A 72,089-nucleotide genomic window follows, 5' to 3' on the forward strand; every position below is an offset into this window, starting at 1 on the left:
TTGTAATTTTTTCATATATTTCCGCATTTATAATATAACTTATAAGCTCATTATGGTTTCGTCGGATTTTTCGCTTTAGGAATATATTTCCGAGTGGTAAATATCATTTTTACAATTTCCGAACTCAAAAATTAATTATTCTTCCCATTTTTATTGCGAAATTACTTTTTGAAGCTTCAATACTCATTTCATAAAGGTTTTAATAAACTCTATCGCTTCCGACGATGTAGTTGGGCAAAAACTTGGATAAAACATGATTTTATCCTGATGATCCACCTCAATAGGTAATATTCTATTCTCCCTTCAGGTTATATTTGAGTGGATATGAAACTCTCGCCAGAATTCGAACCCAGACCTTTTTCATTCTAACATGTGCGTTACGGTAGCCAAGTGTACATTGTAAACCAAATGTTGGCTTAAAATAACGCATAGAGTAGAATATCTCAATCAATTGATCAAAAATTATGTTCAGATAGAGGAAATGATTTCCGGAATTGTATGAATGTAATGATCTGGTGTAAAAATTTACTATCGGGCATTTTATTTAACGGTGTTTTCCGTCAGGATGCGTGATAATGGTTCGTCGGCTGGCTTAGCTGTATTGTTCATAAAAACTATGAGCATTATGGGTAACATGCCAATACATTCATATGTATGTATGTACTTAAATTAAGGAAGGAAATGTAAATGTCTCAATTTGCATTAATCTCTTAACAACTCTTACGATAATAAATATAAAAAATGAATGTTTCGTAGGGACTTGATTATGTAATTATTTCTTAAGTATACTTGCATTTTACGTTTCTATTAATTATTATTTAAATACATGTTCAAAAGACATAATTAAAGCTTCGTCAATTCTTATTTTAATAATAGAAATTAAACCAACAATTAAGACTACCTAACAATATGTCACCGTCGTTAATCTGTATAACTATATATGCTTGTTTTTTGGTGGTGTGTAAGTAATTGTTTTTTATTTTCTTTCTATATCAATTAATCACTAAATTAAGCAAAAAATAACAACTATTTTTCATTTGGATTTCTTTTCTTTATTATATTAATATATACTTGGAATATTGCAAAAAATCTGCCTAATAACCTATGTAAAACTTTTATTTTTTCTCATTTAATGTATATATGTATGTTGTGATTTTGTTTTAAATATCACTATAGTATGTATGAATGTGTATGTAATTTACTTTTCAAAATTTGTTCAGCAAACATTTGTTTGTATTAAAATTATACATAAACACGAATGGGAATTGGATGTGTCTGTCTGTCTGTGGCACTGAAATCGAGTGGATCTAGCCAACTAACTGTTCAGGACCCAGTTTAAGGCACGGTCATTTAAATAGAGGATTGTGCATTTCGTTTAGTTTTGAATATTTGAAAAAGAATCTCAATTAGGATTACGGGTGCCGTCGCTTAAAGTGTAGATAGACACTGTGTGCATGAATGGGTGCGCATGTTTATATATAATTTCAATTGATTATATTATTTACAATTCTTTCGGCTTTGTTGGAATGCTTCAATGCGCTGCATACGATGTACTAAATCGTACTAAATTTTAGGCAAACATGGACAATCGTGACAAGTCGTATGACATGCATTTGTCATATGCGCTGTCACTTTTTTTATTCATGAAATTTTACTTTAACTTTTAAAACGCATTAAAAAAATGGTGACGAAGAAAATTCGAAAACATTCCGTGGAAATGGTACTGAGTTCTATAACTAAAATAGTCGCGACTTGTCCCTGCGTCATTATAAACGTTGCTCACGAAGTGGGCACCAATCAACTCTGCTGCAATTCAATGCTGCAATGCCAATACTTAGTTTGTATGGAGAAAAATGGCGTCATCATTGAATCGGAATGACAAACTAAAAGAGGAAGAACACAACATATTTGAAGAATTCACACAACGAGCATCTTAAGCGAAAGTTGACTTTGGTGTGGTCTTCAATAAAAATGTATCGTTGTGCCAGTCATACGAAACTCGGACTTCATTAAAAGTAAAACTAATAATGGATAAAACTGTAAGCCAAATATGTTCAAAGGAATAATTCTGTAAATGGTCGAAAAGTTCGTTCGTAAAACAAGAGGACAGGAATTCACCACATTTTATCTACACCTCCATAATTTACCGACATAAGCCTGATTGGACAAGCAAGTAGAAGCCCGCCATATCGCATGGCAAATGGGTTCCAAAAAATGAGATTGGATGAAAGAGTAGAATCCCTCCATAATGGTAGTTAGAAATCGCAGGGTAAATCAGTTCCAAAAAATTAGATATCTAGGAGGTACCAGAATGTGTCGTATACCTATTTACGGCCTTATCTGAGTCACATTTGGCGAGGTGTTGGATGATATAAATCAGTGGTGCACAAAATTAAAAATTCCTTTACGCTAGCGTTGATGCTAAGTTCATATGTAATCTTATTCTCTTGGGTTCAGTCGTTGTTGACTCAACAATGTTGAGATATCAACAAATGAACATGTGCATTTGTGTACGCATCTTATTTTTTGTGTTTTCGTTTAAAAAAACAGTTTTTTGATTAACCGATAGATAAGAAAGGAAAGGTTTATAATTTTGTTTAAGATTATGTTTTCTTTTTAAAATCATCAATCTTTTTGTCAAACAAAAGAACATTCATTCAAAAAAAAAAATAAGAAATATAAAAAATTACGGAGAGTAATTCACGCATATAGTCTTATTTTCATTTTGTGCACCACTGACAAATGCATTCACGTACGATTTTCATCCATATGTATATTTCTTTCGGACTATAATTAATTATGGAACTATATGGACAGTATTTGGTTTTGGGGATTTAAGAACATATGCACACTTTTCATATCAGCTTTCGCTCAATCTGTTTAAAAATTAAAAAGGATATATAATCGCCTTTTTTGCAAAAAATTGAAGAAAAGGCGAAATTGGAGTCAAATTGTCGACTTTTTGTGTAAGAGCAGTATGCGCCTCTGGCAAAATTTTCGTTACCATAAGAAATGCATTGACATGTCCTAAACGAACATTTGTTACCGGTTCGATACGCACCTCAAATTAAATTTTCTTTACGTAACAGGACGACATAATAGGCATTGGTGAATTTTTTCTTGAAACTACGAATGAAAATGTAAGTTTTAATAGTTCCATGCAACATGAAATAAAGTTATTTGCAAATAACATCGATTAATTACAGCACATATGTACTTTATTAACCAAAAATTATTAAAATTCGTCTAAAGTTATAAATCGATGTTTGCGCCACCTTGTATTCTACACAGTGGCAACATACATATATGTCTTGGATTCAACCGAAATTTCGCTAGAGGTGCATACCCAGCTTGAAATTGTCTTGCAATGGTTACAAAGTCAAATAATTGATTATTCGAAAGTCGACTTTTATTTTGTTGTACATTGTTTGTACGAAGGTCAAAAATGTAACCAAAAAGAGTGTTGTCGGGAAAATCAAACGTTGAACTTGCAGACCAAATACCTAAAATTCCAAAATGGCTCAAAATTTTCCCGATTATTATTAAATTTGGGACAGTGATTTGCGTAAGAACCCTTGAAATCTTTGCAAAGATGGTGTAGATCAGAATATTATTCGATTTTATTGCTTCCATAGTCGAAAATTCTCAAAAAGTCGATTTTTCCATATCTGAAAAATCTACTTTTGTTTAATTGAAAAAAGTCGAAAGATAAAATTTTCTGCAATCGAAAAAAGTAAAAAAAAAATCCACTCTTGACTTTAGATCCTTAATATGGCCCACTTGCAATCCTAACTCATTTGAACTATATGGCGGCTCCGACAGGCGGCCGGAGGGACATGTCTAGATCAACTTAAAATGTCAAAACTACCAACAATGAATTTGCCTTATAGGGTCGGATATCAATACTGCATGTGAAGGTGTTGCAAATGGTGGTAGGTATAAAAGACCTTTTACATTCCCCCTTATTTTTATACAAATATAAAAGTAATTCATTTAATAGTTATGTCTGAAAATAAAATCCTTCACCGGGTGAATATTTTAATATGGTACTGAATATACACTTGGACAACAAATTGTACAATAATTTAAAATTAATTTTATCATATTTCTGATGATGAATGTTCGTGTTAACAATGTACTTGACATTTAGAAAATTAACAAATTGTAATTTAGCTGACCTTTTTAAAAAGCATTGGCACTTAAAATTTAAGCTTTCGCAATCTCTTAGCGGAATAAAGACTAAAACAGTTATATATGTACCTACATAGTATACAGTCGTTTTCCACATGTTGCTGTTGTATATGTGGCCGATTTCTTCAAAGATGTTTCCATATTAAAGTTTTACACGATGAACCAAAAAAAGTAAAATATTTTAAACATATTTGACTCCTATTCATGCTAAAGTACGCTTAAAGCTAAGACACAATTCAAATAGCTTACAGTACTATTTGGTCAAAAACTTTCTTGCCTAAAAAGGGGAAAGTGTTCTAGTTGTACACATTCGACCATTTTTAATCCTACATCCGACGTTTGTGTTCTAATGCATGTCTCGTAAATTGTCCATTTTCTTTTGTCATAGATGTACCTCTTCAACCTTATTGAACCATAAACCTTACATTTGCGTTCTAGCCTGCCACGTAGATCGTCCATTATCATATTCTGTATTGAATGAAAACTTATGTAATTCTCTCATTTTCATAAATACAACTTGGTTGTAGTTTGGGAAATACTTTTCGAAATGTATAACATGAATGAGTATAGTTTTGGAAGTATTTGAATTAAGTCACTCTGTTCTTTATATTACCCAAAAGCACTTTTGACCCGACCGATTGTTGGTGTGTAAATACGTTCAAAAGCCTCCAGAGTACTGTCATCTGTGGTCCTCCAACGTGAAAGTTGATCTGATTCTTACATAAGATGGCATTTTTCTTTGCCGCCACTTGTACTGCCGGCACCTTCTCCCTCACCGTTTTCTGCAATGGCTCCATTTGTTTCCTTGTTCTTCTTCTCTTTCTTTTGTTTTTTCTTGGTCTTCGTATCTAATTGTAATGACACTTGTCGAGTCTTCTCCAAGTTCAATAGTTCCTGCAATAATTCAAAAACAATGTATCAGGTAAGATTTTTTTGTTGCAAAATGCATGATTATGCCCAATGTTCACAATGAATTTTTTATTATTGGTTATATTTTTTTGTAATATATTTAAAATACCCCAATTGTCAAGAAAGGTCTTCAGAAATATAGAGAACTAGTTGACCCGGGCCCGCTCCGCTGCGCCTTATTGTACTTTATATGGAACAAAAGTTTCCTTGCAATATTTATTTTCGACAATTAAAGATCTTTTAGTGAAATACCATGCTAACTTGACTAACAGTTCAACAATATAAGTGCCTTTATCTGAATCCTACATGATCTTTATTGGTCTTCGAATTTAAGTTTGGATATAAGGTGTACTTAATTTTTAAAATACTTCATTTCAGCCCGATATTCTCATGATGTCTGATTTAGGGGTGTTTTCCGGGGAGAGGTGGTCCCCCAGATACTTGGCCCTGAAAAAATATCAGCATCGTGCTCTCGCTCAAATACCATTTATTTCAACCCCATATTGCCATTGGCTTAAGAGGAGTTTACAGGATGAAGCGTCCCCCAAACACATGGCCCCAAAATAGGTTATCAAATTCGTTTTCTAATCTCAAATACCTTTCATTTGGCCACACATTGTCAAAAATTTTTTCCCTTTGTGGTGTGCTTTTGGGAAGGGGTGATGCCCCAAATACATGGTCTTACATTTGGATATCAAATTCGTATTCTACTCCAAAATACCTTAATTTAAACCCCATATTGCGATGGTCAGTAAAAAATTGCTGTTTGTGGGGTATTTGGGGAAAGGGGTAGACCCCCAGAAAATTGGTCCCGAAAATGGGTATCAATTGTTGCTCTACCCCCAAAACCTTTCATTTAAGCTCCACATTGACATGGTCGGTAAATATGCCCGATTTAGGGGTGTTTTGGGGAATGGGGCGGTCCTCTAAACACTAAGCCCGGAAAATATATCAGCAACGTGCTCTATTCTCATATATCATTTATTTGAACCCCATATTGCCATTGACCTCAAAATTGGATATCAAATTCGTTTTCTCCTCATTGCAAAAGTCAGCAAATATGTCCGGTTTGGAGTATTGGCCCTAAAAACTATGAATATTTAGTTCCCCTCTCTACGTCCTATTTGGGGGTTGTTATGGTGGTGGGACGTCCGCTAGATAGTTGGCCCCTAATGTTGATATCAGATACGTGGTCTACTCCCACACACCTTTAATTTGAGCCCCATATTTCCATAGTCGGCAAACATGACCGGCTTGGGGGATGTTTTGGAAGATGGGCGGCCATTCATGGGGGATGTTTTTGATGAGAGGCGGCCCCCCAAACACTTGGTTCCATATTTGGATATCAGATTCTTATTCTACACTAAAATACCTTTTATTTAAGCCCCATATTGCCATGGTCAGTAAATTAGTCCTGTTTGGGGGGTGTTTTGGGGAAGGGGTGGACCCCCAGAAACGTGGTCTCACATTTGGATATCAGATTCGTATTCTACTCGCAAATACCTTTCGTTTGAGTCCCACATTGCCACGGTCGGTAAATATGTCCGATTTAGGGGTGTTTTAGGGTGGTCCCCAAGCACTTGGTCCGAAAATTGGATATCAGATACGTTTTCTTATCGTAAATACCTTTCATTTGAGTCCCATATTGTCGTGATTAGGGGCAGCCCCCCTAGGTACCCCATTCGAAATTTGGATACCAAATTTTTATTTTTAGGGAACTATATGAGAGCACACAAATCGCACTTCCCATCTCCGAGATCTGGCGTTTCTGAAAATTAGGGTAAGGGGGAGTGTCCGCCCCCACTTCAGATATCAAAAAATGTAGTACCCTATTTTCACCACGGGGTCATTATGCACCTTCTGTGAATATTTCAGGAAAATCGGTTCAGCCGTTTCTGAGTCTATAAGGAACACACAAACATACAAACAACATACAAACAAACACAAATTGATTTTTATATATAAGATTTCAAATAAGCATTATGTATGTTTTGCACCCACAGAATTTTCTTTAGTAGAAACAAGTGTTTGCTGTAACAACTAAAAATCTATTAAAAACGGCAAACAGTAACTTTTTTCTTAAAAAATTAATATTTTCTGCTTTAAAAAATTTGTGTTCAAAAAAAGCAAATACTTCAATTGTAGTTTAAAAGTTTTAAAATTGGATACGATTTTTCTCAAAAGTTAAAAACATTTGATTTAATACCAGCAGACTCTGGGTATGCACACGTCATAAAAGTCCAAAAGAAGTTTACTTGCAGAAATTTTCGTTTATATACATATACTTACTTGAAATAGCTCTGTGACATTGTGGTTTGTTTTTGCTGATGTTTCCATAAATGATATATTCCAAGCCGTAGCTTGGGCTTTCCCTTCTGCCTCCGAAACATTTCGTAGCTCCGAGCTTTCGTCACACTTATTACCTACTAACATTACGGGAATATTTACAATGTCCTGGCCCTAGAAAAAGTGAATTGAAATTCATATGTATGATGTGGGAAGAAGGTATCAATGACGTCTTTACCTTGAGTTCCTTAATAAGATTCCATATCGGCCGCAATTCCTCTAAGCTTTGTTTGGAACACACCGAATAAACCAATATGAAGGCGTGTCCTTTCGTTATAGATAGCCGTTGCATTGCTGGAAACTGATGTGAGCCAGTTGTATCGGTGATTTGCAAGGTGCAAATAGTTTTATTACAGCTGATTACCTTTAAATGGAAAAAGCACAAAAGTTTGTGAGTTCAATATCGGGAGGGCATTTTTTTATTGCCCTCTCCTTAAGGGAGCTTGGGTCTTGTTTCAAGCGCTGCTACGGTTCAAATTCCTAACAACGCTATAAATTATGATGTTTAAGACAACACTTTAGCCTTTATATAAAATGATTTTTTACTTAGTTAATAAAAAAAAGACTACCAAATTAAGTCCTGCTCAAACGCAATAAATTTGGCTTGCTATTTTTCAAATCCAGCGCAAATATTAACGATTAAAAGAAATTCCATGCTAGCGGGGAGAATAAACTGAAATAATTAAAATTGTATTATTTCAAATTCCAAAGCATGCAGTCTAAATTCTATAAAACCACCAAGGTCAACTATATAAAGATTATATTAAGAGCCGATATCTTGAGAAAACGAATTCGATAATGAAATCGTGGCCAAGGAAAATGAAAAAATGCAACAAAACAGATGCCTCTGACACCTTATTTAACCATTTAATGGAGGTCCAAACTTGTGTATGAAATGGAAGCAACAATTTGCTATCTCTTAAATTGGTGTTACATACCATTGGAATGTGCGCGTTTCGTCAATTCGTGCTTGTCAATAAGTTCAAATACTAAATATTAGTATCGTGTAATGTCCGGTACTATGTTCGTTTTTCGCCGTCAAAACCCCATTTGCTCTTGACTAATTTTTGTGAAAAACTACGAAATACAATGATAAAATCACAAGTTTATTAAATTTGTACCATAAGTAATGAGGTGATGTCCTGCTGAATGAAATCATCAAGTTGTTCTGCTTTAAAATATATTATCTAAAAAGTAATCGAGGAAAATTATATCGTGAAAAGCGAATACAGTACCAGCCTTAAGTTACAATAGAAAATTTCGCACGAATCTGAAGTATTTGCATGCGTTGACTGCGCTGAATAATCACTCAAAAAGTGCCTCCAAATAACTTACATCTTAACAAAATTGGACATAAATAGCGCCAACTTTTTTAAATGAACGCTGAATTTTAGTATGCTTTTTTCACAAGATTATAAGAAAAAGGAAATATCCTTTGTTACCATTTTCTTAAATAAATGACTAATTATTCCCTTAATATTTTACAAGCACATAAGTTTAACTATAATCAAATATTGGGTTGCCCAAAAAGTAATTGTCGGTAATTTAGTAGTAATATAGTCGGCGTTGATAAATTTTTTCAACGGCTTGAGACTCTGTACAGCCATCAAGGAGAAGCGACCAGAATTGGTCAATCGTAAAGTGTCATATTCCACCAGGACAACGCTAGACCGCACACATCTTTGGTCACTCGCCAAAAACTGAATGAGCTTGGCTGGGAACTTTTGATGCATCCACCACATAGCCCTGACCTTGCACCATCAGACAACCATTTATTTCGATCTTTGCAGAACTCCTTAAATGGTAAAAATTTCGGCAATGATGAGGCTGTAAAATCGCACTTGGTGCAGTTTTTGGCAGATAAAGGCCAGAAGTTCTATGAGCGTGGAATACTTAATTTGCCAGGAAGGTGGCAAAAGGTTATCGAACAAAATGGCAATTATATATTTGATTAAAGTTCATTCTAAGTTTTATTTAAAATGCATTTACTTTCTTTTAAAAAATCCTCAATTACTTTTTAGGCAACCCAATACATCCTAAAAGTAATAAGTTTGTCCTTCAATACGTAAATTGCTCCCAGCTTAGAAGCAATGTTTGAAAAAGTACATATACTTTCGCTTACATTACAGAGTAAATTAAATTACTTATCCCATACTTACGTAGAAGCTATTACATCCTTAAAAAGCTGTAGTTTAAATAAGTGATTTGCTTTAATATGAATTTTGCTTAACAAAACATCAACTTTTAGCATTAACCCTTTGAGGACGAAGGGACTGAAAATTTTTGATTAATTGCATATGTTATTCTTACTTAAATTAAGTAAAGTGTCGGCATAATGAAAAAATGTTGCTACTTCTATGAGACATATGTAACCCGTTCCCTTATTGGGTTTCTATTGATTAAATGCACTTGTTCAAAAATACAAAATGGGACATATATGTCCCATTTGTCCTTAAAGAGTTCATTTATAATTTGCAGTCAAACTCGATGTTATAATTTGATTGCTCGTATTTATATATAAACTATATAAAACCTGGATAATTTTTAATTATTAACTAATGTATTTACTATCTATATGCTTTTGAATCGATTTTCTCAAAATTTAAGCCAATTTAGGTACGTATTTGTTGTTTTTTGTTTTGACACTTGGAATATCTGAAATAGAAAAACATAAAATAATTTAACTATTAAAATAAATTCGATGTTACCTTGGGGCAGAGGTTAGCATGTCCGTCTATGACACTGACCAAAATTCCAGCGGGTGGAATTTTGCCACTAATAGGCAGCATTTGTGAGGTATTCAGCCATGTTCAACTTTTCTATTAACTGGTGTCGCTCTGGAACACGCCATTTGGACTCGGAAATAAAAAGGAGGTCATTGATCTTAAATTTGAACTGGACAGCTCTCATTGAAACTTACCTAGAAAATCGTTTCTGTCATTCGTTGCTATTCGTTTTATTCAATAAACCAAATAACACTTTGATCCCTAAAACAAAGTTGAATGTTTTTCCATTACAGATGCTATGAAAAATAGATAAAAACTCCAGGGAGTAAATTCCTTGAGAAACCATAATGTTTTTGAAACCCTAAATCTTAGCTGCGAGCTACCGTTCACAGGTTGCGGATAGTGGAATGCACCATACAGAGTAGCTGCAACGGCAGTCGCGGACAATCAGCGGTATCGAACGAAGAGTGTCAGTGAGAGGTTGGGCGGCCCCGGCTCTTGCACAAGTACTGAGTGCCTATGATGCTCGATATGACTCGCGAGTTATTGGCGCCTTTAAATAACCAAGCTGATATTTTTATGCGTAAGCTGGTAAAATAATAAATTTGTGAAAACATTTTAATTTGGGGTTGCTTTCATTCGACTGACAACAAAAACAGCTGATTTCTTTATGTTTTTGCCAGAAGGAATAGAGCACGCTCTATCGAAAAGAATTACATGTGCAATTTTGAAAAGTGATTTTCATACGTTAGTTTCATTTGTTCACACGACATGAACAACTCCACATGTGCTAAATTTGACATGTCATAAGACACCTACGTAAGAAAACGTCTTATGGGCATATACACATTTTAAGGGACATAACATAGAAAAATCTGCATTAATAAACGAAATGAAATGTTTTGTCCAATTTAAGGAAATTTGTTACTACACAAACGATAACCTTTATTTTAGTATAAAAAATTGTTTTGCAGTCAATGGAACCTAAGGTATATTTTATTAAACTCATTATTCAGAAAATTGCGATTAAATTAATGCTGATTACATCCTCAAACATAAATGTCATGAATAACTATTGTCAAAATTTATTTTTTCATGCCTTGAAAAATGTTGGTTATTTCATAATTTTTTTTGTTTGGAAAGATTAGATTTTTATTTGTTGACATTACTCGGAGCTGTGTTTGTTAAGATAGGTTTTTTTTTGAGCTCACATGCCTTGAATGGCTCCTTTTTAAAAGAAATTTGTACCTTCAATTAAAAAATTTACTGAAATCGGACTTATAAAGGAATTTGTATTATTGATTAACAATTTTGCAATTTGGATTTATGATCAGCACAAAAATCTAATTAAAGCGGTTATTAACTCAACAAACCATTCATTTGAAATTAACCGCTTCTTAAATAACGTTTTTACTGTTTTTATAAAAATAAATATGTAATTGATATTTCTTAAATTAACAAAAAACTTTTTATTTCGTTGGATTAAGTTGCGTATAAAACATGAAAGATATTGCTACAAAATATTCATATTTTTTCCTAATAGTTCCAGTTAATTTCGCTCCTCAAAGAAAAATATCGAAAAATCGCAATTGGACGAAAGTGCAGGATGCTGGAAGGAATGGAACTGACATCCCAAGCACTTCTACGGAAGCTGGAAAGGGAATGAGATATCCCGAAGAGCATTACACTGCAAAAATGCTGAAGAAGAAAAAGAGCTCCCCGCTTTCAAGTATCCTGGGGAAAACCAAGCCAGACCTCCCGCAATGGAGACTCCACACCGTCTCCTGCGGAGGGATACAAAGTCGGAACAGCAACGCGCATGGCCCCTGAGTCTTCATGGAGGACTGTGACATCCAAAAGGAAGACACAGCCATCACGGAAGGGGAAGGTGTTAAGGAGCCGCCCTCTTACGCCAGAGTGGCAAGGAAGCACAACAGAGATGAGCTGATTTATGCAGTCATCAATATCGGCAGTGCATCCGATCGGATTCCACAAGATCATCCGATAGGATTCTAGAGAAAGAAGACATCCACCAGGGAGAAAGAAAGACATCCACCAGCTCACAAAGGCGACGGTCTTCATCAGCGGATGAGGTAGTAAATTTGCACCGGAACGCATGTTGGTATGCTTGGCAAGCAAAACCAAGGTTTGGCAGCAGAGAAATGGGAGATCTTCCACAGGGAGGAGAAGGAGGAATGAACTCTCCTTGTAGTTGGCATTGATCAAGTCTTCGTGATAAATTTGGCTTAGACTAAAGGCATGGCGACTAGGATAGACAAAAATCCTCTCATTGAGACATCAGGCCGCGCAGTGGCAGTTGACTCATAACCGCCCAACAAACAGGGGGCTGACGACGACACAATTACCATCTCTTTTAATATTGGGAAGACAAGGATAAGCAAATATCCTAATGCTAAAACAACAGGAAGTGCAGGGGTAAGAGATCCAAAACAGCCACCACCACCTACTCCCATGAAGCCCATTTACTTAATATTTGGAAGACTACGATAGACAAAGATCATCAGGCAGTACAGGGACGGGAAACTCAATACAGCCTTACGAACAGGGATCCTACGATGGAACATTTCGTATTCCAGACAAATAAACTTTTACCTAAAAAAATAAACAACAACAGCAACAACACACTTTTTGCTGACTTTTTAAATGTTTTTTGCTATACTATTCTTCGAATAGAAAGCATTAAACAATGGTCTAAAGCCGGACAATATCCTGCAATAGAATCTCAATAAGATTTTAAGATAAAAAAGCGCAAACAGACCAACGAAAGCCACGTCGCATGTTGTGTGGGTCACTGCCTATACACAAAAACAGCACTGGCAGAACCGTTGGGCGATCGCCGTGTGGAGAACAAAAGAGTTTTGCAAAAGATGTATGTGTTTGTTGCTATTAGCATCGTTGGATAAGTCAGATTTGCATAAGGGAAGTAATATTTGATTTGTTTTCTAGTGGACTTATGAAACAAGTCGACTTAAAGAGCCCTGTTCAAATTCAAATGTGTGCTTTACAACTCACTCTAGTTGGAATGGTTGAAAAGCACCTTGATCCATTTGACATCTCCTTCTGATGATTTTTTTTGGTTGAAAATGAAATCGCGATAAAGGAAACCAGTCAAATGCTTCTAGCAACAACAACTTTTTGCTGACTTTTTAAATGTTTTTTTTTCTATACTATTCTTCGAATAGAAAGCATTAAACAATGGTCTAAAGCCGGACAATACCCTGCAATGGAATCTCAACAATATTTTAAGATAAAAAAAGGGCAAACAGGCAGACCAAACGAAAGGCAACGGCGCATGTTATGCAGGTCACTGCCTATACACAAAAACAGCTCTGGCAGAATCAACCGTTGCATTGGATGATCATTTACTGGCCGGGAATCGGCTAGATCGGTCAATGCCTTTCATCTTTACCACACCTTAATGTGCTGCATTTAATTCCTTTATTATATTGGTCCGCAATTCCGGAAGGATCACTATGCGGTATTCAAACATTATGCATTCAGATGATCCATTCGATAGTCTATTTCCGGTGACTCATAACCAGCCTTTGCAAGACAACGAACACCAGGTATCTGGTTGAACTGACAGATAACGATATTATCGAAATTGTCCTAGTCGTTAACTGTGTCTTGAGCACCATCTGTCGCATCCCTGAGCCGCATTCTCTATATCTTTGCCGATTCCCGGCCAGTAAATTAAATATTCCACGTCAAAATTAAAATTGGAAGGAATATCGGCATAATTTGACATCCTTTAAATACATAATAAGGCAACGACTTACTAGGTTGAAGAATTAGCATCAACGGCTTGTGATCTGTAATTAAGATCCAATGGCGTGGATATAAGTACTTGAGGAACTTCTGAACGGCCCACACTATCGCCACGGCCTCCTTATCAATATGTGGATACCGCTGTTCCGTCGTGTTCATAGTACGGCTTGCGTAGGCAATCGGCCATTCCTGTCCATTAGGTAAACGATGGGACAATACCTCACCTAGCGCCGTACTGCTAACGTCCGTTGCAAGAAGGTTGGGCCGGGTCATATGTGATTAACTCTTAAGACGATATAAAATTGTCCTTAATCCTGGCGTAGGCCATATCTGCTTCTTTATTCCATTAAAAACCCCTTACTTAGAACATCACGAAGGGTTCTCTCAAGTGTAGATAGATTTGGAATAAAATTGGAGTAATACGACGTCTTTCCTACGAACAATTAAAGCTCCTGTGTTGTCTTGTTTTTGCCGCATATTCTATTGCTTCAATATGTTTATTAGATTTATTAATCCCTCTGGCACCAATTTCATGACTCAAAAACTCCATGTAGGATGCAATAAATACGATCTTTTCCTTATTTAATTTAAATTCACATTTCCCCAACTTATCCAAGTCAATGTCAAGAACTTAAAACAGCTCCTCTGCATCCTTGGCAAAGGATGTCGTCGAAAAAATTTTGAATATTAGAATACCAATGATTGACGTTGTCCAGATGAACCTTCACTGAAGCGAGACAGTTACACCCACTCCGATGGAGAACATCAGCAATGGAAAGGGGCAATGACGACCCGGAACACAGTTTCTTGACTGAACCATATCTACTACCAATTATTCTATGCAAACACTGATTCTCGGCCGAGGACCTGCACGGGGTACTAATAGGGTGCGATGGGAACTCTCACCACATTTCATGGGGTAGTACCAACACTAATAAGCGGGGCCAAGTCCTGGCAGAATTCTTGAATACTAACGACATATTAACACTTAATATTGGCAATACCGCTATCTTTGTTAATAGGATTAGGGAGGAGGTTTTCGATGAGGTTCAGGATTGGAAGGTGTCCATGGAATACCATTTCTCTGACCATCGCTACATTAGATTAAGAAAAGCATGGCCAGCGCCGAATACGATAAGCTTCCGCAATAATTCGGAAGACTACTCAGAATTGGACAAGATAATTTAGATTGTCCAAGTAATCCTGTTGACATTTTCGTCAATGTCTTCTATAGACGATGACGAAAATGTCAACAGGATTACGACGAACAGGACGTAGCGTTAATGACGCCGCCAAAATGAAAAAAAGGTTCTCTCAAAAACCCATGACCAAACTGAAATTTTATTAGACGACATGGGATATGACGGGACTCACGGAGACGCCGGAATCTTGGAATAATGACGTTGATCGACGGCTTGTCATTACAGGATTTATGGTGAAGGAATCCTTGGGGAGCTTCAAACCATTCAAGTCACCCGGACCTAATGGAATATTTCCGGTGTTACTACAGAAAGAGGCAGACTATCAGATGCCCCATCTGGCCAACATTTTTACAGCGTGCCTGGGACTTGCATATACATACTCCGAAAGCGCGGCAGAAGTGAAGTGTGGTATTTATAGCCCAGCCCGGCAAGTCATGTTAGCGACGTGCATGAATTAGAAAAAACCCTTCGATGCCAAAATGAACACAATGACGGTTTGCATTGATATCGAGGGGCTGACATAAATATAAGGGAGAAGTGGCACAAGGTACGCCAGAAGGGGGCATTTTTTTTGCCATTCCTATTGGTAACTACCATAAATGATTGCAGATAGCACACGACTGGGCTAGACCTAGGGGATTAATGTTAACCCAGAGAAGACTGAAATCTGCCTGTTCACCCACCACGCTTCGCACCGTGATTGCCACGCATTCCGGGCAATCACGGAATGCGTGAGGTGGTGTGGTGTTAACGCGAGGAAGTCGAGAATGAACATCTGGACGGACAGTAAACAGACCATAAGGCAATAACAACCAGGACGATAAGATCACGAACAGTCTTGAAATGTAAGAAAAAGATAAACGCTTTCTCTGAGGATCGCACGATTCGCGTCATTTGGATGCCGTGCCATAACGGAGTAACTGGGAATGAGAAAACAATAAAAGGCAGAGAACTGCCATCTGTAAACTTGGTTAACCCAAAGGCTTTCGGGTCGACGCAGTCCGAGTTAAGGTCGTGGTGTCTATAGTGGCATGGGGCGAATTAATATCAGGCACCATATTTTCAACCTAACGGAACCTAATGGATCCAGGCTTAAAAAAAAAAGAAAAATTATCGATTCTGTTTTGATCCTCTCTTCTTTGTCGTCGACACCGTCTGTAAAGAGTGTTATAAACAATAAAATTTAAATACATACATATTTAAAATGAATAGTAATAAATACCAATCTTGGCGTTTTGCCACATATGTTATCTTCCATCCTCAGCGTCCAAGTCAGTATAATTTATATATGGACAACAAAATATTAAAATAAGATAATACTTATTATATGTATTTATAAATACCACGTTTACACTCTAAAATGTCCTCCAATTTGTTGCGTTGGGCATTTTTCCATTCTATTTGTTCATATACGGCATTTTTCTGTATTACACTATTTCAGCGCAAAGTTTTTCAAAATAAATTTGTTTAACTTATTATAAGAAAAAAAAAAAAATAAAAAATCCCTACAAAAAAGTCCGCTTGATATCTGCAATTTTTACCGAGACTTGCTTTGTATTTTGCAATATACAATTGTAGTTCGATTTTTATTTATCATTTGGATTCGTGATAAAATTTACAACGACTTCGGCGCAAAAATTGACCACATCTGATTATTCAATTAAAAGTTATACAGTTTAGAATGTGAAAAATGTGTCTTTTTTGGATTTTTTTTTTGTCAAAAAAAGTATTTTCAATTAATAGTCTTTATTGAAAAAACTAGCTCAAATAATTCAATTTATTCTGTTTTTGCGAAAAGGATGCGTTTTAAGTTAAAGATACGTCAACTTATATTTCAAAATTGGCAATTTTTTATTAAAAAGTTGGAAAACCCCTCGAGTTCTCAAATTCCAAAGCCCAGATCACCCCATTTGGGCTTATGTTTTGTTATTCCATATGTCTATGTTTTTTGCACCTAACATTAATAGCTGTAGCCTCCACTGCAAATTTACTAAAAAACACCGTTTTTTTAGCTTATTATACAGTAAAGAGGACTTTGTGTTGACTATATTAGGATGTTTGTGGAGTACAATATCGGTATTTTTTTTATAAAAAAACTGAACAACTCCCTCGCACCCAGAAAAATTACATCAATTACTAAACTATAACTATGACTATGAAAAACAGCTTGAGACTGGGGTGGGGTTAGTTATTTTCATTAAACGATTTTTTTGACATAAACGAGAACTTTACTAAACATGGGTAAAATCGTGGCATCGTTAGTGATACCTTTCTGAAATTAATTACTGAACGAACTAACTAAAACGTTGTAAGTTATTGTGTCTAAAAATAGAATATGCCAAATGAAAACAAAAAAGCGTGAACATATTGATGAAAAAGAGTTAAAAAATGTTTTGCTTTTGTGATGTTAGCAAAGGGGAAGGAATATAGTGTCAAATTCAAACAGCAGTGATGTGGATGAATACGTAGAGCGTCTGTTTTGTAAACAGAAGGTCCTTGGTTCAACTCTCAACTGCGGCAAAAGGTAAGGTTTTATTTAATTTATAATTGTATTGTTTCATATCGATAATCGATAATCATGAGAAGCTAAGTGTTTTTATTGAGCTCCGTGAAAAATTAATTAAATATTAAAATAAAGTAGTGTATCGTAGTCCGATCTACGAAATTTTTGCGCTGCTGTCATCTGCCTAATAAGCTAATTGCATTTCGTACTTGGATACCACATTTTTTTCGTGGTTTTTTGTTCCCGTCGCTCTGCGTTCTTGTTGTTGTTGCTGTGTGTTGCCTAGTTTTCCCGGCATTTCATTTGATTTGTTTTGCCATTGTTCGCCTTTGAATCATGGTTCCTGCACCTGTTAAACATGCTATTCCTAAAAGCTGGAAGTGTCCTGTTTGTGGTAAAATCATCACTCGTGGTGTTTACAGTATTGGGTGTTCTGGCTGCCCCAATTATTTCCACACTAAGTGCGTCAATATTTCTAGTAATGAAATAAAAACCAACAAGTCGTTGCAGTTCACCTGTAAGAAGTGCATTGGTGATAAAGTCAATTCTGCGCGTTCCAGTTGTGTTGCTAACTCCACCGTTTTGAGGGGTGCATTACCCAATAGCAGTCAATTTGCTAAAGATAGTGCCGGTGATGCGCGTTCCAGTGGTGTCGGTAATTCCAGCGTTTTGGGGACAACATCATTCAATAGCAGTCAATCTAATTCTGTTGACGCCGTGCATTCTCAGAGTGGTACGGTTGGTCTCCTTACTGGTTTGCAGAGTATACGTGTTGACCCATCTGAGCAAGCAGCAGACGATCGTCTTAGTTGTATTCGTGGGCTTTTTGATGACTTTTTTGAGTCCATGAAACAAAAATTTGATGAGCAGATGCAGACATGTTTGCAGGATTTTCAAACAATGGTGGATGGTGTTGTTGCTTTCTTTCGAAGTGAGTTTATTGCTTCAATTCAGAAAGTCAAATCGGATGTTCTTGTTTGTCAGCAAAATATTGCCAATGTTGATCTAGGCTGTGTGAGAGGATACGGCAGTTTAATTTGGTTCAGCAAAGACGTCTCAATCGCGCGGATATTCTTATAAGTGGCATACCGAGATCAATTACAAATCTACGTGAGCCAGTGATACAGATTGCCCGCTTGTGCGGATTGCAGGTTGCCCCCAGTGATATTAATCATTGCTGTTATATTTCCGGTGGTAGGATGGTGCTGGTCAAGTTCAATTCCGTTCATACCAGGGATTTGATTATGGCGAACTATTCTAGGCTTAACTCGATCAGACTAAACGATGTAATTGGTGGCGAGGTTGATTCCCGTGTGTATTTAAATGATCATCTTACCGCACCTGCCTCTAACCTTGTTTTTAAATGCCGTAAGCTGCGGTCACAAAAGCGAATATTGAGATACGTCTTAATAAATGGAGATATTCCCAAGGTGTGCCTTACGTTTCTGAATGGTGACGTTAAAACAGTGAGTGCGACTGAATGTGATCAATTATTTGGAAGTTCTGAGTCAAGCAACGCTAATGGAAATGTGGCTAGCACCGTTACTAATGGATCCCGTGCGTACTAGCCTTTTATTTTTATTATTTTGTATTTTTTTTTTTTTTTTGTATTAGCAATTAATTTTTCATTGAGCCCTTATAGCGTCATTAGTTATGAATACTTGCAACTTAGGTAATATTACGTGCGATAAATCGTTTTTTCGCTCCTCATTGTGTGCTTATAGTGATAATTTAAGTGTAGGGCATTTTAATTTCCGCAGTTTTAACCTCTCTGAGAGGTCATCTAAAATTAACGAAATAAGAAATGTTGTTGTTGACAGTTTGTTAAGTGTAGTAGGTGTTTCCGAAACTTGGCTAAAACCAAGTATACCGTCGAGTCGATTTGAGATTTCGGGATATTCTTGTTGCAGAAATGATCGTCCATGTGTGAGAGGTGGGGGTGTAGCTTTGTTTGTCTCTAAGTCTATTAAGTACAAAGTTGTTTATAGTGGTAGTCAATATGGGATTGTTGAATGTTTGTTTGTAGAACTTTTACTTGGTTGTAAAAATGTTCTTGTTGGTGTTGTATATCTTCCGCGGGGAAATTTTCGGGCATTTGAAAGTGAAGTTGCTGATGTTTTGGTGAGATACTCTGACGTCATAATTTTGGGAGATTTCAATAATAATCTTTTTGTAGGCGGCTTAATGTTTCAATTGTCCACAAATCTATACCTACTCATTTTAGTGCTGTACATAATTCTACTTCTTTACTCGACTTGGTTCTTGTAAGTGATCGTAGTTGTGTCTGCGTTTCTAACCAGGTTGTTTGTCCCAGTATATCGGATCATGCGTTTATTTTCGTGTCCCTTAACGTTTCAGTCCTTAATGTTTTGCAGTTCTTTGAATATGTTGATTATAATGCTTTGAGTTGTGATGATTTGCAGGAAATTGTTTCGTCTACTGATTTTTCCGCTTTGTATTCCACTAGTGACGTTGATTTTCAATGTAGTAGTTTTAGTAGCTGTTTTGGGTCTATCCGTTACGTGAGTGGATGGCGGAGAATAGGTTCAGTGTTAACGCTTCTAAAACTAAAGCCCTTTTTTATCTTCGGGCTGTCACAATCATGTTAGTGTTAGATATAATAATGTAGATATTGAATTTGTGCGAAGCATTGATTGTCTTGGTGTTCAGCTGGATGACAGGCTTCGGTTTGATCGGCACGTTAGTTCCGTGGTGTCTAAGGTTAACTTTTCTTTAAGAAGCCTGTATACCACGAGTTTATATTTACCGCTCTTTGTGAGGGAGCGTTTGGCGCATGCATTAGTTTTGCCGGCCATTTTATATTGTCTGGAGGTGTACTCCAGTGCGTCGCAAGGGAGCATGCATCGTATTCAGGTCGCTTTTAACAATATGATTCGTTTTGTTTACGGTGTAGGTCGTCGTGTTCATATAACTCCCTATGTGTGTCGTTTTCTCGGTTGTGATTTCCCGTCGTATGTTAATTATCGTTTGCTTTTGTTTCTTTTTAAGTTATTGAAATGTCGGTCTCCAATTTTTCTTGTTAATGAATTTAATTTTTGTCATTCTACCAGAACTAATCAGTTGGTTCTTCCGAGGGTAGACAACTTTTTGAGTAGTATTTTTTTTGTAAGGGTTCCACGTTTGTACAACTCCTTGCCTACGGATTTAAAGAATTTCAGTTTTTCAACAAGATCTTTATCAAATCGTCTTCGTCTACACTTTCAGCGCTTTTAATTTTTGTGTCAAATTGTCAACAACTTTAACGGAATGTTTTTATCGTGCGTATTATTGGTAATTTATTTATTTTTTGATTTTAGTATTACTTATTTTTTTCCATTTTGTTTAATTCTTTTTTTGTTAAGTGATCTTTTTTAATTATTTTTTTTTCAAGCTCTTTTGTTTATAATTCTTGTTAATTTGTTTTCAAAGCCAAAAGTATTATTGTGATTTTTTTGTATATTTTGGTTTAAGTATTATTTTTTTTATTATGCTTTAATCATTTTTTTAATTTATTACGTTGATCTTTTTTGAGTAGGATTTTTTTAAATCAGTTACTGCTTATAATTTTTAGTAATTTGTTTTTTATTTGTTATTTAGTTTTATCTAGATTCAGAAAGTGTTAAATAGGTAAAATTTTTTTTCCATTTTCTAAGTTTTTAAGTTTTTTATTTTTAATTGAGTAGTTTTTTAACTTATGTTAGAAAAAGTACGTCTTATGCATAGTGTGATTATTTATAGGCCTTATGGCTTCGCATTGCATGAAATGAAATAAATAAATAAATAAAAAAAATAAATATTTTACTTGTGGGAAGTTTAAAGTGAACTAGTACTATATATAAACAATTTCGTAGCTGTTAAGAAGTTATAACGAACATATAATTCTTAAGTGCTATATGAAGTTCAATACTGCTCAAACTTAGTTTATTTTAACTAGTGTTGACGGTCAAAATTTTTTGAGTGCGAGTTCTTAAAATGCAAATCTGAAATCCCAAACTCTAAATACATGCAAAAAATGTTTTGTGCCATCAAAGAATTGAGTGTCTACGCACAGAAAAAATTAAAAACTAGGTTCAATTAAGTGATTTGTGCATTCAATTAAAACATTAGCTATAAAGGAATTTGTATTATTGATTAACAATTTTGCAATTTGGATTTATCATAAGTTCAAAAATCCAATTAAAGTGCGTTCTTCTGTGCGTTCATTTTACAGAAAAATTCCGATTTTGCAAACATCTTTCCCAGTATGGGCTTTTGGCTCTTTGCAAAAATATATATTTTTTATTTATGAAATATTTTAAAATATGGTCAAAAATGTCTACCCAATATGTACACATTAGCCTTTTTCCTATACATTTTCGAAGAATCACACATTCGGAAGACTTAAAAGAAGTGAAAATGAGTCTGCCATTTTTGAATGCATTCAGATATCTTGAAGAGACTTGAAATTTATAGAGCGGAGGTGTTTGTTTTTAACCGAGGGTTTTTGGTTTTTTACCGATGCTGACCTTGTATTTTGCGATTAGCGAAGACATTTGTGAACAGATTTTTAACTTAAAAGGTCACACAAAAAAATTGTTTTCTCAAAAAATAGTCTCACAATGATTATTTAAAACTTTACAAAAGAATAAAACAACTAAGTCGGTCCAATCACATGGCAGCCGGTTGTACGTACCGGATTGACCCGATGAAGTCCTTCATCGGCAAGGGCTGCCGCCTCAGTGTTCAACACACTGCTACAACAACAACAACTAAGTCGGGCATTCGTTACTTTCAGAAACATCCAAATCCAGTTTCCGGAAGTATTTTTTGACAAATGGGCTTAAAATGGCTCCATAAATGAAAATAGTGTAATGTATCTACGCGAAGTTAAATGTAAATCTAAGCCGAGTTTTACCATTTGCAGCGTGACATTGCCTGGGATTTGTCATCAGTAAAAATAGAGAGGAAAGTCTCCGAAAAATTCAGTACATTTACCTCTTTGTCCATAGAAAAAATTGAGAAATAATCCACCTGGAATTTGAATGAATCTATGAAGTTTCTCTAGCCAGAATGTCATGTGAATAAACATCTGACGGTTCATGCAAGCAGGAAACGCAGAAACCATCCCATGGATTGGGCCTACGGAGTCTTTCATCGGCAAGGGCTGCCGCCTCAGTGTACAACACACTGCTTAAACAACGACAGAAACCGACACGGAGACAGACAGACGTCTCGAAATTCGGAAGAAAAAACCACAAAAAAGACAGAAGCGCTTTCGGATTTTTCTACGTTCAATTACAAGTAATTTTCTGCAAATTGTATAAAAGTAGCACTTTTGCGAAAAACAGGCATATTAAAGCAAAAAGTTCGAAAAAAGTGTCAATTTCAAAATGCGGCAAATAACTTTCTTGACTATAAAAAGGTCGGATATTCCGACTTTAGTCGCACAATGGTAACACGTCTCTTCAGTCAATAGTTAATGTGCCATCAGACCAGGGATGTAACGAGGGACATTTTAGTAAAACGTAAAATGACAAAATTTGATATTTAAATATTTTACAGAGACAACATTTTGATCAGACCAGGACCACATTAAATTTATTTTTCTTAAGTACAATATTTTAATGAAATTTTTATAAACAAATTTTAATAAAAATTTTTCCTACACAAATTTTATTGAAAATTTTTTCTGAAGATAAAATTTCAGCGTAATATTTTTAAAGACAAAACTTCATGGCAATTTTTCCCAAAGATAAAATTTTTATACTTAATATATATTCCCCTCGAAATTTTTTTTAAAGACAAAATTTCATTACAATTTTTCCTAAAGACAAAATTTCAATAAACATTTTTCTAAAGACATTTTAATGATGTTTTTCTAAAGACTATATTTCAGTGAAAAATTTTCTAAAGACAAACTTTTGCCCAGCGTACCGTACTTTATAAAGCCAAAATTTCAATAAAATTTGTTGTGCCTGTTCAATGCATTTTGCAACACTACATTTTGCAACACTACATTTTGCTTAAACATTTTAAAGTTTTTTTTATTATGCTTTTCTCTCCTAAATAGAAACAAAAATAAAATGAAAAAATGAAAAATTTTGATAAATTTCAATAACATATTTTTAAAAGAAAACTTTTTTTTCTTCAATTTTTTGTTAACAATTTTCAATAAATATTTTCAAAGACAAATTTTTAACCCTTTGTGCTTGTCCTTCGATTCCCTTGATCAATTTGGATGAAATTTAATATATTCATAATTTGGACAATTTATATTGACGTAGTCATTTTTTTAAGAAAAATATTTGAAAAGAAATTTGCAAACATTTTTGAGAAATAAATTCTTTTTATTCCTAAGCCACAATGTATTTACAACAAAAACAAAAAAAGGTTTTTAATACTTTATAACCATTTAGCGAAGAAAGGTGGATTTAACTACATAAATTTATTTTTTAATATAGAAACCATCAAATGCAACAAGAAAATTAAATGGATTCCAGAAATCTCACACCTAACAATTTTGAGAAAAATTTTTGTTTGATATTTATGGATGTAAAAAATGGCCGACTTTCGACAAGTCAATTTCCCACAAAACATGTCCTTATATCACGGGAAAATTTGTTTCAAGTAATTCAAGTCGTCCACTTCAAATTCCATTAGCTCGAGCTGGATTTTTCTAAGACAGCTCCATTCTTGTGTATTTTTTTACCCATTCGTATTGAATGGGTTAATGACATTTTCTTTAAAGACCGAATCACCCAGATTAATTGACATTTTAAAATAATTATTTCAAATGCAACCATTTCGTGTTTTTCCTTCAAATTTCATAATTCACAATATAGTATTTGGCAATTGATACGGGGCTCATAGTGTGACTCAGTTCTATAGGTTTTGACCGTAGCTTTGGACACAGTGAAATATTTTTGAAAAATTTAAAAATTTACTTCTTGAATAATTGAATTTCTTCCAAAAAAATCTCTTTACAATGAAATAATATTCGTCGGCAGACATTTATCTATGATAGCAAGTTTTATATTACACTTACGGTTGTCGCTAGCTCATTTGACATCTATTATTTTTTTATTTCATCTACCGAGTAATAAGCAAAGAAAGAACCAAGTTTACAACTGCAATAGCGTGGAAATCTCTTCGTACTTCTGATTTCTAGTTCTACCACCTTTTTTATTTCATCTCCATCCATTTAAGCAGAACGTGGATGACTCGTCGTAAAAATTACTCAACATTTTTTAACTATTTAACAATTAATTTTTCAATTGGTTTGCGTAAAAGTCATTTAAAACCAATTGAGAATAACCGACACAAACAATAACTTGTTAAAATCATAAAACTAGTTTACGTCCCATTGAGCCAATAATGAGCTTCGTTGCTTAGAAGCGCGCGATGAACTTTCTTAATAGAGTACGCATTTTGATAATAAAATTCAATAATTTGCAAGCGTTGTTCGACGATTCATGGTTATATAATAAACCAAACTGAAGAGGTTTGACAGTGAAACAAAACACGAAACGTGCGTGAGCTGCTTAAACCAGTGTTACCCAAGGGACATTAGCTAAAAAATCACCCTTTATAACATATTGGTGCATTTCCTATTTTTATTATTTGAATCACCATTTTATCTGTAAAGAAATCATGATTATACCCCTTTTCATTCCGATTTTGTAGACCTTCAAAATTACACGTCCTTTAAAAAAAATTAATGCAATTTTTTTTCGATTTTACCCCAAATAATTCTTGTTCGGATTTTTCCGGCAATTTTTCTTATGCTGTAGTCCTGTAGTCCGTATCTTCCTCGCTCGCTTTGAAATTCCTCCTCACAGACTAATTTCTGGCCGTAATACGATTGTCATGGGTAAACTCATTTCGGGAGTGTGGAAGTATCGCTAAACCCAGAAATGGACTATAACGGACCATCACACCATCCTTATTTATTGAAGAAAACGAACGAAAGTTACTTTCAATGCAGCTCGTTACAAAAACATGATCGAGGGATGTTTTCTTCCAAGCCTCGAAGAAATGACCGTTAGAAACGTGTGGTTTCAGCAAGAAGGTCGCTGTGACGACATTGTTGCGACATTTCCCCGATCGCCTCATCCCTCAGAGGCGATCTTCAATGGCCGCCACGCTCTCCAGATGTGAGTGCGTACGATTTATTTTTATGAGGTTATATTTCTGCTTTATGTCGATCGACCACGAACTATAGCACACCTCAAGAACAACATTCGCGACTCTATTGCCAACATACCAATTGATATGCTGCAAAGGATGGACACAAATTTAAAAAATCGAAAATAAGTGCATGAGCAAAGGGGTCGCCATTTACACGATGTCATCTTCAAGACAACGTGAAAACAAAAAATTGGAACATAGTACTATTCCCCTTGAAAAACATAAAGAAATCATCTGTTTTTGTTGTCAGTCGAATGAAAGCAAACGAAATTAAATTGTTTTCGCAAATTTCTCACAACTTCAACAATTTTAGCGTTTAAAAAATCGCGTTTCTAGGTTATGTCATACGAAAATGATATAAAGGTGATAGCAAATATGATGAGTCATATGTAAATTGACAATTTTGACAAAAATCTTAAATTAAATGTATTCACATTTAAGTAAAGTAACAGTTTAAAGTAACATATCATCAGACACCTACATTTATGATGTGTAAAGCGGCCTAAGGAAATGTTCTATATTACAAGCACGAACGAACAAGAATATTCTCTTCAAAGGCACAGAGCTAGCTTATGTGGACCAAAACAAAAATGAATTTCACTTTGCATTTAAGCAAAACTTTAACTGGCAAACATTATGTACTTTTTTCTATATGACTTTTAAACTAAGATCCTGTTGTATTTAAACTAGATGTTTTGATAGTAAACTACACCTACAAGTTAAGTAAAGTAGACCAGCAGGGCAAATGGGTTCAATAAATTGCAGAGATTTTGTCTCGCTTACTGAATACAACGGTGTAAATTCTATTGTGGTTTAGGGCAAGTACTTGAAAAAAATCGTTTAAACTCCGAACATAGAGGCCTTAACAACTTACGTCCTTGTGTACTTATCAGCATTCTAAACAAAAGCATGTTCTGAAAACGCATATTTAGTTGGAGTAAAAAGAATCGAGTGAAAATTGATAGGCCATAGAAGAATTACTACCAAAATTTTTGATTCAAGCCAATTTAATTCAAAACACATCCCACAAGCTGAATTGCTTTGTTGTGCTTCAGGATGCACTTATAAGGTGAAGTCATGCGAACAGCTGAGTAAAATTTTTTTATATACGTTTTGATTTTCCTGTAAATCTAAATGTCAAAGGCATGATAACACAGCTGTGATTTTTTTCTAAAATCTTAAAAAGAATTTCTATTTGAACCGATAATCCACACACAAGCAACAAAACAGTGTTATAGGGATGAAAATACAAATATAGAACAAATTTGAAGAAGATAATTTCTACAACAAAGTTTATTTTTAAAACCACTCTGACATTTCAATTTACGGCATTTGTCATTCAAGGTAGTTTCGCTGGTGAAAAATTTTTGTTGTTGTGCTAATGACGCTACCTTTTAATTGCATCATGGTTGTGCATAATCATCTATTCCCAAAAGCTTGAAATAAGTAAGTAAAGATGAGCCTTTGCATAAAAATAAAAAAAAAATCGGTTTGATAAAATCAATCTAAGTTTTTGTAAAAGGTGATTGAAAACAATTTCAATTAAAAAATTACATATGTAACAGAAAAACATGTTTTAGAAATTTTTAGTTGATCCAATTAAAACCCTATAAGCTATTTTTAAATTTTCAATTCAAAAATTAATTAATTTAAATATGTAAATGTTACATTGAAATCTTGCGAAAGCCGCACTTTTTGAGCGCATCCCAAATTTGGTTGCAATTTGGTAATCATACGTTAAGCCCGTGGATCTCTAATTTGATGTTCGTTTTTGGGACAAAAGTCTACGAGCCCTCCTAGAACACAAAACACCCTTGCGGGTTTTGCAAAAATTTGCAGATGTCGCAGATCATACAGATTTGCCGAAAATGTTATTCAATCATTATATTACATACAAGCGGATCCGTATTTTAAATACCCAGAAGTCCAACATTTCGGCAAATCTATACGAAATGCAACGAAAAATGTTGTTTCCCGAATTATAAAAGAAAGAGTAGTAATAACTGTAATAAAGTAAAAACAGAAATAAACTTAATATGTTATTACAGTAAAATAATGAATAACATAAGTGCCAATATCTGTTAGACGCGAAAGCAGGGCAATGACAAAGGAATTTCTCCAAAGTCTCATCATCTTCCCCGCATGCCCTACGGTGCTATCACTTGCCTCACCGATTTTACATACGTGAGCTCGTCGTCCTGTGTGTCCCGTTATGATACCAATAGCTATACTGAACTTCTTCTTACTTCCTTTTAGTAATAGCCTTGTCTTCGATCTGGGTCCCTCCATAGGATTTTCGCAGTACTAGCCTAAATATATTCATTTACAGGTAGTGGCAGTTGCCCAACAAAAAATTATATTGAGTGCACTATCTGTCAAAATCAGTGAATAGTGCAACTCTGATTTCGTGTATGTTAATAGTTCGCGCCATTTTTTGTGCGTGTGTTAAGGTTCTTAACTATAATACACACAAACAAAACGAAAACTCGTCGCCAGATAGTGTACTTCGCGAGAAAAAATTGTACTCATCTGTTTACGGTATACCACCTGGTAATTATGTCGTGGTCCTACCGACCGTTTCGCTGTTCCACAGGGTTGCATGCGCATTCATCGACACGCTCTTAACTCGGACTGCGTCAACCCAAAAGGCTATGGGTTAACCAAGTTTATTGACTGCAGTCCTCTGGCCTTCACCGCCAAATCGTCTGCCCTTTCATTCCCCCTAACTCCGTTATGGCCCGGCAACCAAACGATGCGGATTTTTCCATTCTCAGAGAAGGCGTTAATCTCCTTACACTTCAAGACTGTTCGTGATCTTACCATCGTGGTTGTTATTGCCCTTATGGCAATTGTAATATCTGTAAAGATGATCAAATTCGACGTCTTTGCGTTAGCACCACACCACCTCACGCGTTCCGTGATCATTCGTATCTCCATGATCTTCCAGATATGCCGCTGGCAGCAGTGCCTCGCACTCGACCTCAAGATTCATCTCAGGTATCCGATCGAAAACCTCTACCCTTCCTTTAAGGTTTCCCATCGTCGCCTCTATTATACCGCGATGGTATGAGTTCCTCCCATCGCCTTAAGTCTCATAGCCGTAGTGGCTGCCTCACACTTAATCTGTATGGCAATGGGTCGGATATCAAGAATAGTCTCCAGTTCCCTAGTGGGCGTGGTCCTCATCGTTGCGCCTATGCCAAGGAAACGTGTTCTCTGAACCTGTTGTATGGTCCTTATGTTGCACTTTTTCTCCATATCAGTCAACCAAACTACTGAGACGTAAGTAAGTATTGGTCTAATCACGCTCCTGTAGAGCCAGTGGACTATCCTCAGATTCAGGCCCCATTTCGAGCCTACGGCCCGTCTACATAGTGCCCAACATCTGTGAGCTTTCTCAAAACGTGTTTGACCTTGTCTGATATCGAAATCGTATCGTTGAGGAAACGTGGTGCTTCAAATTGGCCCACCTCCGCCTTTCTCGTTAATAGACACATATGCCATATGCAAAACACTTTCGACCCCCTTCTGCATAGCTGGTTCGGATCCTTACCCCTTAGTCAAATCCCTCCTCAGTCAGCATCCGTAATACGTCATTTATGGTGGTCACCCATAGGAGTGGGGATAAAATGTCCCCCCCCCCCCCTGTTGCGTGCCTTGTGCCACTTTTTTTTATGCCATGGGACACAAAATTTATCCACCAGTTCCTTAGCATATGGTTTATTTAGTCTCTAAGGACCAGGTCCACCCGGTACAGATGTAAGGATTGAATCAGTCTATCGGTCCGCACATTCTTAAAAGCCCCCTCGATGTCTATGCATAACGCTAGTGTGTACGTATTGGCATCGAAAGATTTTTCTATTTTATGCACAACCTCGTGCAGAGCAGTCTCCACCGACCTTCCGTTGACATAGGCATGCTGTTTGTATTTGAGCAGTTCACTGGATGGTGTCCACATTCATACTACTATCATGGTGTCCACATTACGTTCCGTGGTTTTGAGTAGAAAGGACGTAAGGCTTATAGGTCTGTAGGCCTTTGGTGTCGCATAACTTGCCTTGCCGGGCAAGTTACACACTTGCCTCCTTTCATGATTTCGGAGTATATGCAAGTCCCAGGTATGCTGTGAAAATATTGGCCAGGTGGGGCGCCAAATAGTCTGCCTTCTTGTGTAGTAACGCCGGAAATATTCCATCAGGTCCGGGTGACTTAAATGGTTTAAAGCTTCTAAAGGATACCTTCACCATAAATTCCGTAATAATAAACCTTCGATCCACATCATAATTCCAAGATTCCGGCGTCTCCGTGAGTCCCGTTGAATCCTGTGGAAAATGCGTTTTCATCAAAAACCTCAACATGTCCTCCATTGTCTCCGCTCTCACTCCTATGTCGTCTACTAAAGTTTGGATATGGGTTTTTGAGAGAAACTTGTTTATCTTGGCGGCGTCATTAACGCTATAGACCTGTTCGCAAAAAAGCTTCCTGGAGGCTCTTTTTGCCGCTCTGCCAATTTTATTTATTCCTTGAGCCGTGTGTAATACAGATGCCAATATGCTTCCGCTTTTTTACGACGTGCTCTGTTAAAAAGTCTGCGGTCCTCTTTCCCAAAAAAGCGAATTTCCTTGGTCATCCAGGGTTCTTCTTGAGCTGATTTCCTTAGCTAAAAACGTCACGGAGATTTGATCCACTACTTGGTACCGATGATCTTGTGCACTTCATATATTGATGACTGCATAAGTCAGCTCATCTCTGTTGTGCTTCCATGCCACTCTGGCGTAAGAGGGCGGCGCTTTAACATCTTCCCCTTCCGTGATGACTGGGTCCTCTTGGAAGTCGCTGGCCTGGCTTGGTTTTGCTAGAGTGCTTGAAAGCGGGGATCTCTTTTTCTTCTTCAGCATTTTAGCTGTGTTATGCTCTTCGGCATCAGTTCTATCCCTTCCAGCATCCTGCACTTTCTCCCGATTGCGCTGGGAACGCTGAGGACGAACTGTGCATCCCTCTGGTTTATCCGTCTCTTTCTCATTAATTAGTCTGATGACTAGTTGTGCGCTTGAAGCACGGTCTGACGCCACCACCGCAGGGGGTCTTTCTAGCCTACTCCAAAAAGGCTTTACGGTTTTTTTGTAATAACTAGGTACTACCACCTATTCCGAGATAACTCAACGGCTTACTTTGGTTTGATAATAAATAAGGTAAGAATTGCGTCTAGAGATTATGTAAGGAAACAGCTTACTTTGGTTTGATAAAAAATAAGGTAAGAATTGTGTCGTGTGTAGAGATTATGTAAGGGAATCGAAAGATTGTTTGTATGGGAATTATATCTTATGTATCAAAGGATGGGTGAGTGGGACAAAGGTTTAAATTCAAAATGCTTATTAATTCAAATATTTGTACTTTGTATTTATAATAAAAACAAGTAAAAGCATGCTAAGTTCGGCCGGGCCGAATCTTATATACCCTCCACCATGGATCGCATTTGTCGAGTTGTCGAGTTCCCGGCATCTCTTCTTAGGCAAAAAAAAAGAATAAAAGAAAAGATTTGCTCTGCTATTAGAGCGATATCAAGATATGGTACGGTTCGGACCACAATTCAATTATATGTTGGAGACCTGTGTAAAATGTCAGCCAATTCAAATAAAAATTGCGCCCTTTGGGGGCTCAACAAAAGAATAGAGAGACCAATTTATATGGGAGCTGTATCAGGCTATAGACCGATTCAGACCATAATAAACACGTATGTTGATGGTCATGAGAGGATCCGTCGTACAAAATTTCAGGCAAATCGGATAATAATTGTGACCTCTAGAGGCTCAAGAGGTCAAGATCCCAGATCGGTTTATATGTCAGCTATATCAGGTTATCAACCGATTTGGATCGTACTTGGTACATTTATTGGAAGTCATAGCGAAACACGTCGTGCAATATTTCAATCCAATCGGAAAAGAATTGCGCCCCCTAGAAGCTCAAGAAGTCAAGACCACAGATCGGTTTATATGACAGCTATATCAGGTTATGAACCGATTTGGATCGTACAAGGCACAGTTATTGGAAGTCATAGCGAAACACGTCGTGCAAAATTTCACTCCAATCGAATAAGATTGCGCCCTTCAGAGGTTCAAGAAGTCAAAACCCAAGATCGGTTTATATGGCAGTTATATCTTGTTATGGACCGATTCGAACCATACTTGGCACAGATGTTGAATATCATAACAAAACAAGTTGTAAAAGTTTTCATTGCAATCGGATAAGAATTGCGCCCTCTAGAGGCTCAAGAAGTCAAGACCCAAGATCGGTTTATATGGCAGCTATATAAAAACATGGACCGATATGGCCCATTTACAATCTCAACCGACCTACACTAATAAGAAGTATTTTTGCAAAATTTCAAGTGGCTAGCTTTACTCCATCGAAAGTTAGCATGCTTTCGACAGACACACGGACGGACATGGCTAGATCGATATAAAATGTCACGACGATCAAGAATATATATACTTTATGGAGTCTTAGACGAAATTAGTATACCCCCATCCTTTGGTGGAGGGTATAAAAATAGAAAATAGTATGGCAGACTTCATTCGCAACGAAAACGCCTATTGAATTATTGCGAAATCCGACATACTCTATTCTTCACCAATATAAAAACAGAAGTTAAACAACAACACACAACAAAGATAACAGAACTGAAGCAAAGTTGATTGCTGCCCATTTCGTGAACAATTAATAATTTTTGGAATTAATTGAAGCGAAATTTGTGTTGGCGCAGCGACATGTCACTGGTATTTTGTTCATAGAACTTAGTACCACTTCTCTGGAATGTGTTCCCATTTTCTTCGTCACTATTTTTTAAAATGCGTTTTGACAGTTTTACGGGTGAAAAGTCGAAGTTAGTACTAATCTTTAAAAAAGGAGTTACAAGGGCCCTACGAAATGGTCCTCATGATGACCATCTTCTTGGTACATTTCGTCAACCTCTGCAAACAAGGCCTGGCTTCATCCTGTCACTTCTGGCGACAGTACTGAAATTACGTATGATTTTGACGCTCCCTCGATGTCTTCAGTGATGTATATGTCGAAGCGAAACACTTTCTTGACGATGTATGGCCCTTTGTACTTTGCATCAAGTTTCTGATTCCCCAGTGCTCTGCATTGCACTCTCAATCAAAACTAGATCGCTTCCGGTGGTTGATAGTGGTTTATTTTTTTGGGTCAAACCTAGCTTTCTGCACCTCTCCCGCTGCTAAGATGTTATTCATGGCACCCTCTCGGTATACCTTTGCCGTTTTCATCTCCTTGTCATCAGCAACAGCAGACAAAAAGTTGTTACCACTGATGTTTTCTAGTTGAAAATAGAAAATAGGATCAATAGGTGAATATTTAGTCGTAGCATTAACCGACGTACTGATCTTCCATTGAACATGTCTGAGCTCGTTTTCACAGTCCTTGGAATTCGTTGAAGCCCTCAGGAAAGACAAAATAGTTAAGTTCAACCGTTCGGCCAACCCATTCGCTCTGGGTGTACATAATGCTACCTTGTGTAGAATATCGTTCTCTTGTGTAAAAGCTCGATCAGTCACTATACCAGAGTTTAGAGTCATCTGGTAAAGCGCGTCCAGCACTGGCTTCGTCTTCGTCGATCGAACAGGAATAGTCGCAGAGTAACGAGTCATTCCATCAACAATCAGCAATATATACTAATTTCCACGACGACTTTTGATGAAAGGACCCCAAGTGATGAATCACTTTAAACGGCATCCGTGGGATATCTATCCCATCAGTTTTCATTCTTTATTCCTCGGTTCTCGGCTAAAACAGCATTCGACACACGATTTCATGTAGCCTTTCACATATTTCCTTATTCGTCTGAACCAGAAATGTTGCCTGCTAGTTCTGGAGGGCCAACTTCATCATGGCATTGTCGAAAAATTCTCCATCGCAAACGATTTCAAAGAGGTAAGCATGTTCGCCCTCAACGCCGAACGCCTGAGTTCAAACCCCGGCGTGAACATCAAAAAATAATTCAGCGGTAGTTATCCTCTTACTTATGCTGGCTACATTTGTGAGGTATCCCGTCATGTTAAAACTTCTCAACCAACTGGTCTCGCCATGCGGCACGCCGTTTGGACTATGAGAGAAATATCCCCTGTTCCTTATTGGAATGTTCATGGGAAATTTAGTAGTCTACGATTCTCGCATCTGTGTGCAGTTCCTGGTCTTTGTTGACATCGTAAATACCTAGAACTGGTTCACTGATTATCGCTCAAGTCGGGACCAACCGAATGAAACATCCTTCTTATTCAATCTGGTCAGTGAGGCAGCAATGTGGGCATAATTATCAACGAACTGACGAATATACTCAGTTAGTCCAAAAATCCTCGAACCTCGGTCACATTCATCGGTGTTGGAAATTTATAAATCCCATTAGTTTTCAATCGGCCTGGACGTATGCCATCTTTGTCCACTTCATGTCCCAAGAAGTCATTCATGAAGAATCATTTCGATATCCGAAGAATTAACCTCTCTCGTCGGATAATTTCCAAAGATTCTTCCAAATTCCGCAGGCCATGAACATGAACCAGAAATGTTGCCCTATCTTTTTAAAGTTACCATCTAGTCCATAATTCGCATTCACAGATTCGTTTGTCCTCTTCGGAAACTTAACACAATTTCGCGATGTGTCCTTATTTTTCGTTCATTTTTCGATTTATTATCACTTGTGTCCTCTTTGATTTTACATTCAAAGTCTTTCTTTACCGGCACATTGTGTCGCACTTGGGCGTTTTGAGCATCTAACCTCCCGACACTGACATTATCTCTTGAGCCGATTTCAATTAATTCGAACATTTAACGTATGAAATTGCGGATAAGGTTCTTCGTATAACCTCATGATGTAACGCATGAATAAAACATTTAATTTATCGCTTTATCGTCTAGAGCACCAGGAGGACCCAATTGAATATTAATATCGGCACTATTTATAACGCAAGGAAAGTCGTCCAAAGTTGCAAAAACAAAATCATTTCAGTTTGGCTTACTATTTACTTAACATTTTGCAACACCTCATAATGAACTTCGATCCGCGAGTAACACAATTCGGTTACGCCACTGGAATGCGATTTTCAATTCTTCACGCCTTGCAACAAATTTGACCTATGCAACCACGTTACAGTTTGGGCCAAACGATGGAAAAACATTAATTATTTCACGCACACTAACATGGTTATTAAAAGCAAACATCGGCTGGTTATGATCATTATCCTTCTTAGCTTTACTGTGATTATTACCGATTCCAAATAATGCTGGTGTTGAATCAAAACATTCCATCGGTGGCCTATGTGCGTTAGGCATATACATAATCCTCGTATTAATTGTGTGTAGAGCCTAGTACTGACTTCAGACTCTTTTCTTTGTCAGAACACGAACAGCAACACACAACAAAGACAACAGTATAAAAGCAGAGTTGATTCGGCCCATTTCATGAGTATTTGCAATTAAAATTGTGCGAAATATATCCTGATGCCGACATGTCGCTACTATTTTGCTCTTAGAACTCAGTACCACCTGTACGGAATGTGTTGGCAGTTGTTTGTGTGAAAAGTGGAAGTCAGTACTAGGCTTAAGGGCTAATTTGTTTCCATTCCTCTAAGAATAATCTATTGTGATGTTATCGACATATGTATAGGCGATGTACCAAAATTTCGTTTTTGATCGAACATAACCCTGCCAGCATTTTCAATCATCAAATGAACCTATATGATTCTCGTGACGATCAATTTGCTCACAGACATGTTTGTCAAACGATAAACATCGGAATAGCGACATAAAGCAAGTGCTTAATAAAAATGATTTATCCGAAAGAATCGTACGTGAATCTTATGGATGAGTCTTATATGATGCCCTAGTCGATGTGCCTTTTTTCGTATTTGGGTGTTGCTAGCAATTCACTAGAAGATGCATATAACAATTCCCATTTATTGCTCATTCGAGGCTCCCGGAGAAACATCATAAATTAATCACGTTACTGCGTATGGGAAGTTTCCCATGGCTTTTTACACTGTCGAATGAAATTGAAACAAGAGAAATGTTATTTCACACATTTACCATAAAAAATTAGTAAGATTAAACCTTATGTTAACAATTTATATAAAATTTATTAGCATAAAAATGATCTTAATGTAATTACATACATATATAACAAAAATAAACATGTTTGTTCAATAGCGATTAGCTACGTATGGGAACATATATAAGTTAAGTATTTAGTACATGGATAATGATAAAATAAATTGAATTTATAAACATACATAATGTAAAAACTGAAATATACGGAAATACTTAGTGCATAGACAATCATAAATTAAGTTTTAGTTCATGACCATGCATTTATAAGCTTATAAGAATTGTGTACATTTTACGTATTTAATAAAAATAAAATACTTCTTGTAAAAAAAGATATATACATATTTATAGATATAAAAACTGAAAGTCATGGGAAGTTCCCGTTGACTTTGGCGCCTATCTACTCGATCCTTGGCATGGAAAATATGCTGTTGAAGCCAAGAGTTGATACGAAGGTCGTCAACTTGTGGCAATTTGGTGTGCACAATTTCTAAAAGACATTTAAAAATAAAGAAATTAATACGAAAAACAAAGAGAATTAGGAACAAATTTAAAAATGTTAGAAGGATTTTTATAAAAATAAAATACACACCTTTAATACTGTAATAAAGAAACATTTTTGGACGCTTAGTTTGTTCTTTATTCCGCTCCACGTGAACTCCATCGCCAAGTAATCACATAACTAATTTTTTTTATCATAACTCGCATAAAGTTTGGATAGTCATCACCTCCAAGCCTTAAGACAAACGTTTCGTCAAATAAAATAAAGAAATAATAAATTGAACATTCAAGCATAACTCAATTTTTTTACTTACCAATTCTGACACCATTTCAGTATTTATTTCAGGGCAGTCTCTTCGACAGGTTATATTTTTCATTAATGAATCGGACTTTAAATTGCAGACTTTTTTCTCGCAGCTTGGACAGATGACATTTTAAAATCACTATTTATTTGTTACTATTAACACTCACTTTGCTTTTTTATGATGAACCTTCACTTTCGCTGCCAAAACTTAAATGACAATTTTGGAATTTTTCTGGCTATAGCAAGAATTTTTTACATTTACGTAAAGATATACACAAAAAATTTCAATATTTTTTGTGTCAAATTTGCTGCACCGTCGTTTTGTCCTCACGCTTAGTCTTGGAACTTTCTATGTCTCCTCCTTCCGAAACAAACATCATCGTTAAGCATGTTTGAAATTTTTGCAAATTTGCACAAATTGTTACTGGAGGTCGTTAGCGTGCTTTATTTGCCAGCAGAAGAGAGAGAGAGAGAGAGTGCGTGAGAGCGAGCACAATTTTGGGAGGTTGGTAAATGAGAGCATTTAAATTTCTGCTAGATGTTTTTTCCCAGTAGAAATTTGTAGCATCGAACAGCTGCTCAATGAAAACCATCAGATAGGAATAAAGCTCCCATACACTTATAATGCCGTAACTAAAAAATTCCACCGAAATGTTAAAAAATTAAAATTTTATTTGGTGTTTATCATGAATGTAACACTATTTAGTAAATTCTTTTTTTAAATTTTTCTTGTTACAATCATGGTATATCTACTTTGGCATAAGATGTTGCGATGAATAGACAGATGTTCAGTAGAGCTGAAATAACTGAATCAACTGTGTTACTAATTTCGAACTAAGAATTAGTAGCGATAAAAAGTAAATTGCTCTTGCCAGCCACCGCGCCTTATGCATGGCTCCTGATGGTCAAATCTTGAAAGTATTATCAACTATAGAAAATTTGCACCTTGTCGTCTAGAGTCCAATCACCAATAGCTTGGGCTTTACCGCGACCAGAAGAGTCATCCAATTTCGGCACGGCAATAAGTTATTCAGTATTTCTAAAAGAAATAACTACAGGTAGACGTATGGCACCTTGTTTTGCAAACTTCTTTTAGGAAATCATCAACGTTATGCCCATGACATAATTACCAGGCAGTGTACCGTAAACAGTACAGTTTTTTCTCGCGAAGTGCACTACCTGTCAACGAAAAATTGCGCGAGCTAGTAACATACACAAAATCAGATTTGCACTAATTACTGATTTTGACAGATAAATATTTTGTTAATGGGCGTAGGCGGTGGAATAATCAATAACGGTTTTGTACTAAAATCAATAACGGTCCGGTACTAAAACCAACAACAGATTGGTGTTAAAGCCAATATCATTTCGTTAATATGGTTAGTACCAACCGGTACTAACCATTTAATGTTTCATCCATACCATTCGGTATTGTTTTTAATCCATACGGTGTTGCTTTACCATCAATACCGTATGGTACTGAAATGAGCATGTTTGGTATCAACTTTTCTCTGGCTGTAGTTATAAATGGTTTATTAAACTGAGATTTTTTAATTCTGCTTTTTACTTATTTTTTTATAAAAACAATATACATATTGGACCAGCGCCATTCTGGCATTATTGGGGCGAGTTGGTAAATGTTTACATGTGAGTGAAGATAAATTCCGAATTTAACTAGTGGAGCCACAAACCACTAACTTTACAACCATCTTCTTACTGGCAATAGCAGGCCACTGTTAAACATTTTTACACATATTAAAAATTAAACTATATCTGAAAAAAATCATTTATTCATACAAAATTAATTTTCAAGCGCAACAAAAAGCCTTAACAACATTTTTTTCCCTCTATATCAATAATATGCTCTTACAATATTCCAAATAATCGTCTAACTATCGAATTTTTCAAAAAAACTTGAAAAAATTCGCTACAAGACTTCAAAAATCTATTTTGCGTCAACCACTGTGCAAAAATAGAAAAAGTTGATACTTTGAAACCGGTCTCAAACGACAGCTTATGAAGTCTAGTTTCTAATCCAAAAGTGCCTATATTCCAAATAATCGTCTAACTATCGAATTTTTCAAAAAAAACTTGAATAAATTCGCTACAAGACTTCAAAAATCTATTTTGCGTCAACCACTGTGCGAAAATGGAAAAAGTTGATACTTCGAAACCGGTCTCAAAGGACAGCTTATGAAGTCTAGTTTCTAATACAAAAGTGCCTATATCCCAAATAATCGTCCAACTATGGAATTTTTGAGAAAAACTAGAAACAATTCGCTACAAGACTTCAAAAATCTCTTTTGCGTCAACCACTGTGCAAAAACGGAAAAAGTTGATACTTTGAAACCGGTCACAAACGACAGCTTATGAAGTCTAGTTTCTAATACAAAAGGGCCTAAATTCCAAATAATCGTCTAACTATCGAATTTTTCAAAAAATCTTGAAAAAATTCGCTACACGACTTCAAAAATCTATTTTGCGTCAACCACTGTGCAACAATGGAAAAAGTTGATATTTCGAAACTGGTCTCAAACGACAGCTTATGAAGTCTAGTTTCTAATCCAGAAAGGGCCTATATTCCAAATAATCGTCGTGTTAAAATAGGTGACAAATCAAGTTGTTTTAACTGCGGTATGAAAGCACAATTATTGAAATCTTGTAAATACAAACAGAAAGACTTAAGTGTTTTAGTTGTAAGAAATTTTGACATACATATATCGAGAAACTGCCTTATGAAAATCGAAAAAAAACTGCTAAATCTAAATATTAGATTAATTTCTGACGTCATTATGGGAAGAATATGAAATTCGGAGAACAAGATTTACTGGCGTTATTCAATACAGGAAGTAGATTTAACATTGTTTCCGAAACCGTTTACAATCGTTTGGGTAAACCGAAATTGTTTCAATCAAACTTTCATGTAGTAGGTTTTGGTAATAATGCAAATGCGAAAAAAGTTAAATCATTAGGCAACTTTAATTGGAGATCGAAGACGACAAATATGATTTAACATTCCTCGTCGTACCAAGCTCTTCAATTGACATTCTGCAGATTGGCTCAGATAAGTATAACATCTGACGGTCTGAAAATCAAAAAGAGTCTTCAATACCTGAAGAGACTTATAGCATTATATTATCCAAAATTATATACCTCAGATGATTAAGAGGGCAAAAGTATAAATGAGTATAACCCTGACTGACGATACACACATATCTTGTACCCGACGGAGACTTCCACTGAAAGAAAGAGTAGTCGACCATCAAATTGATAAATGGCTTGGAGAAAATATCATTAAACTATCTGAATCAGAATTTGTAGTCCAATTGCTTTAGGCAAGAAGAGAGACTCTACATACAGACTTTGTGTGGATTATAGGAGAAACAACAAGGTCATCGTGAAAGATCATTTTCCACGACCATTGATAGAGGACCAGTTCGATAGACTTCAAGATGCAATGATATTCAGTACCGTAGACTTACGCAATGGATTTTCCATGGCAATGTTGACAGCGATAGCCGAAAATTTACGTCTTTTTTTATGCACAGCGGATAATTCCAATTCCTGAAAGTGCCGTTTGGACTTACCAACTCACCAGCCGTTTTTCAACGACATGTAAATGCGATATTTACAGACTTGACACGTGAAGCGTAGCGTTACGATATGTTTGATATTATTATTCCAGACAAGACCGAAGACGAAGCGTTGTTTAATTTGGAAAGAGTTCTGAACACCTGCAAGGACTATAGATTAGAACTTTATGTTAAAAATTTCACTTTTTGAAAAGAAGCTTCAAATTTATTGGCAACATTGTTGAAAATTAACATATTTCACCGTCACCGGAAAAGATAAAAGCTACACCATTCAGATTTGACGACGAACAGATCATGGCCGCCAACAGACTTAAACACATTTTATGTAATGTACCTTGTATAGAAAATATTTAACCAGAATTATGGGACTGAAGTTCATACTGACGCTTCAATAGCTGGATATGGAGCGAAGACGTTCTTTTTCATCCAGTCTTTATAATAAAACTAGCGACGCAGAAAGGAAATATTCCAGCTATGAACTCGAAGTGTCGGCAATCATAGAAGTCTTGAAGAAGTTTAGCAATTCATCATAGCAATTCATATCATAGCAATTCGATTTAAGCTAGTCACTGATTGCAATGCTCTTACAAAGACAATAGACAAGAAAGATTTGTGTACTAGAGTTTCCCGTTGGGTACATCGCCCTGGAACACAGATGAGACATGTATACGCTTTTACCAGACACTCAATTATAATAATCAACGAACAAAAAAAATAATCTTATCATAATTCGAAGAAAATTAAAAGATAAATCCGACTTTAAGAATTACTTCATGAAAGGAGATATCTTGTACAAACTTGTTGACGATTGCGAATTGGTGTACCAAATGGAATGCGTAGCGAGATCATTAGAAATGCTCATGAAAGAGGACACTTCCTGTTAAGACGACAAAAGATTTGAATTTCATTGCAAATTAGAAGAGAGAATCCAGAAGCTTATATCAAACTGTATCCCTTGTATAGTTTCATCCCTAGTATAGTAAGCAAGAAGGTGAACTTAGGCCCATACAGAAAGACATTACATACTTACCATATCGATTTTCTTGGGCCTCTTGAATCAACCATTAAACTTTATAACCACATTTTTGCCGTGATCGACAGTTTTACAAAATTTTTTTGGTTATATCCCAAAAAACAACTTCTGCAAAAGATGATATTTCCAATTGACGACTCAATGTACCATTTTTGGTAACCCTGCAAAGATAATTTCCGGTCGTGGATTAGCAGTTACGAGTGATGAATTTAGGATCTACTGTGAAGACGAAAATATTGCCCATATTAAAATCACCACAGGACTTTCTAGTGCTAATGGTCAAATTGAAAGATTAAACAGTATAATCATATCCGTATTATCAAAATTGAGTATCAACGATCCAGGAAAGTAGTATGAGCACGTTGGCGCAGTACAACAGCTTCATACCAGCGAAGCGTAGATACAACACAATTTCAAATGCTAATTGGAAGAAAATAAAAACTAAAGATTTAAAATTAGAAGAACTACTCAATCTAAAACTTATAGCTATTTGCGACGAACGACGAGAAGCTTTACGACATTCTGCGAAGCAACAAATTCTTGCCGTACAGGAGAAAAACAGATGAATTTTTTAATAAAAAGGTAAACCTGCGATTCAGAACAACGAGAACGACATCGTGGCAATTAAACGGACTCAATTTGGAAGTGATCTTAAGCTTAAACCAAAGTATTTGGGTCCATTTAATATTGCTAGAATCAAACCGAACAACACTTACGATGTGATCAAGATTGGTAGCAGTGAAGGGACCAGGACATACGACAACTTTTGCTGAATTGATGAAACCATGGCCCGATTTTCGAGCGATGATGACACGAAAATCGGGCTGCAGTATGGCCGATTTGTATGAAGAGAGAAAAATAGTTTTGCTCATGCGTCAATCAACCACCACAGTTCAGTGCTTGCGACTACGCGAAACAGTAAAGACGTCCTAATACAGTTCTCTACACTCTCAAAACAACATATTTTATTCATTTATTCAAACATACATTTTGGAAATCATTTATATACCCTCAAACATTTTTCATTAAACTTTTGACTTATTAAATATCCTTGTTTTGATTAGCATAATCCCACATTTTTTATTTATGGCATTTATAGGTACATATCATTTTTTTATTTCCTTAACAATTTTTTACCTTGCTTTTTAATTTATTGAAAAAACTAAAAAAAAAATCCTTCTAATTTTATCAGCCACTAAGTTTAAGTTAGGTTAGATAACGCTGACAGTCCTTTACAGACTCACTTAGACAATTTTAAGTCTAGTGTGATACCACAGTAGCGACAGACCAACACTTCTGACGGGAATTGAACCCACGACCCCTGCACCGGTAATCCAATCACGCTACCAACTCGGCTTCCGGGCGCCACTAAGTTTTTACCTCAAAAAATTACTGCTTTAGTATTATATTACCATATTTCAAAACCAAAATTAGTGATTTTTGATAAACCAACTTTTCCCCAACACATGACATTATGTGTTAACAAAAATTTCTTTTAGCTGTCTTGTATGAACAAAAATGAATAAGAATAAAAACATTTCAATGAAATTTTTCCATACTACAAAATTTTAATAAAATTCTTTGTAACTCCAAATTTCAAGAAATTTTTCCTAAAGATAAAATCAAGGAGTTTTTTTCTAAAGACAAAATTCCAATAAAATTTTTTTATAGACAAAATTTTAATGAAATTGTTTCTAAAGACAACATTTTATGAAATGGTTTCTGAAGACAAAATTTCAATGAAATATTTTCTTAAGATTCAATGAAATATTTTCTAAACACAAAATTTCAATGAAATTTTTTCTAAAGACAAAATTCCAATGAAATTTGTTCTAAAGACAAAATTCCAATGAAATTTTTTCTAAAGACAAAATTTCAATAAAAAATTTTCTAAAGACAAAATTTTAATGAAATATTTGCTAAAGACAAAATTGCAAGGAGTTTTTTTCTAAAGACAAAATTGCAAGGAGTTTTTTTCTAAAGACAAAATTCCAATTAATTTTTTTCTAAAGACAAAATTTCAAGGAGTTTTTTTCTAAAGACAAAATTTCAATGAAATTTTTTCTAAAGACAAAATTGCAATGAAATTTTTTCTAAAGACAAAATTTCAATGAAATTGTTTCTAAAGACAAAATTTCAATGAATTTTTTTCTAAATACAAAAATTTAAAAAGTCACAATATATACATACATATATATATATATGGTCTCAGACATATATAAATATCGCCAAATGATTGCGTTAAGAGCAAACAAAAGTTTCTATAATATATTAAATAAATATATCATTGAGTTTAGGAAAAAGTCGTTCAAAATCGTAGTTTCGTTATAATATGTAGCCATCGCTGTAGAACATTGGTTGTTCAGTATTCGAAAGACAAATTCAATGGGAAATCTTCGAACCCTTGCAGGTAAGTAAATCGTCGATCTGAAGCGAAAAATTATTAACTCTCAAACGCTAAATTATTTTTGCATAATGATTGATTCAAGCAATAACCAACTGTTAAAAGCAAAAAAGACAAGTCTTACGCCCGGCCTAGATGACAACATAAGAGTTAATGATTTTCTGCTCCAGAGCGGCGATAATAACTTGCATCCCATAGAGTTACAGATTGTTGAACATTTTGTTGTACTATGCTCACCTGACGATATGTGTCCTCTATGGTTGGTATATACGACTCTCGAAAAGTTCCCTTTATAAATCGTAGAACTAACGAACTTTTGCCAACACCTCCCGCACCGAAAACAACAACCCTATAGTCGTTGTTCTGTTCGGCGCGGGTCACTTGATTCTTTTGCTCCGTAATTTTGAGGCAGTTTCTTTTACACTACAACGACAGTCGCTGGTCACGGGTATCTCTATTATTCGTTTATTTGTATTTTACTTATCAGTTTGTTAATGTGTCACTTTATATATGGCACTTTACAGTTTTGTGGATAACTATGATGTACGAGTAAATGGTAAATAATGTTGCATTACCGACATATCCTTTGTTATACACTTGTGACTACGCTGTTAGTGGTTTTGGTAGGTGTAAGTGTTAATAGTTGGTAAGTATTTAGTGTTTCTTGTGGTGCATGTATGCTGCTTTTGATGGGGATTAAATACTTTTGTGCTAAAAGAAATGTCAATTATTGTTATTTAGTTAGTGTGTTTGATTGTCAGCTCCATATTTGTCCAAAGAACTACTATAGATATTTTTTACTAACCTAAGCCGAGAGCTGGCAAAATATCGATAGCACTGTCGATATTTCAGTTTTTGGCTGAATATAGATATTTTTCCTCTCGATACTATCGGCAAAGTTACACTATTTGTAAGATTAAACAAATAGTCGTGAATATATCCCAAACCTAAATTTTTCAATCTTCTTTCTTGTTGAGTATTAAATCTCCCTTTTTTTACTTCTTGAGCTTACAGAGGGCGCAAAAAATTTGAACAATGATTTCTCTCACGATTTTCAACTCACTTTATTAAATTTGGTTAGCCGGTCCATCCATGATATTTCTTCTATATAACCCGATATCCTGATTTTTACTTCTCACATTCGTTTTAAATATAGATGATGGGAAATAATAGATAGTATCTATACTATAGATATTTATTATTAGAAATATCGAATGTTGCTATAATCGATAGTTTGCGAGCTCTACCTAGGCCAAGCCAACATGACGGAGTGGACAATGCAATGTGCATGCAATAGCGCTGTTTTGGAAAAGACGACTCTTTAACACTAGAAGTACCAAGATTTCTTTTGTATCTATTTTGAACGAATCGGTTTGAATCGAATCTGCAAATTATAAGATTGCAAAATTTTTTTCCAAAACAAAACCGGAGTATATTTCATTTAAAACTTATACACATATCATTTCAAACTGATTTAAAATAAATGAAACTACCGCTATTTGATTGACGAATACCATAACATATTTAAATCCGACAGCGTCCACGTTAAAGTCCAAAACAAAATGAGTTGAGCTTTGTTTTTGTGCGTCGCGTGCATCTCTGCAACAAATTAAAAAAATTAAAGCTAGCGTCATTCTGTGCTGTCACACGTGAAGTAATGTTTTTAATCGTCAAAGTTAAAAATTGTTAAACTTTTGCGAGTGTCTTGTTTGAAATTTGTTTGTAGAGTTGCATTTTTCAACGCGACGCTCCTCAACGCAATCATTATGTTTAGACCTAAGGTTTGTAAGTTTTGTACAAATAAAAGGTGAGTACAGTTTTTTAATCTGGTCAAAATAAACCTTTCTTGACAGCTCACAGTGGTCCCCCTGGCAAACAGTGGAAATAACTCTACAACTTTTGTTTTGAGAAATACAAAATATTTTTGACATATAAATATAAAAGGCATAGGCTTTAGGTAGCATGTTGTTCTACATTTAATGCAGCTTGAGAATAAGTGCAAATGTGCCCTTGAGACTATAAATTTTAAACTAACGAACCAATTTAAACGATTATTTTTGCGACTTCGCCATAAGAATTATGTTAATCAGTTCAATAGTTTTAAAGAAAGTATCCGGGAGGTTCATCTTTAAACCTTTAATCTTTTTAACATTATGGAAAATATGGACAATCAACGACAAAAGTTGTAGCTACTCCCTATAACTTATTCATTATAAAAATCATATTTTAAGACATATTGTTTTTAATGAGTGGGAGTGTTTCTCTAAATAAAATGCGTATTTTAGTTTCAATAAAAAAGTATCTGTGAATAATTTTAATTTTAACTACAAAACACAAACTTACTACTGCGCGGTTCTAAACAAGTTTCAATTTAATTTTTCGCTGATGGAATCCTATTTTTAAAAAGGAAATCCTCGTCACATTTCGAAAGAATCGTAGTTTTACCTTCAAAGGTTTGAACTAGAAACCTTAAGCAGTGTATACTGTTCAATTTTCGGAGTTGTTGCGAAAAACTTTAACAAATATCATAATTTGTTTAAATTTACATGAAATTTTTGCCTTAACTCAATTTTACATTCATATTACAATAGGATTAATTTTAAATGCTCATTTTTAGTCATAAGCGTAAAACTGCATTTATTTATTTCATTTTTTTTTATTTGGAGTTTGAAAGTGTTCACGTGAAAAGCAGAATACCCGCCTTTAATGATAACATTCATTATAAATAAGGGTTGGTACTCTGTTCGCCTTTTCACATGAAAAACTGTCAAACGTCGCATAAAACAAAATGGAAATGAAAAAGTACATGTTTTTCGCATAGGACTGAAAGAAAATACTTAGAAACAGTTAATCTTGATGTAACTTGAAGGGATATTTGTATTGATACAAAATATTTCTTGTAATTATGTTTAAAAAGCTATGATATTTTGTGAGGCTTGCCAAATGGTCAGGATTATGCCGACTTTCTGGGGCTGTCCTGATTCCCATTAGGGAAAAATATGGAAGCTTAAATTTCAAATGAGGTTAATCGGTTCATGTTTAGATATAGTCCCATATAAAACGAATTTCCCATTTCCACAATAACTACCGATTCACATGAAATTAGCACTTGGTGTCATTACTTCCAGCATCCATAACAATTTGGTCCACGTTTTGTTCAATCGAAATAGTTCCCATATAAATCAAACACCCTATCAGAATTCTTTAGATCCATGATGCTTGCACTATTATCCTATTTGGCTAAAGTTTTGGACATCCAAGAATCGATCTCTCCCATTTATGAAAGAAGTGAAAGTGCTCAATTTAGACTATTTAACCATAAACATAAATACTTCCTTATGTCCCAAACCGGTTTACAACTGGATATATCACCTATTATTAATTAACCTGGTTTGCGAACGGAAATTTGTAACAAAATTAGATCCATGGCATATAAACCAAACACCCTATCGGAATTCTTTAGATCCATGATGCTTGCACTATTATCCTATTTGGCTAAAGTTTTGGACATCCAAGAATCGATCTCTCCCATTTATGAAAGAAGTGAAAGTGCTCAATTTAGACTATTTAACCATAAACATAAATACTTCCGTATGTCCCAAACCGGTTTACAACTGGATATATCACCTATTATTAATTAACCTGGTTTGCGAACGGAAATTTGAAACATAATTAGATCCATGGCGAGAATATAAGATTTGCCCCGGCCGAACTTTTTGTTAATAAAACTGAATTTTGACTTTGGTTTTGTGTTAAGGAGAACTAATCCTAATTTAAAATACTGAGTCTCCCGACATTGCCTGTTAAAGTTTAGTTTTGTTAAAGTTTTTCACACCTATTCCGAAAGTTGAACAGAGTACACTACTTAACGAGAAACTGTCCCAATGAAAGGAATCAGTTGTTTTCTTAATTCCAATTTTATTACCAAAAAAAATCGTGAAAAATTTTCAGTTTCACTCCGAAAATAGCAACGGACTAAGGAAATGTGTATTTGAAGACACATGAAATGAAATGTCTTATATTAAAACCGAGTCATTGCAATAATAGGCGGAACGAAAAATTGATGCGAGAAGTGAACTGCAACGTGTATTTTGAATTTCACTATGTGAATACCCCATTAGTAATTCTTTGTGTTAGAAATTACAGTTTTGGATACATCCGATTATTTTTTACGGCAATTGAAAAGTTTTTCGTTACCACAGAAATACCATTTAAATTCAGTGTTGTGTTTCGATTCTAAATAAATGGCACTCTCTATGAAATTGACACATGACATTCTTTTTTGCTGGCTTTTTGTGTGTGAGGCGTGTGGGTGGGATAGATTGTGTTGCATAGCGGTGCCAAAATATGTAACTAGGGTAGGGATTGGCAGTGGAGTATGGGCGTGCGGCTGAGTTATTTGGGGAGCATAAGTTGAAGATTGGTAACAAACACACACACGCCATATCGTATGTATTAAAAACAAACAACTAAAGATTGTAATGAAAATAATAATAGGCATAATTTGCTTGATGTTGTTAGCTTTTAGAAATGTGACAAATACAGAGAAAGTAAGATAGTTTGTAACTGGTGAAAAGAACGTTCCGAATTTGTGGATTTCCGTGTGCGTTGTTTACAAAGATTGCATGTATTTAGAATGTAAAGATGTGTGTAGTAATTTGTCCATATGTAGTATATCCTAGAAACTCTTAAAATGCGTATTAAAATTATTTCTACACAAACATTTGTGTTACATTTCTCGAAGGGTCTTTGTGTTGTGGTTAGAATTTGTCGTTTTATCCGTTTGTAGGTATGTAGTATGTTAGGGTAGTTGGGTATTGGCGTTTAGGACTTCGTTTGCACGTTTGTTTTTTTATTTCAAGTTTACACACTTCAATTCGATGTTTCAATAATGCATATTTGAAATAATTAATAACTTCGTTGCTTAGAAATTGATATATTTAGAGTCGCGAAAAACTTTTACAATTTCGGGGGTCTAGTACAACGAAACGAAAGTAAGTAACAGCACCACGCACACACACGAGAAGACCTAAAGCTAAAATAACGGTGAGAGGAAGAAAAACAAATTTCAAATGCATTTAGTACTACATTTGTTTGACATTTCGTCATTTTGCTCATGTGCAGTAACAGCGATTTTCCGATACATCACACGATAGCAATAAAATAATAAATTAATCGATAAAAATTAGATGTGTGTATTATAGTTAAAAACCATACACACACGAACAACGAAAATTGGCGAAAGTAGTAACATACACAAATTCAGAGTTGCCCTAATCACAGATTTTGACAGATAGTGTACTGCATATATTTTGTTGTTGGGCAACTGCCACTACCTGTAAATGAATATATCTTGGGCAACACAGACTGACGCTCGAATTCAGTCGTCAACGTGGAAAATTCTTTTTTAAGTTTTGGGCGTTGGGCTTTTGTTTGCAGAGTTGTATTTTTCCACGCGACGCTCAAAAACGAAGTACAGCGGTTTTGGCCTTAAATCCGACAGACTCTATTCTTCACAAATGTATAACCATAAGTCGACAAGTCCGGATTTAATGAGCATTGTAAACAGGTTTTAAGTACCACTTCTACGGAATGTGTTCGCATTTTCTCATTCACCATTTTTTTTAAATGCGTTTTGACAGTTGTTCGAGTGAGAAGACGAAGTGAGTACTAGGGTTAGAAATTTTTATTTCGGTGTGTTACAGGTAAAATGGCGAAATGACGCCAACCTATAGCGGTTGGTATTGCGACAATGTGAAGATATGTTGTACTACGGTATGTTCCATTCATATAACCAAAATCGACCTGAAGTCCTAATCATAATGGTTAATATAAGCTCCCGCAATCCGCATAGTGGTGGAGAACTATCGATAGCACTATCGTCATTTTCATTGATACTATCGTCGATAGTTTAGTTTTCATATCACCAAGTTAAATTTCGAGTTAATTTATGGCTCTTGCTAAAAAATTGTTTATGAAAAAACATAGAAATGTCAATTCATTGACATTTCTATGTGTCTACATTTGCATTGACAAGTTAGTGCAACAGAGTTGTATGAGTGTGTATATTGCTTGTTTTTGGGCTTCTAACTATACCTCTCATATAATTCTACCATGCTGAAATTATTAATTTAAAAACATCACAAACAAGTTATTCGTATAAAACTTTTGCGTAAATTTTTTTCATGTTACAAAAAGCATTCTTATTAATTGATTGTACACACACGCATCCGAAATTTTTTAAAAAAAACCAAAGAAAAAAATTCTTTAAAGCTATTGCAAATAAATACCTTTATTTCTTTCATTAAGTAAACACCATATAATTTTCCATCGTTTATTTGACGAATTTCTATTCTTTAGAAAAAACAGCTGATTTTAATGTTAAATAAGTCAATAGGAGATGTTATATAGTTACGCTGGTTATAATTCATTGCAGTTTGAGATTTTCCTATGGCTATTTGTGCAAATTTTGTAATAAAATAGCCTGGCTCACTATTAGCCATGCAAAATAAATAACGCATTTGAAAAAGTCAATTAGGTATAATTTTGAACGCCTAGATTGAATTGTATTCATCAGGATGGGGCCATTATCACGTATTATATAAAAAGTACATTATCCTTGCACAGTGCATGTGCGGATTTATGTAATCGATAAATATATTTATAACTAAAGCGCACACTGATGCAAAATTACACTTTAGATATCCATTTTTACTAACGACATCTGGCAACGGAAAAGCTTTTTTTAATAATTGTTACACAGATAAGCAAAAACTATAACCACACTTTAGTTTTTCAACTGATATTGTAAGTTTTTTAATACGATGTGATAAATACAAAGAAAAAATATGTATTGACCGATTAAACATGGTATTGACTTACAAAAATCATTTCAAACAAGTTGTTAATAGCTTTACTTATTTTTGATACAGAAATTCCATATTTTTTGTATCACGACGATTGGAAAAATAGGGCATACGTTGAACATATTTTTAATTGTACGAAATAAATTGTTATTTTATAGTATAAATTGTGTATTAAACAAGATGATAATGGGTTCCCTTTCACACATATGCAATACGAAAAGAAGTGCGAATGAGTCAAATATATGTCTTACTTTTATCACATACAGATACAAAATGGCGGGGCTAGACAAAAAAATACGAAGAAAATTAGAGGGGGGGGTTTTTATCTCAACATAAAATTTAATTTTCTTTTGTTGTAATTTTAAAGTTAAACAAATATATTTTGAACAAGTTTGCGATGAAATGGTGTAATGCAGAAAAATGCCGCATGCAAACAAATAAAGGGTGATTTTTTTAAAGGGCTTTAGGAAAATTAAAAAAAAAACACTTAAAATTCATGAAGTCTTTATTTAAAACGATAGAACCGTCCATATAATTTAATGTTTGAAGATTATTTCATGCAAGTGACCGTGAATACGTCCCAAATGGTCTAACCGCTTAGTCCAATTTTGGCATACTCTTTCCAGCATTTCGGCCGATATTTTACGAATAAATGCAATGTTGACTTCCAATGCATCAATTAAAGCGGGCTTGTCTGTATAATCATGACTTTTAACGTAGGCCCACAAAAAATAGTCTAAAGGAGTTTGATCGCACGATCTAGGCGGCCAATTGACCAGTCACGAACGTGAAATAAAATGTTCACCGAAATCGACTCTCACTAAGTCCACTGTTACGCGTGCTGTGTTGCATGAAACACCGTCTTGTTGAAACAACATGTCATGTAAGTCAAGCTCTTGAATTTTGGGCAGAAAAGAGTTGAATATCATCTCACGGCAGCGTTCATCATTCACATTTATGTTATTATTCGCATAATCTTTCAAGAATTACGGTCCAATGATGGAACCATTCCGTAAACCGCACCAAACTGTGACTTTTTCTGGATGCAATGGTAGCTCTTGCAATGCTTCTGGCTGATCTTTACTCACAAATTTACAATTATTAGCAACGTCGCTGAATACAATGAAGCGTGCAATGAACTTTCTTAGCAGAGCACGCATTTTGGTAACAAAGTTCAATAATTTGTAAGCGTTGTTCGTTTGTAAGGCGTTTCATGGTAAAATTATAGACCAAACTGAAGATGTTTGACAGTGAAAAAAAAAACACGAAACGGGCGGGAGCTTTTTAAACTAATGTTGGCAAAAAGATAATAGCTAAAAAAATCACCCTTTAGAATTGATAAATGCCAAACGCGACAATTTGGAGGACATTGTAGAATGTGAACATGCTATTTATAAAAACATTTTATTAATACTTGGGCGCTGATGATGAAAAATATCACATGTGGATTTGGATTTCATAATATTACATGCAAAATGCTATGATCGGTATTTATTACGACTTGTTTTAAAATTGTATGTTTACAAATTATGTTGTTTTTAACACTATTTAAAGACGATGTCGTCGACAGCGAAGAGAGGTTTAAAATGGGTTAGATTCCATTTTTCAGATTCCATTCCCCTGACAGATATTCCTGGTTCAACAGAGGCACAATTAAGCAAAGCCATACAACACAAAAAAAAGAGACATTTCAAGAAGTTAAATATTTTTGGTAAATATTGGCAAATTTTAATAATTTTTTAAGTTTTTTTTCCCGATTTTTTTGCCTTATTCATACCTATATACTTGATATCTTCTTGTTTTGTCATTATAATATTAAAATCGAAATAAAACCAATTTTAACAAATTTTTTATTTTAGCAATATGATCTCCGCTTATTATACTGTAATCTGTCAGGAATAGCTTACTTTAAAACCAGGGTTCGCATAGTTCGATTGGTGGCAGAATAGGTCAAATACCCAAACAACTAGCATTGTTCTGTTGCAAATAGGAAGCAAAAGGGGGTCAATCCACTACAGATGTGAAACTATTGTAGTACTGCTTACTTTAAGATTGTGTCAATTCTAGCACAAAACTAGTTCCCTGCAACAGCGGGTTACTAATTCGTGCCGTTTTACGTTGGAAATTATCAACGGTTTTTAATTTCGGTCGCAAGGAAATTATGCTGTGAGTTATCTACTTCCAGCCGGGAGGCCGGGAACGAACTTCGTTTAAAAAAAGGAAATATGGCAATTTAAAGGGGAGATCACTACCTTTAATTTGATATATCACACTTACCCCAGAACTGTTGTTTCTTGAAAAATCTTTCGGATTTTTGTTTTGAAACTGGAAGGCAGGACACAAAATTCAGTCTGGAAGCCATAAATGGACTTCGTTCAAAAAATAATGTATACCATGTCACAGGGGAGATCAATACCTTTAATTTGGCCACACATATCCAGCCCTTTTTTTAGTAGAACAATCCTTCCAGATTTCTACTTTGAAACTGAAGCGCAGGACACTCAATCCAGCCTGGAAGCCATAAATGGACTTTATTAAAAAAAGTTGGTGCACTACACTTATCCCAGAACTATTTTTGTAGAACGATCCTTTCAGATTTCTATTTTGAAACTGGACGGCAGGCCTCTAAATTCAGTATGGAGGCCATAAATGTACTTCGTTCAAAAAAGTGCTTGTACCACACATATCCCAGAACTGTTTTTCGTAGAACAATCCTTACAGATTTCTCTTTTGAAATTGGAGCGCAGGACACTTAATTCAGTCTGGAAACCAGAAATGGACTTCATTCAAAAAAACGTATACCAAATTAAAAGGGAGGTCAACACCTTAAATTTGGTATACAACACATATCCCACAACCAAAAATTGTTGACAGATTACCACTAATTATGTCATGGTTTGTGCTAACTATTATAGGTCTACTATAAGTTCGCGCACTTTTCCAATAAAAATTTGCAGGAAAGTAAGAGCAGCTCCCCATTTCGAACCGAACACTGATTTTGGTAATAAAATTCAATGATTTGCAAGCGTTGCTCGTTAGTAAGTCTATTCATGATGAAATGTCAAAGCATACTGAGCATCATTCTCTTTGACACCATGTCTGAAATCCCACGTGATCTGTCAAATACTAATGCATGAAAATCCTAACCTCAAAAAAATCACCCTTTATTATAGGTCTACTATAAGTTCGCGTACTTTTCCAATAAAAATTTGCAGGAAAGTAAGAGCAGCTCTCTTTTGTTATTAATTTGAATAATACAACTGATTTTCATTAAATAGCTGTTCGATGCTGCAAGTTTCTGCTGGCAAAAAACCTCCAGCAGAAAATTGCAAGCTCTCTATTACCAAACTCTCCAAATTTTGCTCGCTCTTATGTTGGGTTGCCCAAAAAGTAATTGCGGGTTTTTTAAAAGAAAGTAAATGCATTTTTTTTATAAAACTTAGAATGAAATTTAATCAAATATACTTTTTTTACACTTTTTTTCTAAAGCAAGCTAAAAGTAACAGCTGATAACTGACAGAAGAAAGACTGCAATTACAGAGTCACAAGCTGTGAAAAAATTTGTCAACGCCGACTATATGAAAAATCCGCAATTACTTTTTGGGCAACCCAATACAATTTCCCGCTGCTGCTAGCAAATAATGTGCGCGAAGGACATCCCGAAACAATTTGCGCGAATTTACACAAATTTTTGAGAACACTTTATGCTATTCTCTAATTCCTCGTTAACAGAAATCGGTCTCTTTTTGTTTCTTTGGCAACTCTACCCAAAAACACAAAAACCCAAAGAGGAAGCGACAAAATTAAAAAAAATGTCTAATAGCCTGAAATTCTTCCTATTTTAACTTAAAACATCATAAATCTAAATAAAATGTACACAGTTATTCAGGAAAAGAGCTATCATGCCAATTTATTCGTATAAAACTTTTGTGGACATATTTTTCATACCACGAAAAGAACGCTGTCTCGTTTATTAATTGATTGCGCAGACGCATGCGAAATGTTTTAAGAAAAATACTTTGAAACTACGGTAAATAATGATTAATTGTCCGTCGTTTAGTTTCTATTCGTTGGCGAACACAGCTGATGATATCGATTATCGTTAAAAGTGGTTACTGAATATCAAATGCGTTAACTTTTCTGTTATCCCGTTTTAACTAAATAATTTGCGTTAAAACACTTTAAAAAAATCCACAACAGATCCTACAATAACTAATGCTCACTGAACAAATTTTTTCTAAGCACTTAATAGGCTATTAAAGGTTTGTGAATGCGGTTTTTGGTGGAAATAACTATTAGTAGTTTTTAAAGCCACCATAATTTTTGGTGAATAAGTTTCTTAGCAATAAGCAGGAATAACATAACCCATTTGTTGTGTCTTATTGTCTGACTTTTGTTTGTGTTCTGGCGAAGAAAAGAGAAAGGATTGGCATGTGCGTCGTTTAATGCATTTCCTTCCCTTATTACTCATAATTTTTATCGCCAACGGCGTCTCTGTAAATTATATAAAGAAGAATTATTTGCGTTTTAGTCAGTCAATAATAATAAGTCTCACTTATATATGGATAATTAAATATTCCAATATAATAAAGTAACATTAATGTAAATAAATCTGTCTACGGTAAACTACCTGGTAAATATGTCATGGTTTCTACCATGTCCTCCATTTTCAGGTAAGTTTCACATGTTTAATTCGTTAATTTATATTTTCACATTTTGATTTCTATTTTGCATTCACACTATAATTTAATTTTATTGAATTTTGCCGTAAGTTCATACAGGTATGGAAAAAAAATAAGGACAACAAGTACTAAGAATAATATTGAACAATAATAGTAACAACAAGTAAAAAGTGGATACCCACCACCTCGGCTATATGTAACCCACCTTTCATCAAAATCCGGTGTAAAATATCGAAATATGATCCGTTTTGGTCCAAATACTATTAAGTACAAGTCGTTGTTCAATAGTGTATAACAAAATATTGGTCTTTTTAGTAGCTATATCTAAAAAAACCTATCTGAACCACATACAACATGGATATCGAAAAGCTAAATGTGTCTAATTTCAGTTAAATCGGATTATAAATGCGCCTTTTTTGGGGCTAACTGTAAATTGGGATATCGGTCTATATGGCAACTATATGCAAATCTTGATCGATCTAGACCAAATTGCAGAAATATGTGAAGGGGCTTAACTTAACTCTTCGTCCCAAATTTCGGCAACATTGGAAAATAAATGCGCCTTTTATGGGCCCAAAACATTAGATCGAGAGATCGGTCTATATGGGAGCTATATCCAAATCTTGACCGATCAGAGCCAAATTGACGAAGGATGTCGAAGGGCCTAACGCAACTCACTGTACCGAATTTCAGCAAAATTTGATAATAAATGTGGCTTTTATGGGCCTAAGACCCTAAATCGGAGGATCGGTCTATATGGCAGCTATAACCAAATCTGGACTGGTCTGGCCAAATTGACGAAGGATGTCGAAGGGCCTAACACTGTCCCAAATTTCAGCGGTTAATACATGTGATTTTTATTGGACTAAGACCTTAAATCGGTGGATCGATCTATATGGGGGCTATATCAAGATATAGTCCGATATAGCCCATCTTCGAACTTAACATGCTTATGGACAAAAAAAAAAAGAATCTGTGTAAAGTTTCAGCTCAATATCACTATTTTTGAAGACTGTAGCCTAATTTTAACAGACAGACGTACAAACGGGCGGACATGTCTAGATTGTCTTAGATTTTTACGCTGATCAAGAATATTTATACTTTATAGGGTCGGAAATGAATATTTCGATGTGTTGCAAAGGGAATGACAAAATGAATATACCCCCATCCTTCGGTGGTGGGTATAAAAATGTTTAAAAGACTGTTTCATAATCGCGTTTTTACTTCTTCAGTTGTGTGAACCTGTTTTAAAAGTTATTGCTTTATTTGCTTTTTTCAAATCCGGATTTAATGGCTCGGTAAATTTAATGAACAGTTTAAACAGGGTGTTATGAAACGAAGTTTGCAATAAAGCATGTGAATGAGAAATAACCATTTGTTTTCCTCTTCTTAGTTTTTGAGTTACAATACAAAATCAATTAACCGTAGATATCACCATTACGAGTATCCTCATTCAAGAATACTCGTAGTGGTGATACCTGAGTGACGATCTAGTTTTTTTGTCACTCGATTCGTTCGCCAATTCATTTAAAACAGCTGATTTATGATGTGTTCCGTAAATGTGATATTAATTTTAGACACCAAGTATCTGAGGAGCCGGCCGTCTCAGAAAAAAAATGAGACGTAGGTCGACCGGGACAATATGGGATGTTCAAAATTAATCCGAACAGAATCATTCGTTAGCTAGATAAGGATTTTATGGTAAGTTCATCGTATTGATAATAAATTAAATTTACAGTCTAATGCATTTCTGTTTTATTTTTTTTAGGTTAAGTGAATACTATTGGAATTTTATTGTTTAAGCCGTCTCGAAAGATTTGTAAAGTTGAATGTTAGGTTTTTCGAAAAACTGAGGTTTCTCATACTAGGAAGCTCAGTAGATCCAACGAAACAAAAAAACTTTGTAAAGTGTATGTCATGGCTGAAACAATGACATTGTAAAAAAAATTGAAAGATATTCGTTGAACACCGATTGTAGTTGAAAAATCTCTACCAATGGCCTATTGAAGCGTCAACCGGAGCATGGAAACCAAATCGGAGAGCTATACCGGCGCAGTCAAAAAGAGTTGATGCGCAGTACAGAAAAGAAATCAAATTTATAGTATCTAAACGGATTAAGGGACGTGTTGGACAGAAAGGACATAAGAAATGCACTCTTGGATCCCCGTCGGACCGAACGACGGGGTCGGTAGAGTATTCCAGGAGAGAAGCTTTGCTGTTTCAAGTAAGACACAGCATAAGCAAATTAAAAAAAGTCTCGAGGAATTGCAGTTGCCTTTGTTAAGGAAATAAGGAAGCAAGTGATTATTAAGTATTCGGAGTACAGGAACATATTCCAGGAAGTTAAAGAAGTAAATGTGCTTTATAGTGAAGCATTAAAAGATCTACTCCGAATAATCGACGAATTAAAATATGGAGGCTGACGCGTGAAATTCCATTATACTGGAAGGGACCGAGAGGAAGTCGTAGCTAATTGCAGCACAAAGATATGTGGAGAATGATTCTGAATGTGAGTCGAGACCTGAAGGACTGAAGGGAAACTCGACTTCTCCACTAGGACAACATTTCCCAAATTGGTAGAATCAACGCCTGGAGGGAAACTTGACTTCTCCACCACTTTAAGCTATTCTAAGGTGGTGAAAGCCGAAACTGATAGCTGCAAGGTAACATTTCTCAAGATGGTAGAATCAAAGTGGTACAGTACATTTTTTTAAAAAAGAAACAAACAAACGTTTCCCTGGAGTCGCTAATCGCTAATCTGAAAGCACGAAACGCAGAATAGTTAGATAGTTTGCACCTAACCAAAGATGCAAATTGTCTCTCGATTTCAATATTCATGAAATGCGCTCTTAGTTCGAACGAGATCTCCAGGCAAAGAAAGGACAAGCTGTAGAGAACCATCGCGGCTTGGTGAGCCAATTGAGAAACTTGGATGCCGAGTTGAATAAGAACCGAAAACATCGTACTGCTGCTGTGGAAGCCAAAAAGAAATTGAAAGTAGATTGCAAGGAATTGAAAGCCACCATTTCCATGGTGAAGAAGGATGCCCTTAAACACGCCAAGAGATTTCAAGTTCAAGTTAACGATACATTGAGTAACTTCACTTGAAGGTCCCATCCTGGTCTAATGATTTGTGCTAGTATTCTCGTTGACCGCTTGTCGCTCGCTTGCACGATGGTGTATGCGCGTCTAGTGCTCGTCGGATGGGGTTCTTTGCGAAATCGTATCACCTAAGCAGGAACAACAAATTTTACATGCAAAGCTTACTATATGTAAAAGAAAAGATATGTTTATGACAAATTCCAAAATAGCCAAGATATTACTCAACAATTAATTGAAAATAAAAAAAGGTAGGAGCATATTTAACTTTATGAATTTACTTTAATGGATTTCATGTGAATATATAATGCTCAGCATAGGAAAAAAACGCAAGACGAAAATTATATATATATGTATTTACTTATCCAGCCTCATGAGGATCTAATGGCATCTTCCGTCTTCTTCTTCCAGGCAGCTTAGTCTGTCTGTCCGTCTATGTCCGACCGAATGTTGTAATGGTAAGGTAAGTATTTGTCGACTATCACAAAAATTTAAAGTTGTCTAAATTAGTTTTCTTTTATTGCATTTCCTTTTTTCAGGTCGTTCAATACGCCTAAAGTACGGCACTTTCTATGGCAAAGACCAAAAAATTTCTGGAAAGGTCCGATAAAAAATGAGTAATCGTTTTTAGTTCATATATAAGTCTGTTCGCCTAACGTTCGTGAGCTGTTTGGTGTGTTAATGTCGAGGTAAGTTAACTGGGGACACTGCGGATTGCGAGTGCCTTTTCTTTCTCGGCAGTCCAACGATGAATCAGAAGAGATGAGCCGTGAGTTTTGAGTTATTGGGTTGCCCAAAAAGTAATTGTGGATTTTTTAAAAGAAAGAAAATGCATTTTTAATAAAACTTAGAATGAATTTTAATCAAATATACTTTTTTACACTATTTTTCTAAAGCAAGCTTAAAGTAACAGCTGATAACTGACAGAAAAAAGACTGCAATTACAGAGTCACAAGCTGTGAAAAAATTTGTCAAAGCGGACTATATGAAAAATCCGCAATTACTTTTTGGGCAACCCAATATTTTAGCTGTTAAATATATATATATTTGATTGTTAAAATAAACGTTTAGTGTAGTTTCAAGATTAGCTTAGTTCTCACAAATCGTTTGTAATTTAGTTCTTAAGCTTAGCTGTAGGGTAGTTCTCTTCTTTTTTTTATTATTAGATGTAATTAAGTTTTAAGGTTGTTTCGTATTTTAGTCTTTTTTCGATGTTTCGTCTTCCCTTTTTTAACTATGGGAAGTGTACTTTTTTTTCAGTAAAGGAGCGGAAAAGTTGTTGTTTTTTGTTCTGGGTCTTTTTTTATTTGATTTATTCTTCCCTTTAGGCTTTCACTCTTTTAAATAAATCGGTGTTTTTTTCTTTTTCTTGCAATCTGTTTTTCGAGACTGAAGGTTTGGTTATCATACATCAACCAAAAGTATCAATATGCCGTTGGCCGCACTTAAGTTTTCTGCTCAGCTCACCTCCTGTTTGCTGCAAGTCCAAGATGAAAAGTAAGATTTTTTTCGATGTTTTAAAACTTTTGAAGTTGTATTTTCATAATTATAACACTTTGTTGCTTACGTGAGGAATATCGGATCAAATAGAACAGCTTTTTAAGATTTTAGCCTTTGACATGTAGATTTACTGCAAACACAACACAAAATTAAAAAAATTTTACTCAGCATGACAAAATTACCAGATAGTACGCACTACGGGAGTATAGTCATACTGGATATGTTGGAAGGAGCTGTGCGAACATAGCCAGCAGTGGGTCACAAGCGTCGTCGCCTTCTGCGTCCTCGTCGTTGGACTATGTGACCCCCATCCTCTCTTATACGACAATATACACAACAGCAGCATTCCAGCCCCAATATTGCCAGGCCAGTGCCGGGAAGTGTCATTTTTGCAACTAAACTGCAACGGTACCCGTGGCAAGATCGAAGAGATTGTGGATTTTATGAGTCGGAAGAACATATTGGTCGCAGCGATCCAGGAGAGAAAGCACCAACATCTGCAGATTGCACAGTTGGCACCGATACAATGTGCTTCATAAGGATCGCTCGAGGAATGGAGGTGGGGGATTGCCTTCGGTTACATCATTCCGTATACATAGACCCCTAGTGACCGCTACATGGAGTGCATAGGGATATCAGTCAGTTTCGGTACTGCCGTTGGTAGCTGTTTCCCAATTCTGAGACATCATTAACGCAGCAGCCGCTTGCTTTATACCAGCCGGTCGAATATCCCCAATGGCCCAATTTTCCGACGCAGGCAGTGGTACTCGCAGACGAGAGTAATGGGATTCGTTGTATGGGCCCCACTAACCCCAGAATCAACGATCTGAATCTGGAAATAACAGGAAAGTCAACGAACATAGGCGGAATTTGTGGCTGGAACACTTGGAGCAATGTAACTTAGGCACCGGTTTAGGTTTCGAACCCCGGTAGACTGGGTGACAGGACCTCAGTCACTTTTGACGGAGTAACCGTGACTGATTCCGAGATATGCTAGGTTGTTCAACCGTCGACTTATTGTTACAAAAAGTCGACTTTTCGTCTTTAACGTAGTCGACTTCCGAAAAAAGTAAACATTTCGATTTTTAGTCAAAAATTTCCTTTCCTTTATTTTCCCCTTTTTTGTAATTGAATTAAAGCTTGAAATGGTATAACCTAGTCGACTTTTAAATAGTGTCTCTGAATGTTAAACCCCAGGTAGAACATCACATTTTATTACACATTTGAGTAACGAACTAATGTTCTCTATCACTTCCTTTTTCAAACCCCAAAAGAAACACAAAATTGACCAGTCTTTACGGGGGCAATGAAAACATAAAGTCCTATACAGCCCATCCTCGAACATAAACGCTTAATGGATAAAATTGTGCCAATATTCCATAAACATAAACCTATTAAGCTGAATTTTAATCCTATACTGACGTAATCCCTAAAATTTTGCTTGGATATGGCACGAATTTTTATTGCCATCTGAATACCTCCGCTGAAGACCATCAAATGTCAATTAAGAAGTGTCCAGAAATTTGACAGCCTAGTGGGAATTTGCGCCACCATCACCACAGGGTTGTATAGTTCATTTCGTTGTTGTTGGACAAATGAGCCAACCTTGTTAATTCAACCATGTTTCGACTATTCGACATTAAAATCTATTATTCGACTTTTTAATCATTGAAAGTCGACTAATTGATTAGTCGAAAGTCGACTTTGGGATCCCTATTGTAGGAAACCTCGTTGCAAAACGCGAGATTTCCGAAAACTTGTCGCAAATCTAGATTAGCTCCAAGTGTAAACAAGGAAGAAGCACAACCTTTACCAGGATGCAGGATTTGCTGAATAAGGTTGAGCCAAGCGACAAATCGACATATGATTTTTTTTAATTTTTGGCAGTACTTGGCATTAAGGATGTCAACCTTTTCTCTTTTTACATTCATCCTTTGTTTACGTTTTCTCCTATTTGATGACGTTTTCAATCGGCAGATTTGACATCCTTAATGATGTTCTATTCACGTTATGCTTTCGCAAGTGCCCTTACCGTCTTTTAGTGAATCCTGACCAGGATGCATTTATAAAGTGAGGTCATGCGAACAGCTGAGTACAATTTTTTATTTTTGTTTTGATTTTGCTATAAATCTAACTGCATGGTTCACTAACTTTGTATCACTGAGAGTGAGCGATTTTCGTTCACCCTTGTGTCAAAACGAGCTGATTTTATAAAGGAAAAACAGATGTTGGAGTGAGTGACTCGACTCACTTGAGTAAAAAAGTTAGTGAACAAGGCAGTAAATGTCAAATGCTTGTTAACACAGATGTATTTTTTTTAAGATCTTAAAACTATTGGGTTGCCCAAAAAGTAATTGCGGATTTTTTAAAAAAAAGTAAATGCATTTTTAATGAAACTTAGAGTGAACTCTAATCAAATTTACTTTTTTTACACTTTTTTTCTAAAGCAAGCTAAAAGTAACAGCTGATAACCGACAGAAGAAAGAATGCAATTACAGAGTCACAAGCGGTGAAAAAATTTGTCAACGCCGACTATATGAAAAATCCGCAATTACTTTTTGGGCAACCCAATATGTTATATTTGATCGGATATTTGTTTATGTGTGGAATCACAAGCATGATGATGAAAATACGACTTTAGAACATATTTAAAGGAGATAAATTGTAAAACAAGGTTTATATCCAAAACCATTTTGAAAGTTGCATTTGCGCCATTTGCCACCAAGGTAGTTTTGGGTGGGCTAGATTCTTGTTGTTGTCATAATGACTACACCCCTTAAATGTACCATGATTGGTACTTACCTTTCATGGATATACCCTGTGATAAACATGTGTTTTGCGGCTCGCAGAGTGTTTGAGTGTTGATTTTTTTGTATTTATATATTCATTGCAAAAACGAGGGTACGTGAAGAAATATGAAAAATTCAGCCACAGAACCGAACTGGGTTGCTGATCATAGGAATTGGTCTAAACCCATTAAACATTTGGAGGAGAAATGGAAACTAGTACCAGCGTTTCTTCAAGTCAAAGGATTGGTAAAGCAACACATTGATTCATTCAACCATTTCGTCAATGTGGATATTAAGAAAATAATACAGGCCAATCAGACGGTCATAAGCGATGCTGACCCCATGTTCTACCTTAAATATTTAGATGTACGTGTTGGTACTCCTGACATAGAAGATGGATATAACATAACAAAGGCGACAACTCCACATGAATGCCGCTTACGAGACACTACATATTCTGCCCCAATTACAGTAGACATAGAATACACTCGAGGAGCTCAGAGGATTGTAAGAAATAATTTATTAATTGGTCGCATGCCGGTCATGTTGCGGTCCTCGAACTGCGTCCTGACCGGCAAATCTGAATATGAATTGGCAAAGCTGAATGAGTGTCCTTTGGACCCTGGCGGTTACTTTGTGGTAAGAGGACAGGAAAAGGTTATATTAATACAAGAACAGTTGTCGTGGAATAAAATGATTACCGAAGAATTCAACGGCACAGTTCAATGTCAGGTTACATCTTCAACTCATGAAAAAAAGTCCAGAACTGTAGTCTTAAGCAAGCATGGAAAATACTATCTGAAGCATAATTCAATGGTAGATGATATCCCAATTGTAGTCATCTTTAAAGCTATGGGCGTAGTTTCAGATTTGGAAATAATGTCGCTCATTGGAACAAGCACAGAAACTCAAAATAGATTTGCCCCATCACTTCTTGAAGCTTTCAATTTAAAGATTTTCACTCAACAACGTGCACTAGAGTACATGGGATCGAAGCTAATGGTAAAGCGGTTCCAGACCGCCGCAACAAAAACACCTGCAGACGAAGCCAGAGAACTTTTGACAACTACCATTTTGGCGCACGTTCCTGTAGACAATTTCAACTTCCAGATAAAGTCAATTTACGTTTCGCTCATGGTAAGGCGTGTTATGGCAGCAGAATTAGATGCCTCTGCCGTGGACGATAGAGATTATTATGGCAATAAGCGCTTAGAATTAGCCGGATCCCTTATTTCTTTAATGTTTGAAGATTTATTCAAACGTATGAATTGGGAACTCAAAATGATCGCTGACAAAAATATTCCCAAAGTAAAGGCGGCACAGTTTGATGTGGTAAAACACATCAGAGCTGCTCAGATTACTGTGGGCTTAGAATCGGCAATTTCTTCGGGAAATTGGACTATTAAGCGTTTCAAAATGGAGAGAGCAGGAGTCACACAAGTATTGTCAAGGCTAAGTTATATATCCGCCCTAGGTATGATGACCAGAGTAAATTCCCAGTTTGAGAAAACTAGGAAGGTTTCCGGCCCTCGATCTCTGCAGCCCAGCCAATGGGGAATGCTTTGTCCATCAGACACTCCAGAGGGCGAAGCGTGTGGTTTGGTAAAGAATTTAGCTTTAATGACCCATATAACCACTGAAGTAGAGGAGGAACCTGTTGTGCGCTTAGCATTTAACGCTGGTGTGGAGGACATCCGATTGGTAGGAGGTGACGCCATCAATAATACGAAAGTTTTCCTTGTATTCATAAATGGTAACATTTTGGGCCTTACCATTAGCTATAAACGATTGGTAGAAGTTTTTCGCATGATGAGACGAAAGGGTCGTCTAGGTCCATTTGTATCCATCCATACCTCTCACACGCAAAGGTGTGTTTACATACACACGGATGGCGGACGACTATGCCGTCCGTATATAATTGTACGCAAGGGAAAACCTGCTGTACAGCAACATCATATAGAAGATTTGAAGAGAGGTATACGTAAATTTGAAGATTTTCTTCACGATGGTTTAGTTGAGTACTTGGACGTCAATGAAGAAAATGATTCGTTTATCGCTTGGAACGAGAATGATATAGATCCTGACACGACAACTCATTTGGAAGTGGAACCGTTCACGTTGTTAGGCGTGTGTGCCGGACTCGTTCCTTACCCTCATCACAATCAAAGTCCCCGCAACACTTATCAGTGTGCTATGGGGAAGCAGGCAATGGGTGTCATTGGCTACAACCAAAAGAATCGCATTGACACTTTAATGTATAACCTCGTCTATCCACAAGCTCCTATGGTGAAATCTAAAACTATTGAATTAACTGGATTTGATAAACTACCAGCAGGTCAAAACGCCACCGTTGCAGTTATGAGTTATTCTGGTTATGATATTGAAGATGCATTAATTTTAAATAAGGCATCTATAGATCGTGGTTACGGACGCTGTCTGATATATAAAAACTCTAAATGTACGGTTAAACGATATGCCAATCAGACATACGATCGCATTATGGGACCCATGAAGGATGCCCTTACGAACAAAGTTATATTCAAACATGATGCTCTGGATACGGATGGTATAGTTGCACCAGGAGAGATGGTTGTTAATAAACAAATATTAATAAACAAGGAAATGCCTGCCGTAACTTCCATCAATCCTATTGAGCAATCTGGACAAAGTTCTCAGGTTTGTATTTTAGCATTTTTTAATGAGTACATTATATTGAATATGTACTTAAATCTTAATTTTAGATTTCCTATACAGCAGTCCCTATATCCTACAAAGGCCCCGAGCCAAGTTACATAGAAAAAGTTATGGTTTCTGCCAATGGCGAAGAGGATTTTCTAATAAAAATTTTGTTGCGTCAAACGAGGCGTCCGGAAATCGGTGACAAATTCAGTTCTCGACACGGTCAAAAGGGTGTAACAGGTCTTATCGTCGATCAAGAAGACTTGCCATTCAACGACTTTGGCATATGTCCCGACATGGTAATGAACCCCCACGGATTCCCCTCCCGTATGACGGTAGGCAAGTCTCTTGAACTTTTAGGTGGAAAAGCAGGCCTGTTGGAGGGTAAATTTCACTACGGTACTGCATTTGGTGGCTCAAAATGTGATGATATTCAGGATGAACTCTTCAAGAACGGCTTCAACTATATGGGCAAGGACTACTTCTATTCTGGCATTACTGGCGAGAGTTTAGAAGCCTATATATATTCCGGTCCAGTATACTACCAAAAACTAAAGCATATGGTGCAGGACAAAATGCATGCCAGAGCTAGAGGTCCGAAAGCAGTTTTAACACGGCAGCCCACACAAGGACGAAGCAGAGAAGGAGGTCTTCGTTTAGGAGAAATGGAACGTGATTGCCTCATTTCTTATGGCGCCAGTATGTTAATTATGGAACGACTTATGATATCGTCCGATGCCTTTGACGTTGATGTATGCAAATCCTGTGGTCGTTTGGCCTACTGTTCCTGGTGTCATTATTGCCAATCATCCGCAAATGTTTCAAAAATATCCATGCCTTACGCCTGTAAACTTTTATTTCAAGAATTGACGAGTATGAATGTTGTACCTAAATTGAAATTACAAAACTACTGATGTCTTAAGATCGGTGGGTCTAAATCCATTGAAAATCAATAAAGGAAATTTTGTCGGAAACAACCTGGTTTTTAAAGAGGGAACTACAATGATTCTAGACACCTACACCCCAGAGTCAATTTACGCTTGCATTTCACTCTAGAGTCAGAAGTACCCAATTGAACTGGATTTGATAAACAAACTCCAAAGCGAGGAAAAACGCATTAGTCAGCTGGCGAGATTGTGCCATCAGTATTATATAATCGATAATCTTGAAAAGAAAAAAACATCTGTGTACAACACATTGCTACAACAACCGCGCACGAAGCTACGTATGTCATCCGTGGCGCCGCGAAGCTCTGGTTCCAGACAGAATCTCTACACTGATGCTGAAGAATCTGAATCTGCCAAGAGTTGATTACTTTACAACTGTCCTCAGCCTATCTGAACAGTACCCGATGTTTGGAAGATGGGCAGTCTGATCCCGCTATTGTACAGATCGATCTCCCTTCTCTCATCAGTAGCCAAGACGCCAGTAAAAATTTGTGCAAATTTGCAAAAATGTTTGGGTTCCTGAACACAGTTATTGACGTCAAGGCGGATTTAAAAAGGTGGTCTCACGCGAACAGCTGTTAACAGCCGGCAGGTTTCACGGTATTAAATCATTAAGTCAGATTTTTGTTCGCATTCTCCTTGTTGTTATCTTCCTTCTCGCATATTCTCTGCTCATGTACGCACACGTATGCATACACGCATACAAATTTGTTTGCGTCTGTTGGAAGTTTGGCTCATTTGCCCAACAACAACAAACGATACAACTCTGTGGCGAAATTCCCACTAGGCTATCAAATTTATGAACACTTCCTTATTGACATTCTAGTTTACGATTATGATTATAAACGTGTAAATTATAAATTAAAACATTTAAAATGTAAAGAAAGGAATAAAATTTGAAAAAATTTTAAAATCCAACCCAAACATTTGACGTTCTAGTGGGATTTGGGAACAACTCTGGAGTTGGACAATTCCATCAGCAAATGCCGTAAATGCAAATGTCAAAGTAGTTTTAGAAATAAAAGCTGTTTTACAATTTATCTTCTTCAAATGTGTTTTAATATTGTGTTTTTATCATTATAACACTGTATTGCTGCTTATGTGTGGAATATCGGATCAACTAAAACATCGTTTGAAGAAACCACATCTTTGTTGATAAGCATTTGTCATTTAGAATTATTGCAAAATCAAAATAAATATAAAAAAGTTGTACTCAGCTGTTCGCGTGCCCTCACCTTAGATCTGTTCGCGTACATTTCCAGTAAAAGCTTGCAGCAGAGTAAGGACAGCCTTTACTCTCTTTTGCTATTTATTTGAATTAAACAGCTGGTTTTCATAAAATAGTTCTATGTTGCAAATTTCTGTTGGGAAAAAACTCCAGTAGAAATTTTCAAGCTCTCACTTACCAAACATTCAAAATTTTGCTCGCTCTCACGCACTCTCCCTCTCTCTTCCAGTTACAATTTGTGCAAATTTGCACAAATTTTTGAGTTCCCGAACACAATTCTTATAAGTGCATACTGGGTGAGGTCATGCGATCAGCTGAGTACATTTTTTTTTATTTATTTATGTCAAGAATTGTTACCATTGCTACCAGAACCCTCTGTGTAGGCGACTACGTCGTGAAGGGCCGTTTCAGTGAACTTGGCCTTTATAAAGGGTGATTTTTTTGAGGTTAGGATTTTCATGCATTAGTATTTGACAGATCACGTGGGATTTCAGACATGGTGTCAAAGAGAAAGATGCTCAGTATGCTTTGACATTTCATCATGAATAGACTTACTAACGAGCAACGCTTGCAAATCATTGAATTTTATTACCAAAATCAGTGTTCGGTTCGAAATATGTTCATTCACCGTAACGTTGCGTCCAACAGCATCTTTGAAAAAATACGGTCCAATGATTCCACCAGCGTACAAACCACACCAAACAGTGCATTTTTCGGGATGCATGGGCAGTTCTTGAACGGCTTCTGGTTGCTCTTCACTCCAAATGCGGCAATTTTGCTTATTTACGTAGCCATTCAACCAGAAATGAGTCTCATCGCTGAACAAAATTTGTCAAAATTTGAACACATTTCGAACCGAACACTGATTTTGGTAATAAAATTCAATGATTTGCAAGCGTTGCTCGTTAGTAAGTCTATTCATGATGAAATGTCAAGCATACTGAGCATCTTTCTCTTTGACACCATGTCTGAAATCCCACGTGATCTGTCAAATACTAATGCATGAAAATCCTAACCTCAAAAAAATCACCCTTTATATGCAGGCTGTTGCAGAGACAGGCAAACTCAAAGGATCTTTGCCGTGAGATACAATGTTTCTATCAATCTCTCTAAAGTCTTCAGCATATATAATGACAGGCTAATAGGGCGAACATCTTTCGCTTTCATGTGATAAAGTTTTCTTACTTTTGAAATGAAAATAACATTTGTGTCCCTCCATCCAACGGGTATATATGACAGGCTGATGCGAGCGATATTTCCCTAAGTCAAGGAGCCAGTCTATTTATGTTGTAATTCAACCGGTGATACATCATAAGGGCCTTGGGATTTAAAGAAGTAGAAATTTTAAATCGCCTAAAGGATTTGCGACTCAGACACGATTTCCCCAATAACCTCCGATAAATGCATATCAGTGACGAACTCTTCTGGAGCCACGTTGTCCGTTGGAGAGTTTCCTGGGAGTAGTTCTAGTGTTTCCTCACTAGGCTTTATCCTTACATTCTGACTTCTGAATACATCCCACCGTAATAGGTTTCGACGATAGGATCTTCCTTAGTCTTAGGCCTCAGACGTATCGTCCACGGAACTGCAAAATTCCATCCAGAATTTGTTGTGAGCCTTTCTCATCTCGCCCTTGTATTTTCTTACCCCAGCTTTACCTTATAGACGTTCCAATCGCCATTCGCCCTGTTGAAGTGTTTTCTGCAGCCCTTCTTTAGACCTACTAAATCAGGGTTCCACCATGGCGATCGCTGTTAATTTCTTCAGGTGCAACGGGAGGCGGTCGTTCTCCAAGGACTACATTCACCTGTTAGCCATTTACCGCATATGCTACCGTGTCTGCATGAATGTTGTCTAGACCTGCTTGATATGCCGCTTGATCTAGGGGTTCTCTCTTGTAGCACTGAACCTCACGCTCTAGATCATGTAGATCTACATTCAGGCTTCTGGGCGGTGGATATCTATCCACAAGATGATAATTTGAATGGTCTCCGCGATAACAGCCCAAAAGGTATTGTTTAGACAGCATGTAGTTATGTCTTCGCACTGGTAGGATCTTTGTCTCCTGATAGCAGTGGTCCACATGAGTACTAAGGAGACAGCTCGTCGCAGTTCGGAGGGCGGCATTCTGACAGATCTGAATATTATTCCACTGCGTGTCACAAAGTTGACGAGACCACACTGGCGCTGCATAACTAACCACAGACCGGCCAATTGCTTTGTACGTGATCAACTAGGTTTCTTCGTCTGTACCCCAAATGCTGACAGCAAGTGACTTAAGGACCTTGTTTCAATGTGTAAGAGCTGTCAAATGTGACGCCAAGTATTTTGGGACACTTGATGGTCGGAATAATTTCTCCATCGACCATTATAATCAGCTCAGTATTTACCTCACGCGTATTTGTAGTGAACAATGTGGCTGAAGATTTGGTGGCAGATATCTTCAGATTTCTTGCAGCGAAATATGAGGCAAGTTCGTAGAGGTAGACGTTCAAACTATTGTAGATGTCAACAATGAGAGTGCCATGATGGTAGAATCGTCCGCATATGATACGATCTCTATGACGTCTGGAGGGGGCGGAGTGTAGGACAGGTAGAGGATAAACAGTGCCAGAGGTATCCCCACCTTGGGGAACTCAAATTCCACAAATTACTGGCGACCACACTGATAATTCGCGACCCAGCGTTTCAGGCCTGGCTGGAGGGAAGTGTTGGCGATGTCCTCAAACAATTTGGCATGGCTGACTGTGTCGAATGCCTTCGATCCGTCCTATCACATAGCGTCTTTGCTACTGGTGAGAGAAGGGAGATCAGTCTGTACGACTCGGGTCCTTTCCAGGCTTCAGAAGCGCAATCACTCTGACCATTTTCCAGACATCGGAAAGTATAAGAGTGTTCAAAGACAGGTTGAGGACAGTAGTAAGCTATTCAACTCTAGGTGAATCCAGATTCTTCAACATCAATGTAGAGATTCCGTCGGTTCCCAACTTCTTAGATGATTTGGCGCCATGGATGACATTTTTAACTTCGCCCACGGTAAATTGTGATGGCTGTTCATCGGCTCGGAGACCACGAATACGGCGTGGTCTCCTCCATGCCCTGTCACTCTCGGTATGCACAATAAATTGACGGTTGAACGGATCAGTCACGATTATTTCGCCAAAAGTGAGTGAGTGAGAGTGATTTAACAGTAGACCACAGTTTGCCTGCACCGGTGCCTAAGTTACATTGCTCCAAGTGTTCCAGTCACAAATTCCGCTTATGTTCGTTGACTACCCTGTTTATGTCCAGATTCAGCTCGCTGATTCTGGTGTTAGTGGTGTCCATACAACGAATCCCACCACGCTCGTCTACGAGTAGCACTGCCTGCGCCGGGAAATTGTGCCGCACTTGGGGTATTCGACCGGCTGGTATAAAGCGAGCGGCTGTTGCGTTAATGATGTCTCGGAATCTCCTCTCGGCCACTTGCACATCCGAGTGGGGTGGCAGTTCACTGAAGCGGCGATTGGTATACTCTCTGAACCCAGCCCAACCGGCCTTCTTCTGATTGATAAACGTCCGGCGCTCAGAATTTATCAAGTTTAGTACATCTTGCCTGTTCCTGGTTGTTGTTGTAAACTGTGGCGGTAGCCCTTGCCCATGAAGGAATCCATCGGGTCGCGGTACGTACAACCGGCTGCCATGGGTTTGAACTCCTATTCCTAGTAATAAAGGTCGGTTTATTTCCTTTATTACAAATCGCCAAATTGCAACTTGTAATATAATTGATAACAAGTCCACCCCTTTCGTTTATATCACAATTTCCCCATATGTGGTTGTTGTAGCAGTGCGTTGTACACTTAGGCGACAGCCCTTGCCAATGAAGGACTCCACCGGATCAATCCGGTACGTACTGCCATGGGATTGGCACGTATCTGGTGATGTGCTTTAGCATCACTTCTTTCAATGATGCTCTTTTTCCGTGCTTCCGGCTTCGACCTGCAATTTAATGGTTGACCCACCCACACAGAGCTTGTCGGGTCCCGTTTCGTTGCATTCTCCTCCTGTTTCGACAGTCTTCTGCAATCCGCCAGACTTTAGAGATGTGGTCGGTAGTTCTTTAGACAAGTGTTCAGCAACAACTGTTGAGTCATCTCCTGATTCCCAAACCCTACCGCTTCTATACATCTTCAGTTTCAACTTGTTGAATCCGAAGGATACTACTCTTTCATGCAAACATGTTACTTTTGTGAAAAAACTACCACATTAAAAGTAATTATAGTGTATTATTCATGCCTTTTGAGTTGCCATATAAATTCCATTCATAATTAATCACGAAATATGAATCCCTTTGATAGCAGGTCCTTTCGTGCCTCATGGATGTGATCCTGTAGCTCCTTAGCAGCAGCTGGGCAATCATTAAAAGTGAACGTACGATACAACACGGTGCCGGCAGCATATAACTGAAAAAAGGCAATGTAGGTTATTTGTATGTAAGATTACATAGGAATGTGAATATTAAACATTAACATACTCC

General features: G+C 36.2%; 3 protein-coding genes and 2 long non-coding RNA genes across 5 annotated transcripts in view; 2 read left to right on the forward strand and 3 right to left on the reverse strand.

Moving 5' to 3' along the window:
- Nucleotides 1-3,162: 3,162 nt before the first annotated feature.
- On the forward strand, nucleotides 3,163-4,407 carry LOC131994861 (uncharacterized). Its single transcript, XR_009396890.1, has 3 exons — nucleotides 3,163-3,565; nucleotides 3,763-3,932; nucleotides 4,001-4,407. It is a non-coding gene; the product is annotated as an uncharacterized LOC131994861 (long non-coding RNA).
- A 285-nt stretch (nucleotides 4,408-4,692) lies between these two features.
- On the reverse strand, nucleotides 4,693-44,364 carry LOC106083779 (GTP-binding protein Di-Ras2). Its single transcript, XM_013247031.2, has 5 exons — nucleotides 44,359-44,364; nucleotides 44,021-44,206; nucleotides 7,625-7,810; nucleotides 7,390-7,560; nucleotides 4,693-5,085 (listed from the first exon to the last, which is right to left on the reverse strand). The coding sequence occupies exons 1-5, from the start codon at nucleotides 44,362-44,364 to the stop codon at nucleotides 4,909-4,911; spliced, it is 726 nt and encodes a 241-aa protein (XP_013102485.1). The 3' UTR covers nucleotides 4,693-4,908.
- LOC131994862 (uncharacterized) lies at nucleotides 24,072-24,857 on the reverse strand. Its single transcript, XR_009396891.1, has 2 exons — nucleotides 24,691-24,857; nucleotides 24,072-24,546 (listed from the first exon to the last, which is right to left on the reverse strand). It is a non-coding gene; the product is annotated as an uncharacterized LOC131994862 (long non-coding RNA).
- An 18,403-nt stretch (nucleotides 44,365-62,767) lies between the features above and the next one.
- On the forward strand, nucleotides 62,768-67,385 carry LOC106083799 (DNA-directed RNA polymerase III subunit RPC2). Its single transcript, XM_013247049.2, has 2 exons — nucleotides 62,768-65,395; nucleotides 65,461-67,385. The coding sequence occupies exons 1-2, from the start codon at nucleotides 62,846-62,848 to the stop codon at nucleotides 66,310-66,312; spliced, it is 3,402 nt and encodes a 1,133-aa protein (XP_013102503.1). The 5' UTR covers nucleotides 62,768-62,845; the 3' UTR covers nucleotides 66,313-67,385.
- Nucleotides 67,386-71,818: 4,433 nt separating this feature from the next.
- LOC106083800 (dolichol-phosphate mannosyltransferase subunit 3) overlaps nucleotides 71,819-72,089 on the reverse strand; it is a 492-nt gene continuing 221 nt past the window's right edge. The window contains exons 1-2 of the mRNA XM_013247050.2: nucleotides 72,087-72,089; nucleotides 71,819-72,015 (exon numbers count right to left, since the gene is read on the reverse strand). The exon at nucleotides 72,087-72,089 is cut by the window's right edge and continues 221 nt beyond it. Coding sequence (XP_013102504.1) covers nucleotides 71,881-72,015; nucleotides 72,087-72,089 — 138 coding nt within the window. The 3' untranslated portion in view covers nucleotides 71,819-71,880. The remainder of the gene's footprint in view (nucleotides 72,016-72,086) is intronic.

This window comes from Stomoxys calcitrans, chromosome 2, assembly GCF_963082655.1.
Source record: "Stomoxys calcitrans chromosome 2, idStoCalc2.1, whole genome shotgun sequence".
NCBI classification, from domain to species: domain Eukaryota; kingdom Metazoa; phylum Arthropoda; class Insecta; order Diptera; family Muscidae; genus Stomoxys; species Stomoxys calcitrans.

Excerpts from the sequence above, each read along its gene's own strand:
- LOC106083779 (XM_013247031.2), bottom strand. Across the intron at positions 7,811-44,020 it reads TAGAGGACACATATCGTCAG|GTAATCAGCTGTAATAAAAC; the intron begins GTGAGCATAGTA and ends TTCCATTTAAAG. Across the intron at positions 7,561-7,624 it reads ATCTTATTAAGGAACTCAAG|GGCCAGGACATTGTAAATAT; the intron begins GTAAAGACGTCA and ends CACTTTTTCTAG.
- LOC106083799 (XM_013247049.2), top strand. The coding sequence starts at position 62,846 with ATGAAAAATTCAGCCACAGAACCGAACTGGGTTGCTGATCATAGGAAT. Across the intron at positions 65,396-65,460 it reads AATCTGGACAAAGTTCTCAG|ATTTCCTATACAGCAGTCCC; the intron begins GTTTGTATTTTA and ends TCTTAATTTTAG.